The 60,948-nt window shown below is 47.3% G+C and overlaps 2 protein-coding genes across 3 annotated transcripts; both read right to left on the bottom strand.

The window, feature by feature from the left end:
- Positions 1-1,249: 1,249 nt before the first annotated feature.
- Fam217a (family with sequence similarity 217 member A) lies at positions 1,250-8,936 on the bottom strand. Its single transcript, XM_045136586.1, has 4 exons — positions 8,873-8,936; positions 6,294-6,368; positions 6,142-6,206; positions 1,250-2,895 (listed from the first exon to the last, which is right to left on the bottom strand). Exons 1-4 carry the CDS (start codon positions 8,933-8,935, stop codon positions 1,716-1,718), a joined length of 1,383 nt encoding a protein of 460 aa, XP_044992521.1. The 5' UTR covers position 8,936; the 3' UTR covers positions 1,250-1,715.
- Positions 8,937-38,441: 29,505 nt separating this feature from the next.
- On the bottom strand, positions 38,442-54,730 carry Eci2 (enoyl-CoA delta isomerase 2). 2 transcript variants are annotated; one of them, XM_045136587.1, is made up of 10 exons: positions 54,647-54,730; positions 52,951-53,113; positions 50,838-50,936; positions 50,315-50,503; positions 48,360-48,429; positions 46,154-46,256; positions 45,441-45,561; positions 42,218-42,307; positions 40,615-40,758; positions 38,442-39,109 (listed from the first exon to the last, which is right to left on the bottom strand). In XM_045136587.1, exons 1-10 carry the CDS (start codon positions 54,688-54,690, stop codon positions 38,951-38,953), a joined length of 1,182 nt encoding a protein of 393 aa, XP_044992522.1. In that variant the 5' UTR covers positions 54,691-54,730; the 3' UTR covers positions 38,442-38,950. The 2 variants fall into 2 exon arrangements, with proteins under 2 accessions (XP_044992522.1, XP_004666217.2); XM_004666160.3 differs by having other exon boundaries at positions 54,546-54,684.
- Positions 54,731-60,948: the final 6,218 nt, after the last annotated feature.

Genomic DNA, 60,948 nt, shown 5'->3' with positions numbered 1-60,948 from the left:
CTAGTGAAGTCAAGGCCAGACTGAAATGCATGAGACCCTACGTAGGAGGGTGTGAGGACCTGAGTTTGATTCCCAGGACCTGTGTAAACAGCCGGACATGACCATGCATCTCTGTAACCCCAGTCCTGTTGGGAGCACATACTGGAGAATTGAGGGGGTTCGCTAAAAACCACTACTTGGTTTCAGAGAGAGATTTATAAATGGTTTTGATAAGACACTAGGGTACAAAGTCAACAAACAGTAGCAATATACACAAATAATGAACTTCCCAAAATAGAAATTAAACACAATAACAACAAAGAAATACTTTAGAACAAGCTTAACCTGATGTTTGTTCCTTTGCAGTGGCAAGAGGCCCTGGTGTAACCATATCCTCCCCTCTCCCCCGCCCCGTTCTCTGCAAATAATTTTTTAAAATTTTATTTTAAAGAGGAATGAGTTAGATGTATGTGCCTTAATCCCAGCACTCAGGGCTGAGGCAAGAGCTGCAGAGCTGGGCCAGCCTAGGCTACATAGCAAATCAATGCCTCAAAAGAAAACAATTAATGGAAATAATGGTGGTTATAGTTAATATCTATGACCACCTAGTTTTGTTTTTGTTTTACTTATTAAAGAAAATTCAGTATTGAGATTGGGTTACTTCCAGACCTCTAGTAGGATGGAAACTTTGTGATAGGACTTTGGGTACTCAAGCGTAGAGCTTCAAGCAGGCTGTTTGTGTAAGAATGCAATGTTTAATTAAAAAAATTGAGAAGGTAAAGAATGTTTGCATTTGTCAACGTGTGGTGCAGAGTCCACCTGCACTAAAGTGGCCTGGGATGTGTAAATCGCATGTCCATGGACCCCCAACTCCTGAAGATTCTGCCTCAATAAGCTTGCAGTAGAAGCATGGAAAAAATTGCAGGGCTGGAGAGATGGCTCAGTGGTTAAGGTGCTAGCCTGCAGAGCCTAACAACTCCAGTTCAGTTCCCCAGTACCCATGTAGAGCCAGATGCACGGAGGCTGAAGGCCACAGTGCACCCTTTCTGTCTACTCTGTGCTGACAAATAAATAAAAGTTATTTTTAAGAATTCTGGCAACATGAGATTTGGGCTGCTCAATGGAACAGTCTTCATTTTTCTCCAACATTTGTAAAGGGTCTAAGTGAAAAAAAGCTTATTTCTTACCAAAGCCTGTACTTGGACTCAGATTGGAATTTCACTCCATGTGTAGGACAGAAAAGGGCCTGGGAAACGAAGGGTGTCTAAGGATTTGGAAGGTGAGGGTCTCATATATTCAATTTGAAAAACAAACTTGTAAGGGCCAAGAAAATGCCCTAAGGTGGGAAGAATTAATCTGTGGAGAGGGAACCAGTCCCAAGGTGGGAAGGCCCAGGCCAGGGCGGTGAGTGCGCCCTCCCCCTCAGGTGGGGTGTTCTGTCAGTAACGTGGGCACAACAAGCCAGTGACACCATTTATTGATGCTGGGATTTTGCTGAGAAACGACTGCAGAGTCCTTGGTTTACCAACTAAACACTGGAAATAAATGGGCTACGGCCTCGGGTGTCCGCATAGAAGCCCTGATGTGGGCGCCGACATGCTCGCCGGTCTCCAGGCCATGTCCCAGCAAGCCTTTGCTTAGTAGAGGTGGGCTTCTTTCAGTGTCTGTCTCGGTGGTGGCCATATTTTCGCTGAATTCGGGCTTTGCTTGCAGCGCGACGTGTGCAAGGAACGAAGCTACTTCTGGTCGGCGGGTGAGCACTTGCCCTTGATGAAGGAGGGTGACAGGCAGCTCAGCTTGTGAATGTACAATGGCTTGTTCAGCAGGATGCTTTTGCGGGGAACTTTCTTTTTGTTCCTCGGTGCCTTAACTTCCTCCCGCTGATTTTCAGGGAAAGTCAAGGGTATGGGCGAGACTGGCATGGGGGACCTCGGCAGGATACACCTGGTTGAGACCGGTTTCGCCGGTGGCTGAGTTGCTGGGGCAGTCGCAGGCTTGGGGGGCAGCTCCTGACAGGAACTTTTGGAGGCTTTCAAATCATCCTGTTTTGTCGTGGATGGACATTTGAGGGCCGGCCTAGAGCTCAGTTTACTTTTGCCGCCACTGTTCCAGTTCCACTTGGAGGCATTTTGTTCAAGCTTGCCAGAAACACAGTTGTTTTTTCTCCTTTCCCGACTTTTCTCTGTACCGGACGTCTGTGGATTCGAAGTGTCAGGAGGCTTGGGCTGCCTCGTTTTCGACGCAGCAGCTTTGGAGGAAGAGGGCCGTTCCACAAACGCCTGAGGGCACAAGGTACTTTGTGGTCTTTGCTTCTCCTTTTGTATGGTCATGTGCTGTAATCTTTCCAGTTCCAGTAAACGAGTTATCAGCTGCTCGATGGAACTTTCTGGAGGGCCCACTGTTGCCTTCCAGTTCTCACATTTTGAGAGGGCAAATTTGTGCAGGTCCAGAGTGTTGAAAGGAGCAGGAAGAAAGTCTGCATATACAAACATTTCACTTGGCTCTAAAGTAAAAGGTTCCTCAGTGTTTTCTATTGTTTCTGGCTTTAAGTTTAGGTCCATAGTTTTAAAATAGCTGAGCAAAGTATCATTCATTTTCTCATTTTCTGATAAATCACTCTCATCGGTTACATTTTCTTCCACATTGCTATTTCTGTATTTCAAATTCCACCTTGGAGCAGATAAAGAGTCACCATTGTTATTTTTTACAGTTGAACAAGAAACAGTATGAATCTCCTTTCTGTCCTTAAGAAAGTCCCCATCAGCGTAGGGCCAGCAGAGTCCTACTGGCATGGACAGTCCTGGGTAAGGGCCAGCGTGCTTATTGTCCAAGGTGCTTGGGTGGTTCAGTGTGAGGAACTTCATGGGACTATTGGCTACACTGAAGTCAGTGTTCTCTGAAGATTTTAGGGATTCCCTTTAAAAAATCATTTAATTAATGAGTAGCTTGTAGACTAGAATTAAATTTAAATGAGAAGATTTAGCAAAGATCGGTTAATTTTTAGTTTCCAACATTTACGTATATTGCTTTCGAATAAGTGTTAATTTTCAAAAATGCTCTAACTTAAATACAACTATATAAATTTCTTAAACAAACAGCGATTGGCCATTCCTTTCTATCAGCACAATTAGTTTAGGATCCCTAAAGATGACTAGCTGTAGCTATGAGTAGCACTAAGTTAAAAGTGAAGAATTATGTCTGTTTTCCTATATTGTGTATGCAGTTGTAATCTCTAAAAACAAGTTATCCAACTCAAGTTGAAATTACAATGAAATATTATTGATTCAGAATTAGATAAAAGAAAACTTAAAGAATGTACCTATGTTACTTAGCAAAGACTTTGATGTTAAGACCCAGCCTTGAGCCCGCTCACAAAAAAAGACCGCTGTTTAACCTCTATAATTTTATTTTGAAGTAGGGTCTCACTCTCTAGCCCAGTTTGACCTGGAATTCACACTGTAGTCTCAGGGTGTCCTTAAACTCACAGCAATCCTCCTACCTCTGCCTCCTGAGTGCTGGGGCTAAAGGCTGCGCCACCACGCCTGGCAACTGCAATGATTTTTAAAACTTATTTTAACAAGAAAGGAAACCAACAGTGTCTTTTGAACAAAAATTGTCCCAAATATAGTTCCTAATAATTGTCTTCTAATGATGTCCTTTTAGGAGTAACATTTCTAAGCCCTATATTAAAAAAAAAAATACAAACACAGAAAAGTGAAGGGGAAAAATCCAGGCCATAGAATACCAGGTTTCAATTCAGGTTATTATTTTCTTTCTCAAGGTAGGGTCTCACTCTGGCCCAGGCTGACCTAGAATTCACTATGTGGTCTCAGGCTAGCCTTGAACTCATGTTACCTCTGCCTCCCGAATGCTGGGATTAATGGTGTTCACCTGACAGGTTGTTTGTTTTTAAGATAACTAAAGAACAGGTAACAAGTGGTGCCCACCTTGCAGACCCAGATGCTTAGGAAACTGAGGCAGGTGGACAGCTTAAGCCCAGGAGTTTATCCAGCTTGGGCAACATAATGAGACACCCCATCGCACAAGACAGCCTTTCTTGTCTTGTAGCACCAATGTTCCCTTAGGACATTAGTCTTCAAAATTCTCTCTCACACTTCTTGGTTTCCCTGTGAATTTTAACATAAGCCCTACTCTGGGCCTCAGGGAGGAAAAATCTATCTATTAGGAGCCACTCTATTGTTACCCTTGGATTAAACAGGAGAACACAGAATGCACGACTAACACACCAAGTGATGAAGCAGAGCGCACAGGTTGAGCAGTCAAGGGCTAGGGAGGTGGCTCAGTGGTTAAGGGTGCCTGCAAAGCCTGCTAGCCTGGGTTCGATTCCCCAGGACTCATGCAAAGCCAGATGCACAAAGTGGCACATGCATCTGAAGTTTGTTTGCAGTGGCAAGAGTCCCTGACATGCCCATTCTCTCTCTCTGCTTGTGAATAAATACAATATTTTTTAAAAAGGAAGCAGGGCTGGAAGGACTGCTTAGCTGTTTAAGGCGCTTGCCTGCCAAGCCCAAGGACCCAGGTTCAATTCCTCAGAACCCACATAAGCCAGCTGCACAAGGTGGTTCATGCATCTGGAGTTCGTTTGCAGTGGCTGGAGGCCCTGGCATGCCATTCTCTCTCTGTCTCCTCTTTCTATCTTTCAAATAAATAGAAATAATTATAAAAATAAAAATATGGGCTGGAGGGATGGCTTAGCTGTTAAGGTGCTTGTCTGCAAAGGACCCAGGCTTAGTTCTCCAGGACCCATGTAAGCCAGATGCACAAGGTGGTGCATGCTTCTGGAATTCGTTTGCAGGGCTGAAGGCCCTGGCACATTCATTCTCTGCCTCTTTCCCTCTCTCTCTCTCTCTCTGCCTCTTTCGCTCTCAAATATAAATAAAAATAAAACAATTTTTAAAAATTAAAAAATAAAAAGGAAGCAGTCAAGCTGGTAGAACAATATTGTTAAGAATTGAAAAATAGTCGCCGGGCGTGGTGGCACACACCTTTAATCCCAGCACTTGGGAGGCAGAGGTAGGAGGATCTTTGTGAATTCTAGGCCACCCTGTGAATACAGAGTTAATTCCAGGTTAGCCTGGACTAGAGTGAGACCCTACCTCGAAAAACCAAAAAAAAAAGAATTGAAAATTAAGCACTGGAGAGCCACTCTCCAGATCCCAAGAAACCCAGATACACAAAGGTGAGGCAAACACAAGGTTGCACATGCCCACTAGGTGGCGCAAGTGTCTGGAGTTTGATGCAGTGACTGAGGCCATTTCTCCTCTCCTCTCTTCTCTTTTCTCTCCCTCCCTCGCAAAAGAAAAAAAAAAAAAAAAAACAAAAAAAAACCAGGAGTCATGGCACACTCCTTTAATCCCAGCACTTGGGAGGCAGAGGTAGGAGGGTCGCCTTGAGTTCGAGGCCACCCTGAGACTACATAGTGAATTCCAGGTCAGCCTGAGCTAGAGTGAGACCCTCCCTCAAAAAACAAAACAAACAAACAAACAAAAAAAGAAATGAAAGCAGGCACACCCCTTTAGTCCCAGCTCTCAGGAGGCAGAGGTAGGAGGATTGCAGGGAGTTCAAGGCCACCCTGAGACTACACAGCGAATTCCAAGTCAGCCTGGGCTACAGCAAGACCCTACCTTGAAAAAACTGAAAAACCAAAAAACGAGAATTGAAAAATAAGATTTAATTCTCAGGTAAGGAAGATGTGATGAGACACCGTCTAGCAGATGAACACAAGCAAACTACCTTTGCATCCCAGCCTGACCACGTATTACTTGGGTGACGCTGGGTCACTTGGAGCCGGACCTCAGCGTCCTCATCTCTAAAGCAGGAATGCTGACAGCTGTGAAAGCTCAGGGTTACTGCGGGGATCAGGTGGTTTCTGGCATGTGGAATAGTGCTTTCCCACGACATTTCCTTTCCCCTCGACAAGCAGCCTCAATGCATAAGCCTCACTGTGAAGGGCAGTAAGCCTGTAACCTGTAACGCACATGGCTGTCGTATGGCTGGTGCCGCCTGCTACTTCCGCAGTGAATTTCTGTAATCTCCCTTCACTTCCGCAGACCTTCTTTGGGGAGGGAGTTGGGCTTGGTCACTGTATTTCAAGTATTGTTATTTAAATTTAATTCAGTGGAATATTCAATATCTTCTCACCTGTTGTCAGTGGTGTTTTCTTCATCAGGATGAGTCCATAACTGAAATATCCTTTTGTTATGATTCTGCTAATACAAAAACCATGGACAGTGTTTTAGGAACTACATGAATTTAGAAAATAATAATTGAAGAGCGTGGCAAATAAAACTTACCTGTGTCCTGTTGGGAGCATTCTCTGACAAAGGAAGATCTAGTATCACCTCTTCCACCTGGTTTTCCAGATGGTTCTACAAGGCAGCAGAAGACGTTTAAATACAACATAGCTATTTTCCTGTTCTGTCCTAAGAATGTATACTTACTGCTCCAAGCAAGGACCATAAAGTCCAATGTGCTCCCTTACACATAGAGATATTTGTTCGCTTCAGCAGAAATTAGTATCTATTAATTCCAACTGAGCACTGTTAACTAATAAGACTTAAATGCCACTAATATTATTTTTTATTTTTTAACTTTGAGAGAGAATGGGTACTCCAGGGTATCTTGCCACTGCAAACAAACTCCAGACACATAAGCCACTTTGTACATCTATCTGGCTTTACATGGGTAATGGGGAATACAGCCCAGGTCACCAGGCTTTGCAAGCAAGGGCCTTTAACCTCTGAGCAATCTCTACCCCACCACTCATGTTATTTTCACCTCACAGCTAAGTGTTTGGCATTTGGATAAGAAGTGTAAATGTTCAAAACAGGATATTAAGTGTTTCAACTACCTCAAAATATCTAAAAGCTGAAATGACTTCCCTTTTTGCAAATATAGAAAATATTGAAGTAGGGCAATGTAATCGAATACTTTTTGCAATAGTATGGATGGAAACTAGGAACTTGCACATGGTAGACAAGCCCTCTTCTGCTGAGCATTATCTCCAGCTATGTTTTAACTTTTATTTTGAGGCAGGGTCTCATTAAGTTGCTCAAACTGGCTCTGAGCTCACTCTAGCCCAGGCAGGCCTTGAACTTGCCATCTCCTGCCTTAGCCACCCAAGTACATGGAATTATAAGACAGTACCACTGGGCCTATCCAAAATAGTAATTTAAACTTTAAAAAAATGTTTTATTTATTTATTTACTAGAGATAGAGATAGAGAGAAAAAAAAATGGGTACTCCAGGGCCTCTAGCCACTGCAAACGAACTCCAGACACACGAGCCAACTTGTGCGTCTGGCTTACACTGGAGAGTTGAATCTGGGTCCTTAGGCTTCTCAGGTAAATACCTTAACCACTAACAATCTCTCCAGCCCCAAATAGAAATTTAATGATTTGTAATCCTGTACAATAATAAAGGCCTTGGCTTGTTTTAAGGACTCTGTAGAAATAAAATTTCAAGTTTAACTTTGCGGAAGAAAAACAATTTTTTAAACATGCATATAATTTTAAGCGCTATATTTTATGAACTATTTTAAATCAATATCCTACCTTGTTAATTTTGCCTGAAAGAATTTGTATGAAAAAAATGACAATTAATAGTTACATGAAACAAGTTAATTTTGTTTTTTGTTGTTTTTGTTTTTTGTTTTTCAAGGTAGGGTCTTGGCTTAGCTCAGGCTGACCCAGAATTCACTATGGAGTGTCAGGGTGGCCTTGAACTCACAGCAATTCTCCTACTTCTGCTTCCTGCGTGCTGGGATTGAAGGCGAGTGCCACCATGCTCAGCAAGTTAATTTTTTTAAGCCAGGATTTCTTACCACTGGCCATGCTATCTTTCCTGATGAGAACCCTTTATTGTTAGGAATGAGTATTCTGTTCCACTGAGATAGATTCTGAAAAAGTATTTTTTAAGGATAAAATTAGCACTAAGAAAATTTAAAAGGCTCAAGTAGATAATTTTACCTTTTTTTTAGTAAAATATGACAAAAAGACATACAGGTTTATGATGCCCCATCCCCAGCTCCCATACAGACAATCCACTTCTGAGGAGCCAGTGGGCTTCTCTCATCCAGCCAGTGCCACCTTGTTACTTTGCAAAGGGGAAGGCTTTCACAATCATTTGTTTAAAAAATAGCAATACATGGGTTTTCAGGACTAAATTTAAAATGTGAAGGGCTGAGAGATGGCTCAGCAGTGAAAGGCACTTGCTTGCAAAGCCTGCCAGCCCAGGTTCAGTTTTCTGGTCCCCATGTAAAGTCTGCTGCACAGAGAGGCATATGCGTGTGGAGTTCATCTGCAGTGGCAGGAGGCCCTGGTGCAGCCCCCATTCTCTCTCTCTCTCTCTCTCTCTCTCTCTCTCTCTCTCTCTCTCACACACACACACACACACACACACAAGGAATAAAAAAGCCTTGTCTGATTAGAGATTTCTTTTTTTGAGATTTGGAGAGAAGCTGACTTTCCCTTTGTTAAAAGAAAGAAAACGTGGGCTGGAGAGATGGCTTAGCGGTTAAGCGCTTGCCTGTGAAGCCTAAGGACCCCGGTTCGAGGCTCGGTTCCCCAGGACCCACGTTAGCCAGATGCACGAAGGAGTGCATGTGTCTGGAGTTCGTTTGCAGAGGCTGGAGGCCCTGGCGCGCCCATTCTCTCTCCCCCTCTATCTGTCTTTCTGTGTCTGTCGCTCTCAAATAAATAAATAAATTAAAATTAAAAAAAAGAAAGAAAGAAAGAAAGAAAGAAAACGTTTCAGTCAGGGAACACTGCTCAGAAGCAGCCAGTTCACCTGCACAGCGAGACTCGGGAGCTTGGTGTGGGCAGCGGGCGCGGCTGCCCACAGGCTACCTGGACTTCAAGAGCATTGGCCGTACCTCCGGGGAGATGGCTGGCACTTGCGGGGTGCTGTCCCCGTTCTCGTCCATTCTCCGCACCATTTTCGTGTAGCTGCTCCGCTGCTCGCTCTCAGCCCTGCACAGGTCGTGGACAGCACACTTGGCACTTACTTCGAGCAAGCCCGAGGGCGGCTGTCCGTAAGGAAGGTTAAGGCATGCTCCGGGGCTGGGGGCTGGGGGCTGGGGTGTGCCCTGGGGCCCACCCTGCCCTCCCCATCAGCACAGCCGCCGGCAAACGCTCAGAACCGCGGGCACCAGAGACCCTCACGACCAGCGGGAGCCGCACCCCGCGGTGGGCGTGGGCGAACCAGCTGTCTGGGGAGGCTTCGGCAAGGTTGAGAGAAAGTGCGAGTTATCTGGAACTCATACGACAGGGCTCGAGCCTGTTCGCAGCTATTCACAACGAGGCGCTCCGTTGGCAAGCCGGGCTAACCCGACCACCCAGGCCGGCCCGGTTCCGACCCACCGCGGGCCCGCCGGGCTGCCTCGGGCCGGGCCGGGGCTCTCACCGCTCAGCGCCGGGGGCCCACGAGTCTCCGGCGTCGTCCCGGGCCAGCATCCCCGCGGGCGCAGGCGGGGCCCCGGCCTCCCTGGGAAGAGGATGCTGAGCGCGGGGACCAGGCCCAGGCGGGGCCCATCCAGGCCAGCCTCATGGCTGGGGCCCCGTTGCCCGGCAACTCTGTTCCGGGTTCCACCCGGGGCCTCTGCCTGCCGGGGCTCCCTGGCACTACGTGGTTCCTCCTCCTTCGAGGCTCTGTAGACCCTGCCAGGCCTCCTCGGTCCCCTGGAAGATGTCCCAGGCCCCTCGGGCATCGCCAGGGCCTTCCCTCAATCCTGGACCCCCTCTTTCCTTCTCCAGGACCTCTGGCTTCTCTGAGTTTTCTGGGCCTTCCTGGCCCTTCCCGAGACTCCCCTGGCCTTCCGGAGCTGGGGCTGAGGACTGACTCCTTCAGTGGCCAGTATGCAGGTCCTGGTGCACAGACCTCCATCTGTTCAAATAAAGCCAGGAGCTTTGCCCTACATGTCCTAAACTAGGTATCTATCAAGTTCTATTTATTTACAAATGGGAGAAAGAAATAGAGAAGGGGGGGGTGGGAAACAGAGAGAGAATGAGAATGCACCAAGCCCTCTAGCCACTGAAACAAATTCCAGATGCATGTTCCACCTGGTCCGTCTGGCTTTACATGGGTACTGGGGATTCGAACCCCAGTCCGTAGGCCTTTCATGCAAGTGCTTTAACCACTGAAGCATCTCTCCAGCCCCTCAAGTTCTACTTATGCCTATCATGGGAGGACATTAAATAGTTAAATGGAAAAGACAGTATCCCTGCTGAGAGCAAACGTCCCTCAGGTTAGTTTAGGTCAGTCACGTGTCTAAAAATAAACGGGGGGGGGGGGGGGAAGACAGCTCTCTGGATGAAGTGCTTGGCAAGTGAGAAGACTGCAGTTCAGACCCCCAGCACCCATGTAAAAATGTGAAGACCGCAGTTCAGACCCCCAGCACCCATGTAAAAGTGTGAAGACCGCAGTTCAGACCCCCAGCACCCATGTAAAACTGTGAAGACCGCAGTTCAGACCCCCAGCACCCATGTAAAAGTGTGAAGACCGCAGTTCAGACCCCCAGCACCCGTGTAAAAGCCAGAAGCAGTAGCCACTGTGGGAGGTGGAGGGGTCGCAGAGCCTGAAGCCCTGGGGCAGCTAGCCTGGCCAAACAGGGTGAACCACAAGTAGACCCTGCCCCAAGCAAGGTACAAGGCTAGGACCCCCATCCAAAGTTGTCCTGCAGCCTCCACAGGCCAGCTGTGCCTTGCATGCATGTGAACACATGCTCATACATGCACACACAACACACCAAGATAACAATATGAATAAATATTGCTCGTTTCTTTAGATTTTTCAGAACCCAATTTTGTACCCAACAAACGAAGTGCATATCTCTTACCAGTTCCACGAATTAAGTGGATATAAAAAAGATGAATGAGCCAGGTATGGTAGTTAGCACACCTTTAATCCTAGCACTCGGGAGGAAGATGTAGGAGGATCACTGTGAGTTCGAGTCCCCCCACAAGGACTACAGAATGAGTGCCAGGTCAGCCTGGGCTAGAGCGAGACCCCACCTCAGAATCCCCGCCTCACCAAAGAAAGAGCAATGAATACATATGTGATTATATGTGGGTATGTTTGAAGATAAACATGCATCTGTAAATCCCACGTCTGATGTTTGTGACTGAATTCTTGATCATGTATTTCCTGTTTTATCTTCATCTTCCGGCTCATCTGAACCCTGTGTCTGCGTTACATGACTGCCCTTCCTGCTCTTTACGTGCCGTGCCAAGCTATGTATGAAGAGTTCACCTTACCTTTTGGTGTACTTTTCAGTATTGGAACTTACTTTCTGGTGTCAGGAAAGGTGAGGCTGGAATCCTTTTTTGGGGAGCCGGGGCCCTCCCACCTCATCTGCTGGGAGCTGAACACTCTCTTCAGAACGCTTCCCTTAAGAAACTTGGAGATCTTCTCCCTCTGGACGTTGCTGAACACTCGGCCCTCAGGAAGCCAGCTGCCCTTGTCGCTCGCGCTGAGCTTGCCAGGAGGCAGAGGAAGATGCTTTGGAGACACAGCAGCCCTCTTTGAAACAAAAAGGGAATGCTTGGTTATCCCAGAGCTGTGAAGGAAGATCCGCCTGGGTAGAAAAACAAGCCAGTGTCTTGTCCTGCATGCCAGATCAACGTAGTTAACGAGGCAGCCAGTGCAGCCTGGGCGCAGTCCACCCTCGGCAGCAAGGCTGTGGGCAAGGAGCAGGGGCCGGGCGCAGCACAGCTCCCTCATCTGCCCTTGGGTGGAAACAATCATGGATCCAAAGCCTGTTGCTTTGAAAAGGTAAATAATGCACTGGCCACTGAAGAGTAGAACTGGAATTAGGTGGAATACTAAACAGTTTAAAAATGAAAATATTTGCTCCATGTAAGACTTAGTATAATGGCTGAGCCTGGCTGGCTTGGACCAAGGCCACGGGGCTAGTCCGCCTTCCCCGCCCTGCCGCCCGCTGCCTCCCCCGTGGTTTTCTCTGTCTCAGCATGATGAGAGAGAGGAATGAGTCTGACTCCTGCAAGTCTTCTTCATTGTAAAAAGTAAAACTAACCAAGCAAATACTTATGTATTTGTGTCCATATGACTATATGTGTATACATGGATGTATATAGGCCCGATCATGTACATGTGTACGTGTGCATATACATGGGTATATATCCATCCAAAGTTTCTTTAACAACTCAACTGTGGGCTGGAGAGATGGCTCAGTGGTTAAGGCGCTTGCGTGCGACATCTAAGGACCCAGGGTCAATTCCCCAGAACCCACATAAGCCAGATGGATAAGGTAGCATGGCTAGAGGCTGTGGCATGCCCATTCTGTCCCTACTTTCTCTCCAGTAAATAAATTTAAAAATTAAACCGTACAACAGAATCGCATTGCAGTTTGAATATGTGCCATGTTGTCCTTATCGTTCATCTATCGATGGGCGTCTAGGCTCTTTCCATCTCCTGGCTATTGTGAGCAGTGCTGCAAGGAGCCGGGGTGCAGAGTGTCCGCTGCCTGAGCATCTTCTTTCCTTTGCTGTCCACCCAGAAGCGGGATGGCTGGATCTGTAGTTTTCTATTTTAATTTTCTCAATGGATTCTCATGACTGTTTTTCATGATGGCTATGCTAATTCACATTCCCAACAATGACGAAGAATTTCAGAATTCCCTTTTCTCTGCATTCTTGCTAGCATTTCTTATCTTTTTGATGGTAATCAATTTTTTAAAAAATATTTATTTATTTAAGAGAGAGAAGCAGATAGAGAAAGGAAATGGGTGTACCAGTGCCTCTAGCCACTGCAAACAAACTCCGGATTCATGTGCCTCATGCATCTGGCTTACGTGGGTACTGGGGAATCAAGCCTGAGTCTTAGGCTTTGCAGGCAAGTTTAACCACTAAGCAATCTCTCCAGCCCCTATGAGAATCAATTTTACAAAAAGATAACCTTTAGTAATTATGACATACTTCATTTTTTAGTCACATTCAACAAACTTCAGTTTGCTATAAAGTTTTCACCAGTAGCTGTTTATAGCAACAATGAACATACTGCCAGCCAGTAAACAAGGTAGGTACCTACCTGTAGGGCAAACTCCTGTATTAGTGCCCCGTAAAAATACCTTTTCCTTTGTTTTCAGCTAAACTTTGTGTTATAAGCTTAGCATGCCCAGAGGTTTCCTGTCTACCATTTTGCCATGATCTTGAGCTAAGCATGTCCAAAAATTTGTCTGTCATCTTGCCTTCGTAAATTATGGCCTTAAATATACTCCTTAACTCAGCCTGCTCAGAAACACGGCCACCCTTGAAATGCTTTCCCACGTGAAATCACGGAACAAAGCCCCTGCACTTCCCTTGTCAGTCAGAGGGCACTGCTTTGGGGATAACTCCCGGGCCGTCCTCCCTTGCGGTCGGGAAGAAGTCTTCCTCCACTCCTAGGTCTTGGCTGTGTTTGTTTTGGCTCTGTGCTCACCAAACTGCAAACTCATTATGTTTGGTTACAATAGCCGAGGTCACTTAGTACGCATGTCAACTACTGTCATTTCAACAGATCACTTCTTTGGCATGTGGAATGATTAAAAAAAAAAAAACGATCTGTTCTTTTCTGTTTATGAAATTGAAGGTTGAGAGTAATGTGCTCAACTTTGCTTAGGAGAAAGAAGCCAAGATACACATTTCCATTACTAGTATGTTCTGCCCCTCTTTCCCCATCAATTCCCTTCTCAAGCCAAAACGCAGATGTAAGAATCAGGCTGTGTCCAAGTAGTTCCTGTTCATCCTATAAAGTATTTTAAACAGGGTTATATAACTCTTTGTTTTTAAAAGCTTTACTTTTCTAGTTTGCAACTGAAAATAAAGTAGAATTTCTTATCTCCTGTTCTGGACACAGATATGCCACATGGTGTAGTTATTTTAAAGAGAAAATAAGGGCTGGAGCGCTGGCTTACTGGTTAAGTGCTTGCCTGTGAAGCCTAAGGATCCTGGTTCAAGGCTTGGTTCCCCACGAACCACGTTAGCCAGATGCACAAGGGGGCACACACGTCTGGAGTTTGTTTGCAGTGGCTGGAGGTCCTGGCGTGCCCATTCTCTCTCTCTCTCTCTCTCTCTGCCTCTTTCTCTCTGTCACTCTCAGATAAATAGATAAAAATGAATAAAATATTTTTAAAAAAGAAAATAAAACAAAAAAGCTGTCAGGTACCAGCCACTGCTGCCAACAGAGCCTGGCTTACTTTTTTCCCAATTTCTCACCATTCTGCAATGTGGCTTCCCAGCCAGTTCAAAGAGCTGAGTAATTACAGGAACCCAGGCTCCCTGGCTGGCTGGCTGAGCTGGGTACTAAAGGGCAACACTAGCCAACCTGCTTAGGTACACTTCTGACCAAGTCGTAGTCCTTCTTGCCAGCACCTCTCTCTCTGGGCAAGGGCTACGAACTTTCGCGCTTTCTGGTTACCGACCTTTGCTCCACCACCTGCAGAGGCGAAGCTCTACCCAAAAGCTTGAGCAGAGTAGTTTCATTTGTCGACTTTATTCCCTCATCGTTCATGGGAGAAGAGAATTAAAAGCAGGGGTGCACCTTACCTGTGTTGGTCTGGACATTTCCTCAGGTGGGAGCCATGAAGCCCTTCCTTGCTTAGGTCTGCAGAGGGCCCTGCTGGTCAACTGTGCTCTCTTGGGACCTTGCAGGCCTGTGGAGTCTTAACTATGCCCAAGGGTGCAAAGCCACTGCAAGATGGCAGGGGGGGGGGAAATGACACAGACTACGCGCACATCAGTCCCTCGTTTCCCTTCGGGAACTTTCTCTTTCACTCCTTACAGCTCATCCATGTCCAGACAGAAGACTGGAGTTTCTGTGGGGAATCCCTGAGAGTCTTGCAGCATCACTTCCACGGGCAGCTTTACCTTGTTTCCAGGCTGTCAGACAAATTCTCGGGGTTCCAGACCAATGCCTGGAACCATTGTGATGCTAAGAATTCAGGGCCTGGAGACCAGCAAGCAGTTCTCACAATCTCCCCGGGAGACTGATGGCAGGGGACTGGGAGGAAGAACTGTGAGACATACCAGCCACTCTTCAAGATCTGTTTTTCCTTCCTGGCAACACCAATAGCCATCATGGGAGCAGCCAAAGCCACTTCCTCTGCCCTCAAACTGTCACTCAAGCCGAAAAACTATGCCCAGCCTGAAGTCCTGTGCCACACCTTCGAGGTTTTCTCGAACCTTCACAAGCTGCTTCCCAACCACCTGGTGGAAGAACTGCATTCTTACAGGAGCGAAGATGACAAAAAGAAATGTATGTGGGGAGCGGGAAAGTGAGGGTGCTGTTCTATTTGAAGCAGGGTCTCACTCTGGTCCAGGCTGGCCTCAAACTCATGGAGATCCTCCTACCTCAACCTCCAAGAACTTGGCTTCAAGGTGTGGGCCGTGATTCCTGGCTGGGAATGCTTTTTAAAAGCAAGCCCCTGCTTTGGCCTTGGTGTGGGCATCCTCTTCATTTTGAGTGCCATCTGCTCCTGAGACTCATTTCCTGTCGCAGGGCTAGGACCTTGCGTTCTCAGGGCTGACTGGAGTCTACCCCTGTGTGGAGTCAGCCGTCCCTTCTCCATGCTCCTTATACTTAAGTCATCACTTACAGGCCTAGATAGGTTTGCCCCTCATCTTTAGACAAGGCTCACCTGTGGGAAGAGGAAAATAGTCCAAGTAGGAAGTATGCTCGATTTAAAATTTTAAGCTTTAGGGCTGGAGAGATGGCTCAGCAGTTGAGGACACTTGTTTGCAAAGCCCGATGGCACAGGTCCAATACCCCAGTACCCATGTAAAGCCAAATGCACCAAGTGGCACATGTGTCTGCAGTGGCAGGAGCCCCCTGGCATGCCAATACACTCTCTCTCTCTGTGTATGTGTCCCTCTTTCAAATAAATAAATAAATAAAAATATAAAATGATTAAGGTTTAGGCCTGATTTATATTTATTTGAGAGAGAGCGAGCGCACAAGAGGCAGGTACAAAGAGAGAAAATGTGCGTGTCAGGGCGTCTAACCACTGCACACGAACTTCACGTGTGTGGCCCACCTTGAACATTGGCTCTGCATAGATACTGGGGAGCCCAGCTGGGTCCTTAGGCTTTTCAGACAGGTGCCTTCACTACTAAGCCATCTCTACAGCCCTTTAGGCTTGATTTTAAGGTTAGCAAGAGAGCTGCTGACTTGAAGGTCAGATTAGAAATTATATTCCTCCGTTCCACTCACTACTGCTCCTTTCTCCCATTGTCACCACTTTATGGCTCCCTCTGTGGATGATAAGTTGATAAGTAACCCTTGGTTTTTCTAGATGGGGTCTCACTCTAGCCCTAGCTGACCTGGAATTCACTGTAATCTCAGGGTGGCCTTGAACTCTTGGTAATCCTCCTACCTTTGCCTCCCAAGTGTTGGGATTAAAGGCGTGCACCACCATGCCCGGCTGAATTTTTTCTCAGTATTATTATTTTGAGATCAAGTCTTACAGTATTGCCCAGACCGGCCTGAGCTTCTGGGTTCAGCCCCTCATGTAGCTAGGACACAGGCATATGCCTCCCCACACAGCTGATAGCCTATGGATTTTACAGAAGAGGCTTTCTGCTCCTGCCATTTGGTTAAGGTAGTTGACAATCTGGCTGATTTACTGGAGCCTGCTTCCTGGACTGTTTGTTCATGACTAAATGTTGAACGCCAGTAGATGGCAGTCACCTGTGCCCATGAGCTCAGGAAACAAAATAGAAGTTCACACAGTGAAAGAGACACAAACCAGAAAGAAAGGAAGATAGTTGTTGACATAATCACTTTTAAACTTCTAAAATTTGCTTTTAGAGCAAATGTGGTGAATTGCATTCTCACTCATCCCTCTCCCTCGAATCCAGAAAACTACAAATAAATCCATACATCCAGATTATATTACATGTTGTATGAATAACACATAAACCATCAAGAAAAACATATAAAGCTCAATAAAAATGGACAGCTGTATGAACAGGTCGTCCACAGCTGGACTATGAAACACTGGAAACAAGGGAAGATGCACAGGCATCAAGGAGATATTTCAGGCCATCTGACTGGTCAATTTGAAATGATCAATGATAATGAAGATGTAGGGAACTTAATACCTAACGCGTGCCAACAGTGTAACCCGGGATTTTGGAAGGGTAATGTGGAAGTCTTTATCAAAATGTCCAGTGTCTGTTAATGGCTTAAACTAATGAAAGTAGAGACCGGAAGCAGAAAATAACTTTCTTCTTTCTATCAACTTTTTCTCTTTATTTTATTTTATTTTATTTTTTTGAGGTAGAGTTTCACTGTAGCCAAGGCTGACCTGGAATGCACCATATAGTCTCAGGTTGGCTTCGAACTTACAGCAATCCTCCTACCTCTGCATGCACCACCATACCCAGCTTTCGACCAACTCTTTCTTTTGATATACTCTGCTTACTTTCTGTGGCTGTTTTGGGTGAAATTACAGGCAAATCACACAGCTTTCTAGGTCATGTCTTTCTGAAAATTCCACTCTAACAAGGCATTCTAAAGTCTCTAAAAGCATTCTAAAGGCAGGGTGCAGAGTCCCTCCTTTTCTGTGTCCACTTCTCCACGGACTTCTCTTAGGTTCCGTTAGTTCGACAAGGTTGAAGACGGGAGGAAGGGGAGGATCAGAAATAAAAGGGTTTTCCCTTGACTGAGAAGATGTCAGTGCTGGTGGTGGATATCAAAACCAGACCTTCTCTCTCCTGGGCATGTGAGGGTCCCATTTTTTTCGCCAACTCTCCCCTTTCCTGCCTGCCCTAGTTCTGGCTGTTGTAATGAAGCATCATAGGCAGTGGCTTAAAAACAGCAGACATTTGTTTCTTGCCATCCAGGTGCTAGGTGGGTGGGGGTCAAAGGTCAAGGCAGATTCAGTGTCTGGTGGGAAATTTCTGACTCAGCAATTTTATCACATGTGCCCCCCACTTGATGGAAAAGGCAAGGGCTCTCATAGCTATTTAGTTATTATTTATTAATTTATTTGAGGTGGGGAGAGGGAGTGCGTGTATGACTTTCAGATGCATGTGTCACTTTCTGCATTTGGCTTTATGTGGGTACTGGGGAACTGAACATGGATCATCAGGCTTTGTAAGCAAGTGCCTTTAATGGCTAAGACATCTTCGCCATCTCCACAACCATTTTATATTGAAAATTTTTATTTATTTATTTGCAAGCAGAGAGAGAAAAGAAGCAGAGGGAATGGGCACACCAGGGTCTTGAGCCACTACAAGTGAACTCCAGATGCACGTGTCCCTTATGCATCAAGCTTTGTGTAGGTACTGAGGAAATCAAACCAGGGCTGTCAGGCTTTGTAGGCAAGAGCCCTAACCACCACTGACCCATCTCTCCAGCCCCGCAAGTATTTCATAAGAGCACTGATCCAACTCATAAAGGTTTTCTGCTCATAGCCTCATCTCCCAAAGGCTCCATCCCTTGGGGGTTAAGATTTCAAGATGTGCATTTTGAAGGGCACTATTATCCAAACCATAGCACCACCCTTTCCAGCCTTTGTACGCACACCTTCCGCCCCGCTTGTCTCTGTGCAGCACCCTCGTCCTGTCTCACTTGAGATTGCCTAGGCCTTTTACAAGATGCCTCTTGAGATCCTAGTCAAGGTGGCTCCAAGTCAGCTACTTTCCAGGGGTTTTACCTTCTAGAAAAAATTGAAGCCGAGCGTGGTGGCGCACATAATCCCAGCACTTGGGAGGCAGAGGTAGGAGGATCGCTGTGAGTTCGAGGCCACCCTGAGACTCCATAGTGAATTCCAGGTCAGCCTGGGCTAGAGTGAAACCCTACCTTAAAAAAAAAAAAAACCAAAAATAAAATTGAGCCTGAGGTCCCAGCCATTCACCAATGCATGTTTCTAGGTGTTAGGAGTTGAAGTGTCTCTCTCAAAACATCTGTCCCTTAGCCCTATTACCCCAAGTTGTAACCGTATTTAGAAACAGTGTCTTTACAGGGTATAGATGAAATTAATTATGTTCAAATGAGGCCCAACTTGGGGCAGGATAAGTTCTTTTTATAAAGATTTATTTGCAAGTATGTGTATGGGCACACCAGGGTCTGGCAGCTCAAAACGAATACCAGATGCACGTGTGATGTTTTGAGTTCGGCTTTATATTGGTGCCTGGGGAACTGAACTCAGGCTGGCGGGCCTTGTAAGGTAGTGCTTTTAATCGCTGAGCCTTACCCAAGGATGGATGCTTAAACCAGTTTGTCTGGTGTCTTGTAAGGGGACTGAGAGAGGAAGAAGTTGGTCATGTGACAGCAGAGGTAGAGATGAAAGTGATGCCAGGGAGTCCCAGGGATGTGCCCTCCTTGGCAGGAGTTAGGATGAGGGCATGAAGGTCCTCCCACACGACTTTCGGAGGGAATCTGGCCTTGGCAACTGTTGATACTTTTCAATTATGAGATGATTAATTTGTTGTTTTAAGCAAAGTTTGTAGTACTGTTGAAAGGTTTTAAGGACTAACTCTCCAGGTAGTTAGTTCTCTTAATTAACATACCTGGTCAAGTCAGTATGCAGGGAGGGAAGATGCTATGATGGGTAGAACAACAATAACTTTGTACCTAAGGAAATCCTCAATGTGTTAAACAATGCTCAGATTAAACAAACAGATAAAAGTCTATCTATCTCTGTATATATATACACACACACACATACATTTGTGTGTGTGTACTTTGCTTAGACCTAGGACTCTGGCATCTACTGGATTTTTCTCTGACCTTAGTGCCTTTGGAAAACAATGTACATACTAGTTACTTTGTCACTGTGACAAAATACCTGAAAGAAACTAATTAAAGAAGGAAGTGTGTACTTTGGCTCATAGTTCTAGAGCTCACAGGATCCCATGTGCTTGGGTAAAGAACACCATGACAGTGGGAGTGTGTGACAGAGATCTGTTTACCTCATAACCCAGGAAACAGGAAGCACAAAAGGAAAAGGCCATGAAAGCCACCAGGACCTATCTCATGACCTTCTTCCTCCAGTGTGGCCCCACTTCCTAAGTCTCCAGAGCCTCTCAAAATAGTACCACAAGCTGAGGACCACGAGTTTAAACCATGAGTCTGTAGGGACATCACATCTTCACACATGAGTCTGTGGGGACATCACATCTTCACACATGAGACTGTGGGGACATCACATCTTCACACATGAGACTGTGGGGAAATCACATCTTCCCATATGAGCCTGTGGGGAAATCACATCTTCCCATATGAGACTGTGGGGAAATCACATCTTCCCATATGAGACTGTGGCGAAACACATCTTCACACATGAGCCTGTGGGGAAATCACATCTTCCCATATGAGACTGTGGCGAAACACATCTTCACATATGAGCCTGTGGGGACATCACATCTTCACACATGAGACTGTGGGGACATCACATTTTCACACATGAGACTGTGGGGACATCACATCTTCACACATGAGACTGTGGCGAAACACATCTTCACATATGAGCCTGTGGGGACATCACATCTTCACCCATGAGACTGTGGGGGGAAATCACATCTTCACATATAAGCCTGTGGAGAAATCACATCTTCACACTTGAGCCTGTGGAGAGCATCACATCTTCACACATGAGCCTGTGGGGAAATCACATCTTCACACCTGAGCCTGTGGGGACATCACATCTTCACACCTGAAGCTGTGGGAACATCACATCTTCACACATGACCCTATGGGGACATCACATTTTTAAAGCAGGGACCTATTGGAAGATCTCTTCAAAACATTGCATCACAACTACAGAAAGATCATATTCCATATCCTGCTGCGCATGCATGTCCTTCACTTAGCAATTCCTGTTCCATACACTGTGGTCCACACACATTCACACTATGCAGAGACGCACATGGCTATGCTGAGGTATTGTGCTTAACAGTGAGAAGCTGAGGACAGTCTAGCGTCACTCAGTAGCTGAATGAGTTTATCCTTAATGTGCCATTAAAAAGAAGGTTTTGCTGGGCATGGTGGCCCACGTCTTTAATCCCAGCACCCAGAAGGCAGAGGCAGAAGGAGCACCATGAGTTTGAGACCACCCGAGACTATATAGTGAATCCCAGATCAGCATGGGCTAGAGTGAAATCCTACTTTGAAAAACAAAAAAAACAAAACAACAACAAGAACAAAAAAAGGTTGTATTCATGTCTTATCACCATGGCAAGTACCTGAGATAAATCTACCTTAAGGCTCGAAATTTCAGAGTTTTCCATCCAGGGGCTGGTTGGCGTCCTTGTGTTTGGCCTGTGGTGAGGGAGCACCATGGCGGAGCACCTAGAAGAACGAAGGTGCTCAAGGCGTCCCCAAGCAGCTGCAGGCTCTTTACTGTTACCACCCGAAAAAGAGTTAGGAAATTACCCTACAACACCCACTCACTGCGTCACTGTGACGGGCTTTTATTGACTGCCAATTTAAAAAAATTAAATTTTTTATTTTATTTTATTTGAGAGAGAGGAAGAGGGAGAGAGAGAAAGAGAGAGAGAATGGGCAAGCCAGGGTCTTAAGCTGCTGCAAAGGGACTCCAGATGCATGTACCACCTTGTGCATCTGGCTTATGTGGGTCCTGGGGAACTGAACCTGGGTCCTTTGGCTTCATAGGCAAGTGTCTTAACCACTAAGCCATCTCTCCAGCCCTTCATTTCCAGTAAGGGATTATGTAGATTAGGTAGCCTCTGGGCATGTCTGTGAGGGGTTATCTTAAGTAGGTCTTTTACAGTAACTGTGGGTGGCACTGAAATGGGATTTACTTTTGGGGGGTTAACCACAAAACCCAAAATCTGAGCTGGTGTCTGCTTTACTTGAGTAATCAAAATAAAACAAGACTGAGAAGGACTACTTTTGTGAATTATCATATTTATTCAGAAGTCAGGAGGGGTAAGGGAGAGTCAGCTGACCAAAAAGAAGGGGAGCTGGCAGGGGAGGAGACTCTGAGAACCGAAGGGTGAGAAGTGGAAACATCCACATGTTCTAAGGACCATGTATGTCCTTTCCACCCTGGCAGCAGCTAAGCTCTCAGGGCTGGAAGCCAAAATCTTACCTTTAGTATCTGAGGCAAAAACCTCAGATACTCAAAGATAAACAGTCCAGGACCCAGAAAAGAGGAAAAAGCCCACCCAAAGCCCTGGAGCAGCCAGGCTTTTTATTTTTATTTCTTTTGGTTTTTCGAGGCAGGGTTTCACTTTAGTCCAGACTGATCTGGAATACACTATGGAGTCTCAGGGTAGCCTCAAACTCATGGTGATCCTTTTACCTCTGCCTCCCGAGTGCTGGAAGAAGTCAGCACCCTTGGGTGTAGCGTCCGGAAGGGGCTGGGCTTGAACACGCATGCGTCTGAGTGCCAGCTCCGCAGGAGCGCTGAAGGACAGCAGTGTGGAGACGAGGGGCCATTTCCCTCTCAGCACCGGCCATGGGCTGGGCTCCTGGAGGATACAAAAGGGTGAGAGCAGCAGCCTCCGACCGCCCATGTGGATCCTGCTGATGTGATGACATGACTCTGACTCCTGCTCCTGTCGTCCTGTCCGCACCACTATGGACTCTGCCCTGTGGAACTACAAACTTAATAAAGCCTTCTCCTTCCACGCACTGCTTCTGCTCGGGAGCTTGTTCCCAGTGACGGGAAGTTGATGACACAGTCACTAGTAACGCCAGGTCGTTCGGCTGCCGGGCTTTCTCTCCCTCCTTCCATCTCTTCCTTTCTCCTTTCCCCCTTTTCTTTGCTCTGTTCTCTTTTCTTTTTCTTGCAGTGAGACTGTCTCAATGAAAGAAGAGAATGTTGCCCTCCAATCTGGTACATTACATGTCTCTTGCTTCATTGAGGGAGAGCAGTTTGGTTAGGGGCCAATTGAGGTCAGTGTGAACCCGCTCTTGTGGCATAAATGCAGAAGGTAGTGAATGTGCCCAAAGACTAAACCTAATTCTCCAATGTTGGACTACATGTAGCTCAATAAGAGTGAGACTGGGAAGGTGGATACCTGCCCTGCCAGGTGTCACTTGCCAACAGCTGTTTTCCTCTTTCTGCATTGCAGTGTATCCATCCCACAGCCTTGCAGGTGTGCGAGCAGCCATGCTCAGATATCACCCCTGGCTTCCTGCCTTTCTCTTCCCTCCTTGAGCTTGAAGATCCCTCCCTGGCTTCCTGCCTTCCTCTCCCCTCCTTGAGCTTGCAGATCCCTCCCTGGCTTCCTGCCTTCCTCTCCACTCCTTGAGCTTGCAGATCCCTCCCGCTTGTCCTTCAGAGAGTAGTTGCCTATGGGCAGCCACTTCACAGTAAGCCTGGACACTGACTTGTCCACCACGGCAGAACCCCAGCGCACACGTGCGTACACGTGCGCGCGCGCGCACACACACACACACACACACACACCATCACTTGAACCCAGTCTATGGCTCACAGACATGTAGTGAGGGACCACAAAAGCCTCAGATGCATTGCGGCCCTCCCCCTTGCCTGGACGGCAAGCCTTTGCTCCGGCCGGGCGATGCCTTGACTTCATGCACCCCGCTTGTACCGAGGCCGAGGACTGCCGGGGTGGTCACCCCGGTTGTCATGCCCTGGGGACATTTGAGGAACAGCAGAAGAGCGCCAAAGGGGCGCCCTATTCGAAGCAGGGGACTGGAGCGGCCCAGGTGTGCCCCTGCTGTCCCTTGTCACCAGATGCTGCCTTCTCCACACTTTCTAGTTTTTCTCAAGAACAAATGAGGTACTGAGACCTGGGTTGGTCCAAGGTCACCTGGAGAACTAGCCTTCAGCACCTGCCTCTCATGCAGCTGCTGGCCAGCCCCAGCGGGTGCCATTCCAGTTCGGATCAAACGGGGCATAAGCCTACGGCAGGCAGGCATAAGCCCCTGTGGCACTGACCTTGCCTCCTCCACCAGGCTGTGCCACTGGTCACCCTTCAAGGCTGTCAAGGTGTGGACCCCGAGTCTCAGTGACTGCAGCTAGAAAAGCAGGATGACATTTCTTGATAGCGTGCTTGTGCTACCATGTGAAAATCAGTCTCTTTTCAGCCAGAAGTAAACTTTGTGAAACCAGAAAGATTAATGAACCACACTCTCACATTCTTACTGCAGAAGTATGCTCTTGATTTAAGTTGAATCCTTTTGCTGTGGTCCGTGTCAGGCCAAATCACCAGTTGGATGGAACCTCATTAGGCACTAAGCAATAACGGTAGCATTTGCCTCAGTTCTCCTGACAAGCCTGAAAATGCGAAAACATTACTGACAATAATAACAATTGTATAGTAACTTGCCACTAGAGAACCACACGTCAGGAGCTATAATGTTCATGGTGGTCCTAATATGTACTTTGCGCATTTATCAATTTATATCGAAAGCAACTTAGGACAAAATTAGGACCTGTGTGTTGAGGCTGGGGAGACGGCTCAGCGAGTGGACGAAGCACTTGCTCTGCAAATGTGAGCTCTTGAGTTCTGGTCCTCAGAACCCACAAAAAGCCGGGTGCTGTATGGGGCGTCTGGAACTGCAGCCCACTGTGGAGAGCTGAGGCAGCCCCTGGGACCTCTCAGGTCAGCTAGTTGGCAAATGCCATGGTGGCAAATGAGAGGCTCTGCCTCCAACAGCTGAGCACGGACACTTGAGGTTGTCCTGATCTCCGTGGGCATGCCATGGCACATGTATGCCCCCCCAAATTAAGTAAAAGATTTACATGTTGCTCAGTGATATTTCTGGCATGGTGGGGGATGACCGGTGAAAGGAATGGTTAGATGGCATTTACAGGGTGGGGTTCGTGAGGAGAACCCCTGCCCAGCACGTGTGACGGCCTGGTCCACGCTCAGCCCTGGGCACGTGCACACACCCCGGCGTGCAGAAGGGTTTGTCTCACGTCAGTGTCTTGTCCATCTGCTGTGCCAGGGTAGGAATGAAAGCTGATTTGTGTGCACCCTATCTTGTCCCCAGGTGAGGACCCTGAACTCTCCGGCTTAGAAAGGATATTAGCAAGACATAATTTGCCAAGAGAGATCAATGTGACCCCAAAGCCAAGCATAATGCCCTCTTGGAAGAGAAAAATTGTCAACAATGCCAGTGGCAGCTGGAAGAAATGTCACTTGTGGAAGAGAAACACGAGGGAGCCTCCCATGTGCACCATCGTGGTCAGGTAGGCCTGCAGGACTTCTTTCTTTTTCTTTTTTTGGTTTTCTCGAGGTAGAGTCTCACTCTGGCCTAGGCTGACCTGGAATTCACTATGTAGTCTCAGGGTGGCCTTGAACTCATGGTGATCCTCCTACCTCTGCCTCCTGGTGCTGGGATTAAAGGTGTGCGCCACCACATCTGGCTCCTATGGGACTTTTGTCCCATGCTCATATTCAGAGATTACATAGTGATCAACACTCTATTGCCTAAGCAATGGTTTCACGTGGTCTTTGTGAGATGTGACCTTGTAAACAAGCTCTTCTCTATACATAAGCACAAGCCTATGTTTTCACACGCCCCATGCTGCGAGAAAACCCACGGAGATGGGACCCTGGTTGCCTCCAGCTAGTCTAGCGAGCCGAGGTCTGGCAGCCCTGGAGTGACGGGGACCGTCCATGGAATGGGGGGCTTTCTGCGGCAGGAGAAGGGAGCCAACGCGGCTCTCAGCATGACCGAAGGCTGAGACGCCGACTGACCGCGCAGCCCGGCAGAGCCCCGCCTGGTCCCCAGTCTGCCTGCCGTAGGCTGAGAAACGGGAGCCACAGCGAGCGCTCGACAAGAAGGGTGAGGTGGTCACATCAGCGCTCTCCGGCTTCCAAGCGGTGCACATGGAAGCCGGAGGCTGGCTGGGACCTTTTGTCCTGCGTGCTAGTGATAGGCAGTGGGCCTCAGGCCAGGTGGTGCAGGGTGTGGGGGAGGGACTCAGCTGGATTCTGGTACTTAAAGTCGGAGGCTTTGCCACTCGGCAAACTATCTATCTTGTTTTTGTCTTATCTATATTTTATTTATTTATTTGTTTGAGAAAGAGAGAGAGGCAGATAGAGAGAGAATGAGCACACCTGGGCCTCTAGCCGCTGCAATGAACTCAGCTCACATGGGTACTGGGCAGTTGCACCCCAGGCTTTGCAGGCAAGCGCCTTAACCACTAAGCTATCTCTCCAGCCCAAAGTATCTTTTTTCATTTTTCTTTTTTTTTTTTTTTTTGAGGTAGGTTCTCACTCTAGCTCAGGCTGACCTGGAATTCACTCTGCATTCTCAGGGTGGCCTCAAACTCACGGTGCTCCTCCTACCTCTGCCTCCCGAGTGCTGGGATTAAAGGCGTGTGCCACCACGCCCGGCTCCAAATTATCTTTTCTGTACATTTCCCTTGTTATGCCAGTTAGGTTATGTATTTGAATTTGCTTCTCTAGTATCACCCGCCGTCTTGAATGATGCTGTCCTATACTTGGTCTGAGGTTATGTGTAGACGCCGTTGCTGTCAGGCTGTAAGGAACGTGTGCTTTGTTATACAAAACAGAGCCCGCTTTGATCTAAGAGAACACATACCGGCTAGAGTTCCAGACCATGCATTTGCCTGCACTGGAAGCTTCCACTGGGCTTGCCACCCCAGTGCACCGATGTCCTTGTCTACATCCCCCACCCCTGGGCCTTCAGTGGCAGAATTTTCCAAGTGGATTTAAGAACCCACAGCTGGGCATGGTGGGGCACGCCTTTAATCCCAGCACTCTGGAGACAGAGATAGGAGGATTGCCATGAGTTCGAGGTCAGTCTGAAACTACAGACTGAATTCCAGGCCAGCCTGAGCTAGAGTGAGACGCAACCTTAAAAAAAGAAAAGAAAAAAAAGAAGAAGAAACTCACAGCCGCAGAAGGCCAAGCTCCACTGTGGAGGAAGATGGCCGTCGGAGCCACAGCATTTCCTGGACCAGTGACAGCATTGGTAGTGTGTGTTCATGTGTGGGGTGGAAGGTCAGAAAATGTTGGGGGTGATTCCAGATGCTCAAGGTCATTGAGTATGCAGGAGGCTGTTTTTTTTTTTTTTTTTTTTTTTTTTTTTGAGGTAGGGTCTCACTCTAGCCCAGTTGACCTGGCTCTCACTCTGTTGTCCCAGGCGGACCTCAAACTCACAGTGATCCTCCGACATCTGTCTCCAGAGAGCTGGGACTAAAGGCGTGTGCCATCACACCTGGTTTGCCTCTGTGTTTTAAATCAAGTCTCAACACCACAGAAGGTGGCTCTAGGCCATGACATCATCACATGAAATGATACATCTTACTTTTCACCCAAGTTTGGCCCATGAAAATATATCTTGAGTGTTAGAACTTAAGAATTGAGCTGGGAGCGTGCTCAGCAGTGAAAGGCAGCTTGCTCGCAAAGCCTGTTGGCCCGAGTTCAATTCTTAAGCCAACCAGGTGTTGCAGTCTGGTTCACATTGCTGGAAGAAATCACCCAACCAAGAGCCGCTTGAAAAAGAGGAAAGGGAAAAAGAGGTTTATGTTGGCTTACAGGCTCCAGGGGACACTCCATGATGGCAGGGAAAATGATGGCATGAGCAGAGGTGGACATCACCCCCTGGCCAACATAAGGGGGACAATAGCAACAGGAGAGTGTGCCAAACACTGGCATGGGGAAATTGGCTATAACACCCATAAACCCACCCCCAACAATACACCACCTCCAGGAGGCATTAATTCCTAAATCTCTATCAGCTGGGAACCTAGCATTCAGAACCCCTAAGTTTATGGGGGATACCTGAATCAAACCACCACACCAGGTTAGCCAGAAGCAAAAAGCAGCCCAAGTATCTGGCATTTGTTTGCAGTGGTAAGAGGCTCTGGGCATGCTCACTCTCCATTTCCTACACAAATTAAAAAAAAAAAAAAAAGTGGGCTGGAGGGATAGCTTAGTAGTTAAGATGCTTGTCTGAGAAGCCTAAGGACCCAGGTTCAATTCCCCAGTACCCACTAAACCAGCTGCACATAGTGGTACATGCTTCTGAAGTTCGTTTACAGTGGCTGGAGGCCCTGGCACACCCGTTCACTCGTCTCTTTTCTCTCTCTCTCTCTGCAAATAATGAATATAAAAAGCAAGAAAAAGAAAGTACAACAAAAAAGGACAACATAAAGGAACACAAGAACTGATGTGTAGCTTTTCCCATTTCCTTCTATAAGCATTCTTTGCTTTCCTTAAAGGTGGGACGATTTATTCGTTTTGTCGCTGCTGCAGACAGGGGTTTCTGACCAGCAAGTGCTGGGAAAGAAATGAGTGTGAGCCGTACTGGTGGGTGGGGCGTGTACATCAAAGAGACCTGGAGGAGTGCTGCGTGAGGACTGCAGAGCGGAAGGAAGGGGCTCCGCTGAGGGGGAGGAGCTGGATCTCCTGGCAAGGGACAAAGAGCCTCTGGTGCTGTGCTGTCGTAAATCAGTCAGCCGGCCCGAAGCCAGAGTCCTGGAACACCATTCTGGAAAACAGAATGGTGGCTGGAGCTGCAGATGGTGGTGAATTATTCCTGCTGGAGAACTTGGCAGGATCCCAGACCTCAGTTTTATATTATTGCAAATCCCTGCTGGAAACTGTATGTAAATTATAATTACTTGTAAACTGTATTTATTGGCTCAATATGTCATATTCATGGGCCATAGAGCTTATTTATTTGTTTAGAAATTGTGACAGAGCAGACTTGAACAGAAGAGGGCTGGGCGTTGCATACAAAGCCTTTAGTTTAGATTCCAAAATGTTTTCATTAACTCAACATGGTAGCAACCGAGGACAGGGCCAGTAGTCCATTTTGATTTATCCTGCTTCCCTTTCTGCCACAGACACTGGCGGTTAGCCCGACACGGGGCCAGCTGCGCACAGCGAGTCAGGACCACCGTCCGTCGTTATCATTCTTACTGTAGCACTGCCGGGCCGTCAGCCGCTGCCACTGGACGCCAGACGCATGCGCCACCTTGTGCATCTGGCTTATGTGGGTTCTGGGGAATTGAACCTGGGTCCGTTAGCTTTGCAGGCAAGTGCCTTAACTGCTAAGCCATCTCTCCAGCCTTCTGTTGTACTTTTATAAATATTTTTATTTATTTATTTGAGTGAGGAGAGAGAGAGAGAATTGGCATACCAGGGACTCTTGCCACCACAGATGAAGTCCAGGTCTGCACCAGTTTGTGCATCTGGCTTTATGTTGGTACTGGGGAATCAACCTGGACCTTCAGGTTTTACAAGCAAGCACCTTTAATCACTGCGTCACCTCTCCAGTCCCCTTCGGTTTTCATTTACAGTCATTTGTTCCTTAACCATAAGGACGTGCTCTGAGACATGATTGGGCAAGCATCACAGTTACTCACACAAACCTGTATGCCGAGCGTTCTCTGGATGTGCTCTCTGGACCTAACCAGAGAAGTGGAAATAGACCAACTAAAGTCAGCATACCAAAGAGAAGCCTGCACACACATGTTCATCAAAGTAGGATTTGCAGTGGCCAGGGCCCATCAAGGATGAAAGGATGATGATGTGGTGGACATACCCAGTGGACTTTTATTCAGTCATATAAAAGAATGATATTATGTTGCTTGCAGAGGAGTGGATGGAACTGGAGACCACCATGTTAGGCAAAATAGCAGCATCAGAAAGACAAGTTTTCTCTCATATCTGGAGTTGGTGGGAGCATGAAAAGTAAAACAGGAATGGTCCGGGATGTGGGACGGGACAGGGGAGGAATGGAAAGGGGTAAGAAGGGTAATAGAGGAGGTGAACATGGTCATAATACTATATTTCTATGAAAATAGCATAATGAACCTGTTCAATTGTATAATTACTGTACAACAAATAACCCCTGGGCAAGAGGAGAGGTAAACCCATGACTGTGACGCAGCTACTAGTGTTACACGGCAGGCAAAGTTGCAAACACCTGAAGTTGCATTCTTTTGTCTTTAACCAGTTTCACTACACATGGAGTTATTTACTGGATCAAAGAAATACTTCTCATAGTTTTTAAAAAAAATATTTTATTTATTTGAGTGAGAGAGACAGAGAAAGAGGCAGATAGAGAGAAAGAGAATGGGCACGCCAGGGCCTTCAGCCACTGCAAATGAACCCCAGGCACATGTGCCCCCTTGTGCATCTGGCTCACGTGGATCCTGGGGAATGAAACTGGGTCCTTAGACTATGCAGGAAAACGCCTTAACTGCTAAGCCATCTCCCCAGCACCTTCTCATAGTTTTTTTTTTTTTTTTTTTTTTAAGTAGGGTCTCACTCTAGCTCAGGCTGACCTGGAATTCACTATGTAGTCTCAGGATGGCCTTGAACTCATGGTGATTCGTCCTACCTCTGCCTCCCAGGTGCTGGGATTAAAGGCGTGTGCCACCACGCCCGGCTCCTTCTCGTAGTTTTTAATAAGTCGGCGTAGACTCTAAAGGATAAGTGTAGCACTGTGAATACCTAAGCCACTACGGTAACATTATCACTGTCAAGTACCATACTGCCCATTCAAACCACTGGCTGCGTTGTGGGGAATGGGCTTGCTGGCACCGGCCGGACCACAAGCTTGGAATGCACTGCCCTACCACCTCAGCATGACCATGCTCTTGCTAGTTTTCAGTACCACTGTCATTTTACAGACCGTTGTTGTAGACAATGGCCACCATTGACCTGAAATGCCCAGGGAGATGCATCTCCATTCAAGTGCTCGACAGAGGCACAGACAGCCCTGAGGGTCTGCTTCGGCGGTGGAGCGGAGCCCACCATCGATCCTGCGCGTGGGCAGTCTCCACTGTGCGTGAGGAGGGCTTCTCACAGCCAATGAAGCTGCACCTGACGATCGACTAGAAACTGCATTCCCGGAGGGAAGACAGCTCTGTGGTCATGCCTCCCTTCTCCCTCCCTGGTACTCCTGTCCTGGCACCACCTGCACCTGCTGGGCACAGTGCTTAGGCTAGGAGCTTGGTGAGGAATGAGGCACTACCAGCCTGCTCTGGGTGGAAGCTCGGGAGGGAGGCGTCCATCACCAGGTAGCCTTGCAGAGGCTCTGGAGCCTGCCTCCTAGCCACTACAATCTTGCTGGGTCATCCGAGACTTCCAGAGTCATGGTCTCGGGAGTGGGGCGCAGGCCCGGTCACTTTTAGAGTGTCCCCTTGGCGGTGGGAATGGGCAGCCAGAGACGGGAGCAGTGGGACACTTTCCAGCTCGAGGCTAAGGAAGAGACTGAAGCCGGTTTCCTGAGAGGCGAGGCTCTGGCCCCTTTCACGTTCCAGAAGCAATCATGAGGTACTGGGCAGATGCCAGCTGGCTTGAGTACAGAGAAAAAAGTCTTAAAGAAATGGTTCTCTGCCCTCGGGGTTGTAAAGGAGAATAAAAGGGACCCCAGAAATGGAGCTCAGATGCATGGGGGTGGGAAAGAAAACATATGAGGGAAAAAAATAAGTCTCCAAAGACAAGATGTAAACAACAAAAAAAGCCATCTATGATGGCTTGATTCAGGTGTTCCTCATAAACTTAGGTGTTGTGAATGCAGGTTCCCAGCTGATGGAGATTTGGGAATTAGCACCCCCAGGAGGCAGTGTGTTGTTGGGGGCGGGCTTATGGGTGTTATAGCCAGTGTCCCCTTGTCGGTGTTTGGCACACTCTCCTGTTGCTATGGTCCACCCTCTGCTCATGCCATCGTTTTCCCTGCCATCAAGGAGCTCCCCGTCAAGTCTGCAAGCCAAAATAAACCGGTTTCCCCACAAGCTGCTCTTGGTTGGGTGGTTTCTACCAGCAATGCGAACCTGACTGCAACACGGTCCTTCAGCAACGAGGCAGAAATCACAAACCAAATATTGGAAGATAGGACAATGGCCCTTGAGTGACCAGGTGACAGACAGATGACCAAGGCAAGGTTGGGAGAAGTGGAAATACTCCAGGAGAAGAAATTCCTGCTGGGGCATCTGTAGTGGCCTTAAGACTGACCCATATCACTTGGGTCCATGGGAACGTGCTATTCTCTTGGAGCCAGAGGGGGGTGTTGGGAAAGTCCGTGGGTTTCCGGTCGAGGGCATCTCTTGCTGAGCGTACCTCATTTCCTGTTCCTGCCAGCCACTCACGGATCTTCTCACGTGAAGTGACTGGTCTAAATCTTCTCTTTTTAAAATTTCCTTTGTCTTATAAACTCTCCATGCAAATTCTCCGTCTGGTGTAAGCATGGCAGATGTTTCCTCCCAGACTGTGACTTGCCTTGTGTTATTTCATGATGTCTTTTGGAAAACAAAAAGTTTTAGTATTTGTTGAAGACCAGTTCACAGTTCTTAAAAGGAGTTTGTATATTTTGTGTTCTAAAAATCCTTTGTGTAGCCCAAGGTTGCAAAATTTTCTCCTATATTTTCTTATAGGACTTATATAACTTTAAGTTGATTGATGATTTTGATTTTGTTTAATATTTATTGATTTTTTATTTTTCTGTCTTGCTATTCTCAAAAATGTTTTATTATTATTTTCTATTGAATTCTTTTGAATTTCATTAAAAATGACTTAACCACATGTATGGTTACATTTCTGAACCCTACATTGCTCCACTTATGTGTGTCTGCTAAAAATGGAACCCTTATTGTATTTATAGTACGTTCTGGAACGAGATAGGCTAGGTCATCCACCTTTGATCGCTTGTTTTAAAGATGGATTTATAGGACTGCGGAGGTTGCTCAGTGGTTAAAGGTATTTGCTTGGAAGCCTGTTGGCCCAAGTTTGATTCCCCAGTACCTATATAAAGTTGGATGCGAAATGGCACACGCTCCTGTCATCCCAAGGCACCTGTGGCAATGGTATGCAGAGCTAGGACAATTTGGACTTGTGGGCCAGCCAGACTAGCTCATACCGAGTGGCAAAAATTATAAGGGAGATTCTGTCTCAAGCAGAAGTGGAAGGAAAGGACAAGCACCCTGAGGTTGTCCTCAGACCTCCACATGTGCACCATGGCACACCTGCACACACACACACCATCTACATTCACACATAATAAAAATGACTTCATGACACTATGTTCTTTGCTTTTCTATAAAAAATTAAAACCTAAAAAGATGTGGAACCAATTTCTATGACACAATCAACTAGATTTTAGTTGACTCTACAGACCAATTGTAATATGATTTTCCTAGTTCACAAAGCTCACCTCTCCATCTCTTTAGGTCTTTCGTTTCTCCACAGCAACATTTTATAGTTTTCAGTATAGAAGTTTTGGATACCTTTTATGCTTGATACTTACAGCACTATTCTATATAAAAATTAAAAGAATGCAAGTTATTTTTATTAATGTTAGACACTGCAATGTGTCAATTAACTTGCTAGTCCTAGTAGGTATTTTTAGATTTTCTGTCTGTCCCTTGCTGATGACACTGAACATGAGGCATGGACAATTTTGGTGTACATTACTATTGACGATAGCTACAGTTTCACTCCTTCATCTCTAGAGCTTTTTCCTTCTATGACAAAAATTTTGTGTCCATTGATTAGCACCTTCCCCATCTCCCGATTGCAGCCCCTACAAATTACCATTTTACTCTGATTTTATGAATTTGACTATTTATATGTTTCACTTAAGTGGAAACACAGCCTCTCTGTGACTGGCTCATTTCATTTGGTATAACGCCCACGGGGTGCAGAATTTCCATCTTCTTAAATGTTGAATAGCATGCCTCCACATGCATTGGCCACATTTTTATTTACTGTCAGTCAGTGGACACTCTCACTCCTACTCTATGTAAGCAGCTAAGCCGGGATAGTTTATAACTTCTTTTCCAATTTTTATTCATTTCCCCCTCTTCTTTCTTTCTACAATGGTTAAGATTCCCAGTACAATGTTGAATTAAGGAGTCACAAGCATAAAACCAGGAATGGTGTGTTACAACCCAAGGCTAGGAAGGCTGAGACGGATGACTTCCCAAATCAGTGAGAGATCGGGTCTCTGACAGTGGCCTTTGGCCTCTACATGCACACATGTGCCCTTTGACACATGCACAACATGCATGCTGCAATATAAATTACTAATGAATCCCATGTGCTATTTAAGTTGGCTGAGTGCTTACTCTAGGAACCGGGTAGCCACCATCCTGCCCCAGACCCAAAGCTATTTGTCTCAAGAGTCGTCCCAGACCCTCTGTCCTGGGCAGGCTGGCCCTGGCCATATGATAGAGAGAAAGGAGAGCAAAACAGCTCGAGTGAGACCTGAGTTCAGAACAGCTGGTCATTGTCAGGACTGTCTGGTGCCCGCCACTGAATCTCAAGACTTGAGCAGAGTCATTACCATTTATCCCATGCTGTAAACATGTCTGTGGTGGGAACTGCTAATTGGAAGATTCTACCCAGGACCCTTGATAAATCGTCAACTCCAACTAGCTGTTTTCTGGGGTTTCCCCAGTCACCTGCTGCTGGGTGCTGTGATGCCCAAGCTGGTGCCCTGTTCCACTTGCCATTTGTTCTCCAGCGGGGCCACTGCACACACGTCCGCCGGACGCTGCTCAGCGCTAGCGTGATGCTCTGCTCTTGATCTGCTACTTACCATTCCTGCTTTCTCTGTTGTTTGCTGTAGCCCCATCGACTTCTTGTTCAAAACTGAAAGTAGGGCACGGCTATCCCAGAGCAGTATTCTGGATGGGTCACATGTATACCCCTGACAGTTTTCTTTTAATCACAGTAAAATGCATGTAGCTTAGCTTGTGTTTAAGGCACATATTACATGCACAGCACAGTGGCACAGGCATGCTCACATGCTAACCCATCATCTTCATGATCCACCTCCAGAATTTACCATCCAGACCTTTGGGAGCCTCAAGCCCCCACCTCTCACTGCTATAGCTGTGTGAGGATCACAGACTCATGAACTACTTGTGTCTGGATTTAAGTGACTTCTGGGGATCTGAACTCTCATCATCAGGCTTATGCAGCAAATGCTTATCATCACTGAACCATCTGCCCAGCCCCAAGTTACTGTTTTTTTCAGCTCAAGAATTTTTTGGCTCTTTTAAAATTTTTTATTTTTTACAGTTTCCATGTGTCAATGTTGACTTCCTACTTTCCTTCAGGTCTTTAAATTTACATAAGTTTGAAAGTTTGTAGTAAGCCTGATGTCTGTATCTTCTTGAAACTTATTTTGGAGTTTTACTTCATCTTTCCCTGTTCCTTTGCATGGCTTATGATCTCTGATAAGTGGCATTTATAAAAGTGTTCATTTGCCCAGTCTTTAAAGACTGTTGTATAAGACCTTTACTAATTTGTGGCCCATGAACTTTGACATTAGCACAAATCCAATCAGGTATTTTTCTGGGCATGTGACTCCCTCTTCACCCAATAACCAGCTGGTTGTTTTTATTTTTGTCTTGGAATATATGAAAATTTTAACTTTCTTTATAGGTTACCTAGACCACTTTTGATTCAGAAAGTTCACAAGGGCCACGAGCCAATGCCTGGTGGTGGCCCATGTGAAGAGCTCTGCTCCGTGGGGAGTCTGCACGAGCTGCTGGGGTCATCCACGGCCGATTCCAGTCCGCACTGGGGTCCCCATATTTCCTTGTGGACTCTTCAGCGAGGCCAGCCTGCCGGAGGTCTGGGGCTGGGGTTGTCTGCGGTGCTCTGAGGGACTGGGTTGCCCGGTCGGTCCTGGCTGCTGGCCTCCAGTTCTGACTGACCACCAGCATGCAGACCTGCGTCTGTCCATCCACGCTCGAGGCGGGTCTTGGTTTTGATGGTGACCTTGGGTGGCTCACACAGATCCTCTGCTAGGAAGCCGAGTTCAGTTCTGAAGGCTCCTGTTCATGTGGCCAGTTGTCAGGAACAAAGAGCCCCTGACAAGTCATTTACTTCATCAGCCTGGGCAATGCCAGGGTTTATTCTTTTAATTTCTTTAGACAGAGAGAGGGAGGGAGGGAAAGGAAGAGAGAGAGAGAGAGAGACGGGGGGCGGTGGGGGACATGCCAGGGCCTCTAGCCACTGCAAACTCCAGACGCATGCACCGCCATGTCCATCTGGTTTACGTGGAACCTGGAGAATTGAACCTGGGTCCTTAAGCAAAGGCAAGTGCCTTAACCACTAAGCCATCTCTCCAGCCCAATGCCAGGGTTTTGTTTGCTGATCTTCAAGCTCCTTTGTCAGCCTCCTGCTGGTGCCATCTCGGACCTGGTTCTGCTCCCCCAAGCCCCAGCTGCCCAGAGGACCAAGCAAGGTGTCAGGCTGCAGCCGGTGGGGCAAACATTTCTAAGAACCACTTTAGTCTGAACGACAACTTTGACACCTGGGTAATCTTAGGATGGGTGGACGTCTTTAGACCTGCACATGTTCCTATTTTCATGGCTTTTTGTATGTGAAACGATCTTGGAGTGTCTTAAACAGGGCCCAAATCATGCTGCATGGCCTTTGGGTCTTGTCACAAGCATCTGGAGGTTGTTTTGTTTTAGCAAGTGATCCATCTGGCCTACCACAACCAGCTTTGTCTTGATTTCCTGTGGGCACTGTTGCAGCTGCCTTGTGACTGAACGTTGTAGTTTATACATGGAATTAAGTCCTTTCTCTGCTCTGGGTTTCTCTCCTCACCTTCTCTCTTTAACTCCCAAAGAGTCCTTTTTCTGGCTAAAAAGAACATGAAGACAAACTCACACGTATAGCTAGATGATAGTTTGAACGTAGGGTCCCACAGACTCAGTGTTTTTTACTGAGCTAGAGCTCGAGGTGGAACCCTGCTGTGGGCAAGGCGCGTCACTGGGGGTAGACCTGTAGTCCCGCCCTAAGCAGTGCCAGCCCTGGCTGCTCGTGTCTGCCGGCTGATGGTGGGTCTCTCTGAGGTGATCTATGGAAGGAAGCCAGCTTCCTCCATCACCGACGGAGTTCCCCTGGATCCTGTCAGCTTGAAATAAAGCCTTTCCTCCCAAGAGCTGCTTCTGGTCAGGTGTTTGTCCACCACTGTGAAGGTAACTGTAGCATACACACACACACACACACACACACACACACACACACACACACACACACAACTTTTTGTTTCTCTTGACCATGGCGCTCACAGTTCCCTAGAGAGAGATTTTGCCTTTAAGGAAAATGTTTTATGTTCAGGAGAGACATGCCAGGAACTGCATACATCTCCCGACTGGGAGTCATGCCTACACACTCGCCTCTGCATTCTGATGTCTTTTCTCAGTCTAGCTGCCTTTGTCTGACATAAGGATCCCAAGTAGCTTTTCTCCATATCTTGTTTAGCTTCTGGTTGTAACTAAGGGGAGGGACGGATAGATGGACAAGGGCTGGCTTTGGCTATGGTTGTTCTGGACTCTGGGTAAAAAAAAAAAAAAAAAAAAAAAAAATTAATATTTTTTTGTCCATTTTTTATTTATTTATTTGCGAGCGACAGACACAGAGAGAAAGACAGATAGAGGGAGAAAGAGAGAATGGGTGTGCCAGGGCTTCCAGCCACTGAAAATGAACTCCAGACATGTGTATACCCTTGTGCATCTGGCTAACGTGGGACTTGGGGAACTGAGCCTTGAACTGGGGTCCTTAGGCTTCACAGGCAAGCGCTTAACCACTAAGCCATCTCTTCAGCCCCCCCCCAAATTTTTTTATTGATGAGAGAAAGAGCACATCGACATGCCAGGGTCTCTTGCCACTGCACATGAATTCCATGTGCATGTGCCACTTTTTGAATCTGGCTTTTTTTTTTTTGGTTTATTTTTATTTATTTGAGAGTGACAGACAGGGAGAGAAAGAGACAGATAGAGAGTGAATGGACACGCCAGGGCCTCCAGCCACTGCAAATTAACTCCAGATGTGTGCGCCCCCTTGTGCGTCTGGCTAATGTGGGTCCTGGGGAATTAAGCCTCAAACCAGGATCCTTAGGCTTCACAGGCAAGTACTTAACTGCTAAGCCATCTCTCCAGCCCTGAATCTGGCTTGAGATGGGTATTGGGGAATTGAACCCAGGCTGGCAGGCTCTGAAAGCAAGCACCTTTAATAGCTGAGCCATTTACCTAGACTGTGTTGGTTTTTAAAATGACACTTTGGCATTTTCCAGGTCATTAACTCAGCAAAAGCCACTTTATTGTCTATGTGACAGGATGTAAAAGCAGAATAACCTACCTCAACGTGAACTTCTGGCATTATTCTAAGATAGACTATGATGGTGGCACTAAGCATGAAGCTGTTCAATAAATCTTACTGGTGATTTATGTTCACAATTTCAATAAAAGTGAACACTATAGATAAGATCGCTGGAGTAACAAATTAAGAAGTGAAAAGTGACAAGTTCTGATAAATTAGCTACCTGGAAAACTCACTCCTGAAATATCAAAAACAATACTATTTTAAAATGCAAAATACTCCATAACAGTTCTATAGCACAGCCCTTGTCGAGTGACATGTATGACACTAATTGAAACCAAGCTAGAGAAGCGTAGTCAGGGCCGCTGGCAGGGGTGCCTCACACAGCACCCCACCACGGGGCGAGGATCCTGTGAACAGAGGACGAGCCTGCTCTTGAAATGAAATGACCCATTTCGTGCCTCGTGCGTCTTTATTCACTTGTGTATGTGTGGAGAAGAGCAGACAAGTGAAGCTTCTTGTGTCCCCCCCACACACCCCTCTCGCTAGGTGGCTGAAGAAAAACATGCAACCCACCGAGGACCTCAAGTCGGTGACGCACACGCTGTCGGAGTTCGGCCCCATCCGCTCGATCACCTCGTGCGGCCGGCAGAGCGCCGTCGTGGTCTTCAAGGACGTCACCTCGGCCTGTAAGGCTGTGAGCGCTTTTCGGCGCTGGTCCCCGGGCACGATGTTCCACTGCACCTGGCAGCAGCGGTTCATGTCTAAAGACGTAAGTAAGGCTCTCCTTTCCATGGCCACAGAGACAGCGAATTCTTAAAGCTCGTTTTAGCAAACTGTTTATTCACGGGGCACACTCTCGCCACTACTGACACGTCAGCATGGAAAAGGCGCAGGGAAGTCTGTGTGTGCAAGCTCGAGAACGTGCAGCCGCAGCAGAGCCCTTCCTTGGCGTAGCGTCTTCACAGTTTTGCTTTCCTGGACATGAAGCTCGTGACCGCACCGATGCACTCTTCTGACAGCCACCGCGCCTGCAGGGTGGTGCACTCCTCGGCGTTAACAGCATGCAGCTTTTCCCTCTCGCTGCTGCTTTTGATTAAACTCTTGGAAATTCTCATAGCCTGACAGGACACCAACGAGGAGAAGAGGAATTTTAACAGGAGTGGGATGACTTTATGGTTATGATTCTTAACATGTCACTAATTCATCCTGTTATATACTAAGACCTGTGTGCACACAAGTCACCAATGTGTGTGTGGGGGGGGGGGAGGGGATGGCAGGTCTCTAAAGTCCTAGTGGATGAAGAAGCTTCTAGTTCCAGGCCTACAAACGGAACATCAGAATGTAAGAGCTGGGTTGGAGAGATGGCTTAGCAGTTAAGGCACCTACCTGCAAAGCCAAGGAACCAGGTTCGATTCCCATGACCCATGTAAGCCAGATGCATAAGGTGACACATGCACTGAGTTCATTTGCAGCAGCTGGAGGCCCTGGCATGCCCATTCTCTCTCTCTGCCTCTTTCTCTCTCTCTCTCTCTCAAATAAGCATAAGAGCAAATCTGTCACTAACTGCCACACATGAAAATAAATGAGCCGCACAGCAGGGTCTCCTAGAGGCAGGATGACCAACCTGGCCCTCACCTGCATTCCAAAACACAACTGCTCAGCTGACAGTGGCTGAGTGTTCTTCTCCAGCCAGCCCCACATAAAACGGGCCTTCTGCCCCCGTGTCACAGAAAAGAACTTTCCAGTTGAGAAGCCTCACGAAAGGCAGCATTCCCCACAGTTATTTACATTTTGATACATGTGTATCTGGCGTGTGTATATGTGTGCAAGTGTGTGTGTGAGTGCTCATGCACGTGCATAAAGAAGCTGATGTTGCTCTCCACAATTACTGTTGTTACTATTATTTTTGTTTTCTTTCCAAGGCGGGGTCTTACTCTAGTCCAGGAACTCACTCTGTAGTGAGTCCAGGCTGACCTCAAACTCACAGTGACGCTCCTACCTCAGCTATCGAGGACTGAGGTCGAAGGCCAAAGGCGTGCACCACCATGCTTGGCTTTCACTTTACTTTTAAGACAGGGTCTCTCACTAAGCCTAAAAGCTCCCAAGTTTGTCTGGATCAGCAGCTAGTAGAATCTGGGGATCAGCTTGTCTCTGCCTCCCCACTGCTGGGGTCACAGGCATGTGCAGTCATGCTGGGCATTTTATGAGGTTCTGGGCATCTAAACTCAAGTGCTTTACCATGGAGCAGCCCCTAGCCCCACTAAAGTTTTATTATTTTTGTGTGTGAATAAAGTGCAGAGATTTATTGAGAAACAGGTGAAAAAGGCCCAGTGTGTTTAGGCAAACATGCTTAGGATTTGGCCAGCAGCCAAAGAAGAGAAAAAGAAGAGGAAAGAAAAGATTATGCTTTTTGTGCAAGAACTCAGAAAAGCAGGTGGGTTTAGCAGTGAGGATTTGCAAGCAAATGCCCCATTGTAGTTATTTCTAATCCCAAATTTAGATGCACTCACAGACAACAACAGATTTGTCCTTTTTCAAGGTGTCCTTTCCCATGGCACATGAATTTTTTTCCCCCTCAAGAAATTATTTTCATGGTTCCTCCCAGTGAACAGTGAATACTAACGTTTGGCGGGAGCTTTGCGTAAGCTTTCAGCCTGGCCCAGACTTCTTTCTGCAAAGTGCTGTCAGGAAAGACTTCAGTAACAAGGCCCTGTGCATAGGCCTCGCCTGCTGTTAACTTCTTCCCAAAAATAAGCATCTCATTTGCCTGCAAGGAAAAGGGAGGTTTAGACGCTAATTCAACACGGCCTGGGGTAACCACAGGACTGACAGCCTGCAGGAGACCCAGGGCGGTCACAGACTTGTGTGGCGGCCTGTGCTTCGGTGAGGGTGAGACTGAAGACCCCAGCAGGGCAGTTCGCAAACTGCTGGGCCACTGTAAGCATCACCTGTGGCTGGGCTGGCAGGGCCCCTGGCGGGGTGAGGGGTGGGAAGGACACAGGAGAGGCAGGAATGGGGAGCCTGGCGTGGAACTGATCGGAACCCACAGCAGCTATGGTTTTCTGTTTGCAGTGCAAGTGATTACAAAAGAACAAAGATGAAAACAACAGGAGAAAACAGAAAAACCATGGCCCCCATACACACACTTGCACACATATACACACGCCAGATACACATGTATCAAAATGTAACCTTTTGAGACTTTCAATGTCCCACTCCCTGGTGGCCTGTCCCAGCAGTGGGTGCTCTGAGATCATTCTTGAGCTGAACAGGCCCTCAAACTAATTTCATTTACCTGAAGAGGATCTGAGTTGTATTTCTATGAAAACTGGGGCCAGTAACTGATTGTTCTCTGAACATCTGCAACCTCTTTTCCAGAAAAGGAAACACTATCCCAAGTGTTCTTAGTGTGAAGAATTGGTTCTTTTCAAAGTTCAACTTTGAAAGCAATATAGGGCAGGATGAGGTTAACAAAATGCACATACATGTATCTGTGCATGCATATGTGTGTGTATGTGTGTGTGTGCATGCCTGTGTTCGTGTATGTTCATATGTGTGCACGTATATATGAACGCATACTTGTGTACACCCACAACAAGACTTCACAGGTCACTGCCAGGCCCCACTCACTCGCACTGGGCACTCCGATGGTGAGAGTGCTTGCTAAGCCTTTCCCCACCCCGCCCGTTCAGTCAACTGCGATGCTTGGCATCTACCAGAGTGCCAGCAAGCAGGTCTGGGCAAACACAGAGACAGGTCTGGGCACCCACTTGGCCACCTTGGTCTCTGCTCATGGGCAAAATGGCTGCTGGCAAGGCAGTTGAGACTGGGGGCGGCTCTGGACCTGGTAAAGCCCCAGTGCCAACCGCTGGCACTTCCCAGGACTCCACAGACGTCACCACATCCTTCTCAGAGGATGCAGCACGTCCATGATGCGGCTCGGTGAGCAGAGCCGGGGAGCTGCATGGCCCAGTCTCCTGAGAACGGCCACACGGCTGAGGAGGACAGGAGGCACGTGGGCAGTGAGTGCCCCTGTAGATGACTGGTGCCCCAGAGTCTCTACTTCTCCCTTCTCCAGACCGTCCCGCCACGGCCTGTTTCTCCCCATGCCAGAGAAATAATCAGTTTCTGTAGCTTTAGTCCACATTAGCAAGGGAAAGAAGAGAGAGTCTGGGATGGCTTTGGAAGCAAGATGATCCCTTAAATATTAAGGTTCCCAAAGTTACCTTGGCTGGACCCATTATCTTCGGGAAAGTGTAAGAGGAGCATGCTTCGGGGGTTTGGCCGAGGTGACTAAATGGAGTGTGAAATGTTGCCTGTTTGGGATAGAAGAAGAAAAAAATAATTTTTAAAAACGACTCTCTGATTATAACTTCTCTTTCTTTTTGTCTGTGTTTCACACAGGGTCTTGCTATGTAGCCCAGGCTGTTCTCAAAGTCACAGTAATCCTCCTGCCTCTGAATGTTATAACTGCAGGCAGAAGCCAATACATAAATCTATTTGATGAGCAAACAATAAATACTTATGAAAGAGAATTTATTTATAAATACATAGAGAATATTTCTGACAGTCAGATACAGTATTCTCTTAATGCACATGTGTTTATATACAACCTATATAGAATATAAGCTAGAATATAAAATGCTGTTATTAATGTCACTTTTCTTTTTTTTTACTCAGAAGAAAGCTTACTCAAGAAAATATTCGACAGGCTAAATAATTCCACCAGACAACTGAAAACAAAAACCAGCCATATCTAAGGAGCCCAAGCAGGTAATACAGACAGGCCCAGCAGGGACAGCTAGTGAAGCGCTGACTTTCAGCAACAGAGCAGCTGATGCAGGGCAGGGTTCAGGCTCAGGCACCGGTGGCTGGGAGAAGGTGCTCGCCCTCTGCAGAACTGCTGTGAGCACCCACCTCCTAGAGCACTGTGTGCACCTGTGAGTACACACATGCTGACGTATGTCCGTGCCTAATGCGTGTCAACAGAATGCGAATGGGTTTATGTATGTGCTGGGTAATATGTATTAGGAGAGTACCGAGCACCCGAGCACACAGTGAGCATGCAAACATCTCCTCTTATGACCACGTGTGTGTGTGTGGGCACGAGCCATGCCACGGTATCTTGCCACTGTAAATGAATTCCCATCTGCCTTACGTGGGTGGCTGGGACACTGAATGTGGAACAACAGGCTTTGCAAGCAAGTCCCCTTAACTGCTAAGCCATCTCCCCAAACCCCCATTTTTATAACTTTTTTGATTTTTTTTTTTTTTTTTTTGAGGTAGGGTCTCACTCTAGCCCAGGCTGAACTTGGATTCACTATGTATTCCCAGGCTGGTCTCAAACTTACAGTGATCTTCCTACCTCAGCTTTCCAAGTGCTGGGATTTAAGGCATGCACCGCCATACCCAGCTATAACTTTTTAAACTCACACAGAAAATATACTATTTACTGACAGGCCAATAAGCATTATTAACCACAAATTATACTAATGACCACTATCCATTACAGACTGCATACTCTAATGAATATTTTTTTATAATTTTTTTTAAATTTATATTTATTTATTTGAGAGCAACAGACACAGAGAGAAAGAACAGATAGAGGGAGAGAGAGAGAATGGGCGTGCCAGGGCTTCCAGCCACTGCAAACGAACTCCAGATGCGTGCGCCCCCTTGTGCATCTGGCTAACGTGGGACCTGGGGAACTGAGCCTCGAACTGGGGTCCATAGGCTTCAAAGGCGAGTGTTTAACCGCTAAACCATCTCTCCAGCCCTCTAATGAATATTTTAAGAGGGTTGAATATGACCCAAATATTTCATGTGATTTATTTATGCAGTCAATAATGGTTTTCAGGGCTAGAGAGATGGCTTAGCAGTTAGGGCACTTGCCTGCAAAGCTGAAGGGCCCAGGTTCAATTCCCCAGGACCCATGTAAGCCAGAAGCACAAGGTGGCTCATGCATCTGGAGTTCATTTGCAGTGGCTAGATGCCCCGGCATGCCCACTCTTTCTCTTTTTTCGTCTCTTTTTCCAATCAAATAAGCATAATAAAATAAAATGTTTAAAAAAAGGTCTTCAGTAGTGGGCTGGAAGACCTCACCAGCTAGCTCATAAGCAAAAGCACCCGTGGGCCTGACGGCACTCAGGTGTTGCAGTTCTTGGCCAGTGTTCTAGGTCCAAACACTTGGACACACGCTCATCCTGTGCTCATAACAAGACTCAGAGTAGCCAAGCGTCCCGGCACCAGGGACCGGTGAGGTCTGGTACGGTATGTAGACTAAATGCAAGAGCGAAGGAGCAGCTTTGCAAGAGTGACATCTCCGGCTGTACTTCCGTTCAGGCCAACCACATGCGCTGTACGGTACAGACAGTGACACTGTCGCTTCAGTGGACAAGTGAACTCATGTCACAGCCCACCCAGGGCGGTTGTACTCTACTTGGTTAGCAAAATTCCTGGATATAGTGACTATTATTTTCTCAAGTCCTCACACTACCTTCGATCCTCCTGTCCTACTTACTGGCTACCATGTGCCCCTAAACTACACCTCTCGTCTCCCCACCCACCGAAGGAGTCCTTTTCCTTTTCTTGTTCCCCTTCCTTTTTTCTTTCCTTCTTTCCTCTCCTCTTCTCCCCTCTACCCTCCTTTTTCTCTCCCTTCCCCCGTCCTCCCCCACTCCCCGGCCCCTCTGGGCTCGGGCTCCCGCAGAGCCTGGCCGGCTCTACACAAGCACTCTAACACACAGCACCCCCAGCCTCTGTGCAGTGATTCTCTAACTTGATGTCTTCCTTGTGTTTCCTACATTGTAGAAATTTTTGTTTTCACTGGGTGTGGTGGTGCACGCCTTTAATCCCAGCCCTGGGTGGGCAGGTGGGAAGGGGAGGGAGGCTGAGGTCAGAGGATCTCCATGAGCTAGTTTGAGGCCAGCCTGGGCTACAGAGTAAGACCTTTAATTTTCTACTACTACAGAGAGATACAGTGTTAAGGAAAAAAAAAAAGAACTTAACGGCAAACAGAAAGCTGAAGGAAGAACTGCCTGAGCGTCAGTTTTCTTAGAGAAGTCCTTTCCACCCTTTTCACCCTAAACTTCTGAATACTATGCCCCAGGAACTTAGAGGATCAAAGAACCACAGGAGTGCCATTCTCTCCCCACAAGCTTTCAAGCACCTCATGAGTCTTAAAACCGAAAACAAAAGGATTGCTGTGCACTGGTTAAAACAGAACCACCATGGCTGGGACAGAGCTCACAGCAAACTCGTGTTGAGGACAATTCAACTCAGTAATGGAGACACAGATACAACGTGTCTGTGCAGCTAGACTGCTCTTTAAGAACAGCCCCATCCACTGCACGTGGCCACCAGCCCACAGAGTGTGCTTAGTGCTGACCACACAAGGGAAGCGCCACCAGGCTTCATGGACTGGCCAGGCTTGTAAGCGTGGCGACTTACCTTGTCCGATGCGTACACAACGTCAAATAGCCCTAAAGTAGTGACAGAGATTCCCACAGCAGGGCCATTTACCACTGCAACCAGCGGCTTGGGAAAGTCTATAAAGGTGTCTACAAAATCCCTACAAAAATGAAAACAAGAAAGCATTACGTGTTTCGAAGTGGCATTCCCACGCGGAGCCGGAGTCGCCTAGCGGGTGAGCCTCTTACGAGGCCATGTCCCAGAGGGAGCTTTCCAGAAGGGTGCTGGACGCAGGCTCAGCCATGACTCCATCTGAGCTCACTGCTCACCATCTTCTGGGCAGTGAGCTCGGGGACTGTGGCTCAGCTGTGGCCTGAGACCGGAGCAGGCGACTGAGGGACTCAGGGTCATGGACGGAGACGGGAGAGTGAGCCTCAAGCGGCTCTCGTGTCTTTCAAGATGGCTTCCAGGCTCCTCTTGCTGGCATTCCCGGACCCCAAATCCACTCACAGGATGAGAACCCGCTGGCTCAGCATGAGAGAACGGTGTTCACCCATCTCTCTCACCTTACAGCCCCTAGTCACTCTTGTGCAAAGGGCAGGGTGAACAACCAGAATCAAGGTGACACAAAATGTCTTTGTATGGACGAGGTTTGGGGATGCTTGTCCAACGTCACCATGGCACCAGCACGGGGAAGTGGGCATTCTGTCTCTGCCCCACTGAATGCCGCCTCACGGACAATCGTCACTCACCTCAGAATGTCAGCACCCCTTTTAGCGAATTCTTCTATGTTACCAGAGGGAGTGCTGGTGAGATTAGTCAAATCGTTCCCACTGCTGTAGTAGTCACCGTTTCCTGTAAGAAAGACCAACAGAGCCACCACTCCTCACGCGTCCCTCACTCTTGCGCTGCTGCGGCGGCCGCACCTCGGCATCTGTGTTAGGCGCTGGAAACGCACTGCTGAGCCCTCAGTGAGTAGCCAGACGTGGAGTTTAAAGAGCACAAAGAGATGCCCATGGGGTGGCTGTAGCTAGAGGTACGGATGATACTAAATGGGAATGGCCTCACCAGGGCTCGGTGGAGAGTGGTTCTGGAAGGGGCAGCTGGGCAGAGATCTGGAGGACAGGCTAGCAGAAAGAATGTGAACATAGTTCAAGTAGAGGTTCCGTGTCTGGGGTCTCTTGGATATAGATGATGGCTGAAAGGAGACCCACCAGGCCTGTGCGTGTGTAAAAAGATGAGCAGATGAGTCCCGTGGGGCTTTCTAGATTCCAGTAAGAATCTGCCTCTATCTTAAAAGTCGAAGTGTGTGTGTGTTCATTAAAGTATAATTTGCCTACAACAGAACTCGTTCTTAATGAGGCTCCCCCCGCCCCCTCTGCAGACAGTGTCCTGTAACCCAGGCTGGCCACTGGCCATGAACTCACTGAGCTGGGGATGACCTAGAACTTGTTACGATGAGTGCACGTAGTTGTGTGTAGGCCAGGGACAACCTCAGCTGTCACTCCTCAGGTGCCATCCACCATTTTGTTGGAGGCAGAGTCTCTCATTGGCCTGGATCTTGTTAGGCTCTGGCCAGCAGGCCCTGATGCTTCTCCCCAGTGCTGCAACTATAAGCAGACTTGTCTTCTATGTGGCCACAGAATCTGGGAGTCAGGCTCATGTCCCCATGCTTTCCAGGTGAACCCTTCTCCAAACAAACTCTTTCCTCAGGCCCTGGCTCTGAACTTCTGACCCTCAGCCTCTGCCTCCTGAGGGCTGTGTGTCTGCTGCGCACACACTGTATCAGCTGAGTTTCCCAGCTAGCCCGCTTCATGAGTTTTGATCTGTGCAGATACCAGATATCTGGGGATCGAATAAGGTATGGTGGCTCTGCTTTGCCCTTCGGGGCACAATCCAGAGCTTGCCAGCCAGAATTCTGCCTTTTCCTTTGCACTTGGGCTTCCATAGTCTCAGGTTTGCATCCATGGGTTTAACCAACCAAAAGTATTTGAGTGAAAATGCATGTATACTGAATGTTCACAGACTTTGTGTTACTATTTCCTAAAAACATAACAAATTCTGACACAGCATTTGCACCGTATCAGGTGTTGTAAAAGATGCAGGCATGATTTAGGTTATGGGAGGAGAGGCAGCTTCGCCGCCAGTACAACATTTTCACAAGGAGCATGAGCAGAGCGGGGTTTTGGATTGGTGGAGGTCATGGATCTAAGGTTGCTGAAGGGTGATCAGACATGTAACCTAGGATAAAGTTTAATCTAGTATCAGGTAAGATACTAACAGCAATAAACATTTTAAGTAACATGAATTGTTTGTTTTGAAATTTCCACTTCACATTTTCGTGAGGGTAACTGAAACCTAGGCAAGTGAAACCAGAAGGGGGAAAGACTGGATAAGGGGGGCTCTCATGCAACACCTCAGGATGTCCAAGATGTTGAGTTTGCTGAACCACGGTTTAAGCCACACATTTTTGTGTGACTCAGTGCTGAGCAGAATTCTTCTGTGGACAGCAAAACCTTGCTCTTTACCTGCTTTTGGATGTTGAGTCTCTTCCTCTTTTGGCTACTGTGAACCAGGCCACCTTGACTATTCAAGGTGGGGGGGTGTCTGGGCTTTACAGGGGTGATTATCAAAAACTAGTTATCACTAGATGTGGCGGCCACCACCTTTAATCCCAGCACTGGAGAGGCAGAAGTAGGAGGATCACTGTGAGTTTGAGGCCAGTGTAGGTCTACAGAGTGAGCACCAGGCGAGCCTGGGCTAGAGTGAGGCCCCAGAAATAAAAAGAAACCCAAACCCAGAAGAGTGGCTATCCTGCACCTGTGATGCTGCTGTACATTTACAAATGGGGCCAGCACAGCACTGGAGAAAAGCTTCACGTTTTCCAATTCAATTCCCTACCCAGGCAGAGATTCCCTGAGGTAGACATTTAGTTAAGAAGTCCGAGCAAACACTTACCGGTGAAAACAGTCATGGCCGAGTTATCCTTGCTTGCGGTTTTAAGTGCCTGTGTGATTTCTTGGTACATCTATGTGAGTGAGAAGGAGAACAGCGGTGAGAATGACAGCCGTTACCCAGTGGCCCCACTGCCGCCAGTCTGCAAACGCTCCCAGCACGAGCCGAGCTCTTGGGGAGACGCATTTCCACAGCCAAGAGGGGAGCTCAGTACACTGGGCGCTCGTCACTCCTCTGCCAGCTCCACGCCGGGCGCTGCTGCGGACGGCGAACAGGAGACAGGGTCCTTGAGAGCTGCGCTCACACGAGAGCTGCGGGGTGGCAGAGGGGCTCAGAGCAGCCCAAGGCGTGGAGCTGCCGAGGCAAGCGTCTCCAAAACAGCATCTCAACCGTGACCTCAAGAAAGAGCAAGTCTCAGCCGGGCCTGGTGGCGCACACCCTCAATCCCAGCACTGGACAGGCAGAGGTAGGAGGATTGCTGTGTGTCTGAGGTCACTCTGAGACTACACACTGAATTCCAGGTCAGCCTGGGCTAACATAAGACCTAACCTCAAAAAAAAAAAAAAAAAAAGCAAGCATATCTCTTGGCAACATGGAAAATAACCGCCAAAAGGCTGGGATTTCTGGGACGTTCAAGGGAGTCAAGGACAGTGGCCTTCACTTTTAAAATCAGGAACTCTTGAAAATCAGATGTGTTTTGAATTCATTTAAAGCAGGTAGTTTGTGCTTTCAGACTTCATGTGGGGAAGATCCGTGAGAGGGTGAGTATGGTGGAAATGACGCTGGAAGGATACAGGCAGGGCAGTACATAGTGTGTGTGGTCACTTCCCTGAAGGACGGAGCAGGACACAGTCCCAGGAGTGTTCCAGTAATGGCGATGTCACATGACATACGATCACATGACAAGATAAGAGGGCAATATTTACAAAGACACGGAAAGAGGAAAGGCAGGGACATTACATGCTGTATGAATAACCATGTGACCATTTTCCCTGAAGGAAGAAGCAGAATATAATCCCATGAGTGTTAGAGAAATGGTGACAGCGCCTGACAAGGTGAGTGGCGGTAACCAGGGTGAGGAGAGGGGAAGTTGGATCCTCCCATACTAGCGAGGTGAAGCTCAGCAAGCTACTTCTTAACCTGCTGAACGACTGGGTTACATAACGGCAGCAGGCTCTGGGCAGAAAGCTGGCTCACTAATTGGGCATCTGTAATGTGCAGTCATCACTGCCCCAGTGATACAGAGGCGACTCTGGGAAAACAGAAGAGCATTTCCTGCTTTATCAAGGCACATGGGACATTTTATGCAAGTCTGCAGGTCTCAGGTTAGCATGTTCTCCCACACTGTGGATTTTAACCCAGCGGTTACAGTCCTCTCAAATGTGACTCCCTGTCCATCTCCAAGCATCTGGGTCAGTTCTCTGTGATTTCAAAAGGAAGGGCAAAAGTGGTTGGGTTAGAACCGTTCTAGTTCCAAGGAGGGATCAGAAGTGCCCTGGTGCAGCTCATTCAGAGTAGGACTGGCTGAAGCGCTGCTGAAGTAAGTCCTTCCTTCTCCCTCGACCTGGACAAAACAGAGCTCCATGACAGGGGAGAAGACTCAGAAGTCTAAGTGACATGAGGACACTTTAGGGGTAGTTTAGACCACCCTTGCAGGGCCTCTCTGCATTGTCCTGGTATATTTTACTTACATGGATGTAACTGATCTGTGCTTCCCTTTGCAGGAAAGTTGCAGTGCCTTTAGGATATGTAGAACCTACCTGAAACTCACACGTTCTAACCAGTGTGTCCAACTATGCTAAATGAAGAGGCCAATATTCCTAACCTTACACAAATCCAATCAGAGCTACCAGAAAATAGAAATAATGCTGAAACTACAGTTTTGTTTTTTTTTTAAGTGAATCCAATAGAAGAGGAAAAGAAAAACAGGAACCACTCAAATCAGTAGGTGACGCTACCTGGGTGGTGATGGCGTTTTTTTTCGTGGGCCGGTTGAACACGATCTTTGTGATGCCGTCTTCTGAGGTCACTACGACGTCCTCAGATGCAAGGAGTTTCTCTTGAGTGCCTGGCTCTCCCCGGCTACTGGCCTCAGAGGAAGGGATCAAGCTGGACACCAGATCCACATAGTTCTGCCTGGCAGTTTCCTAAGAGCAGATGGCAAAGAACTTTAGCCCATGGTGGTGGGTAAGCATGCTGACTGACATATTATGACATACTAATACATAGCACTTTTCAATAAAGAGCAGAGGCTTTGATGCAATGCAAGCGTGTCAAGATTTCAAAGGAGCTGGGCAAGGTGGTGCAGGCCGACAATGCTAGCATTTGGTAGGCTGAGACAGGAGCATCATGGATTCAGGGCCAGTCTTGGCTATCAGTAGAAAAAACAAAAGGATTTCTAAGGTTCCATTGTTAATGACTTGTGGAGAAACCAGGCTTCATTAGATGTCCAGCCAACAAAAGTAAACAAGTTAGGTTTACCTTGGGCAGGCTGCCAAGGGCATTCCAGGCATCCCACTTGACCTTGTTGATGAAATCAAACACCCCTGGTTTGGGCACATTACAAGATCCTTCTGTGGCCTGCAAAGAAGACAAGGGTCGTTAATGGCCAAATGTCCATCTAAACTGAAGCTCTATATACTTAAGATCCACAAAACGCAGAGCTAGCAAGAGTGCCTCCCCCAGGTTCTTTCCCAGGGCTTGCAAAACTATCTCAGGTCTCTCATTACTTTCCGATTTGCTGCTGAAAATATGAACAGAAAAAAGAGAAGGGAAAACGGATGACCTGGCCTTGAAACCCTGAAACAAGTAACAACCCGTGCACGTGGAATAATGCTGGAGGACAACTTCGCGAGTGTCGCTCTAAAACCGGTCCACTAATTTTGTATTGATAACCCATTCTTCACAATGAAAATATTCAAATTTTCTTTTTAAAACATTTTATTATTTATGAGAGAGAGGAAGGGGGGGTCAGAAAGAGAGAGAATGGGCACACCAGAGCTTCCAGACACTGCAAACGAACTCCAGATACATGTGACACCTTGTGCATCTGGCTTAGGTGCTCCTGGGGAATCAAACCTGAGTCCTTCAGCTTTATAGGCAAACACCTTAACTCATCTCTCCAGCCCTCAAATATTTTTCAAAAGGAATTAGCAAACATTTGGAAGACCACAGGATATTCTGAAATCTCATCTATGGAAACAAAAATAGTAATTCAGTGGTCGACTCCTGGTAACTGGGCAACAGGACTGTAGCTGGTGGAGGCAGGGTGTAGCCCCTGGGAAGCCTAATTCCTAAGGACAAGCCAGTTGGGAAAAAGCAGAGAGACATTGAATTTTAATGTCCGAGGATGGGTAGGATGGCTATCTGGAGATGAGTAAAATGTCCTATGGAGTTCCTCTTCAGAAGTGGCTGTTTAAAACAACATTTTCTAGATCTGATAATACAGGTAGTTCAGAGAGGACAGAAGAGACTCTGAAAAACATGAACAGTGGGCTTCTGCAGTCCTCCCCTCAAGAGTCAGGAGACGGCAATGTGCATGGAGACTGGCCAACTGCAGAAGTTCTCCACAGCTTTAGGGTCTAGTTGGCCAGGCTCTATCTACCACACAAAGGCAATATGGCTCTCCTGAAGCCCCGCTCTGCAGCCTGGCCCCACTGCCAGGCTATCCAGGCAGGGTGGCACTTCTACAAGGCACGTCAGTCTATCGGCTTGGGTTAAGCTTCCAGAGGCTAAAGGCAAGTCCTCTTGGACAAGATAAAATACATGGCTGCACACACCCATGAGAAAGAAAGACTCGCTCATGCTAATCCAGTAGGAAATCAGCTAACAGACTGGCAGACACGTCATTACAATTTAAAAGCTTTATTTTTGATCTTATAAAAAAGTTTCACGGCTGGAGAGATGGCTCTGCAGTTAAAGGCACTTGCTTGCTGAGCCTAATGGCCTGCGTCAGGTTCTCCTGTATCCACATAAGCCAGATGTACAGTGTTGCATGCATCTGGAGTTCATTTGCAGTGGCAGAAGGCCCTGGTGCACCCATATAGTCTCTCTCCTCTCTCCCCACAAGAAATATTAAAAAGCTATTTTTCAAACTCATAAAGGTATGGGTTCCTAACATCCAATCATTAAATCAAACTCATTTCATCTATTTTCTCTCCTTTGTTTTGTGTTAATGAATTTCAGACGTTACAAACACCGTGCTAATTCAGCCCTGCATACTTTCTACAAACAGAAACACTTTGTCACATAACGATGACATCATTAACAATAACTCCTACTTCCTCAGTTCATCCAAGTCTCCCCAGTTGTCTCAAAATAGCTTTTCGGGTGATTTCTTCTCATCAGGAAGCCATTAAGTAAGGTTAAAGCTGTCAAGTCTCTATTCTGTGCTTCTGTGGGGTTATATTTTGTCTTAATAGCATTTGGAGCCCTAAAACAGCAAACCCACCAGCCTTGCATGTAAATATGCCAGAGGAAGATAGCCACACACCCTGAAAGTATTCAAGCTGCATTTTAGCAGCCAAACACTTTACCTGTTTAAGGCAATATGTGCTCAAAATGTTTTTAATCACCTAAGACCTTGGGCAGTTACCTGCTTATACAGTGCGTAGAGTTTGACTTTCACTTCGTTCCCGGGGTCCTCCTTCAAGAGTTTCACCTGCTTCACCGCGTTGTCAAAGTCCTTCTGACTGGCTCTCATTGTTGCTCTGCCCAGATGCACCCGAGCTGCCAGGAACCTGACGACCTGCAGAAGACTACAAGGGGCCGGCTGCTGGCTGCCACTGCTGCCGTCCAGGCGCCGTGCGGCCTACGCTAGAACGGCATGCTTGTGTCTGACTACTCCAGCTGCCCCAACGAGCTAGCTGCGATTTGTAGAAACTGGAAAAGGAGGCTGGGGTGCAGTGAGGTCACTTGTAAGCAATTCATACTGTGAACAGCCACATAAACGCCATCATTGGTGAGCAGTTAAGTACAGGGCAGAGGTGAGCAGGAAAAGTGGCAGTGAACTGCAATCAGGGCAGAGTTCAGCCTCGGCATTCACTGATGCCCAACACATGTGAACTACAGGGTGAACTTTTGCTTCTCTGCTGGCAAAACACGTCTCAACACAGACAGTCATGGAAGGGAGGGAGGACGAGTGAAGAAACAAACACCTCTCTGAGACCCGCCAGCCGTTGTTGGTCCTCCAGAGTCTTCTCTTTCAATGGGTTTACCTGCCCTGGAAGGGGGCTACCCCACCCCTAGGAGCCAGGCAGGGCCGAGCCGAACCACCCAGCAAAGTCTGCTGGTGAGTTCTGTGGCACATCAGTCAGCGGGGACAGGGTGCCACACTTTAACCAGCAGTGCTGAGGTACAGGCCCCAAACTAGATGTTTCCAATCATTGCCGTGAATAACAAAGTTAAGGGTCCTGATTAAAATAAGAGATAATATCCAAGTACAACTAATGTATCACCACCCTTGCATTACGCAGCTTGCAAATGACACAATAAACTTTAGGTATTAGCCTTGTTATGAGCATGTTAGTCAATGAAATGTTTACAATAAGGAAACACACACACACACACACACACACACACACACACACACGAGACAGGGTCTCATATATTCCAGGCTACTTCAAAGTCACTCTGCAGCACAGGGTGACCATGAACTGCTGCTTCTCATCCCTCTGCCTCCTGAGGGCTGGGATTACCGGCCAGCACCACCACACCTGGGGATCCACCCAGGGCTTCGTGGTTAGGCAAGCCCTCTACCAACTGAGCTACATTTCCAACCCATTGCTTTTCTTTCCTTTCCTTTCCCCCAAAGACAAACATCTCCCTTTGACATGAACTTGGCATGGGAGAAAATCTAAGTTTAAAAAAAATTGCAACTTTTAAATATTCCCAGAAGGCCCACGTAGGCAACTTTCGCCAGGACGTGGCATACATGTGCCCTCTTAATTGTTTTTTTTTTTTTTTTTTTAACAAATCGCAAAGCCACGACCGTTTCAGAAAATCCCTCATCAAAGCACCGTTTTAAGACAGGCGGCAAGTTACAGGCCAGGCAGACACTCGTGTTGCAGTCGTGACCGCGTCTCGCCACGTCCTCGCGCGGCAGAGAAGGGCTCGGAGCCCAGTGCGCCGGGGGAGGGGGGACCGCGGAGAGGGGGTGGCGCGGCGGGCGCTCGGCGCCGCGGTCCTTACCCTTCCGGGCCGCGGAGGTCACCGGCGCCCCAGCACCGTCCCGCCGCAGCCGCCCGCAGGCTGGTCACTGACCCACGCTCGAGAGCCGGCTCCACCCTTACCTCGGACCCCGCGGCCGCGCCACGGCCCAAGCCGCAAATGCCATGGCCAAGCTGGACCGAGGGAGCCCGGGCGCGGGGCGGGGCCTCGTGTGGGCGGGGCCTGGGGGAGGGCGGGGCCTGATAGGGGCGGGGCGGGGTCTGAGCAAGGCGCGTGGGCGGGGCGGGGAGAGGGCCGTAGATGGGGAGGGATGCTAGGGGCGGAGCGTGGTCTCTTGGGACGTGGGCGGGACTAGGGGCGTTGTCCAGTTGCGCTGACCCTGGCGGAAGTCCCGGGGCTGACCGCCGGGTGCACGGGCATTGGCGAAGGAGGATACCACGTGACTGGCTCAGCGCTTGCAGGGAAGGGCTCGTCTCAGGGTCCCGCCGAACCCCACGGGGAGGAGGGGAGGAGTCAGTTCATCCTGTGGTCGTGCGGGGGCCGCTGACGCCCACACCCAGCTTTAGAGACTGGAGGTGGCATTCACCGTAAGATGTGGTTCAGAGTAACCACGTTATTCACTCTGCGGATCAGGAGAGCTCTTAGACTGTCACTAACTATGGGTGGATACTTTTAGGGTCCCACAAAGCACTTCTAAAAGGTTTTCCTTTGTGCAATAAGTAAGAAAAAAAGTCTCTACTCCAGGAATTGGAGAGATGGGTTAGTGGTTAAGTCATTTGCCAGTAAAGCCTAAGGACCCAGGTCCTATTCCCCAGTACCCACCTAAGCCAAATGCACAGGTTGCTGCATGTATCTGGTGCTCATTTCTGGCGTCCATTACCTCCCTCCACCCCCACTCTTTCTTCTCTCTCCTTCTGCCTCTTTCTCTCTCAAATAAATAAAATTAAAAATTAAAAAGAAAAAACATCTCTACTCCAGGGCAGGGGAGATGGATCAGTGGTTAAAGGTGTTTGCTTACAAGGCCTTCTGCCCAGCGTTCAATTCCTCATTACCAATGTAAAAAGGCAGGTGCACAGAGAAGTACATGTGGCTGCAGTTTGTTTGTAGCAGCAAGAACTGACCAAAAGAGAGAAGAGACACTAATTAAAATTAGAGATGAAAAAGACACCATCATAACAGATACCAGAGAAATTTAAAAAGTCACAGGGACTTACTATAAGAACATATACTCCACTAAGTTTGAAAATTCAAAATAAATGAATGATTTCCTTGATTTACATGACCTACCAAAATAAATCAAGATGAGATTAACCACTTAAATAGAGCTATAACAAGTATGGAGATCCAAGCAGTTATCAAAAATCTCCCAACTAAAAAAAGTCCAGGTCCAGATGGATCCACTGGTGAATTTAAAAAAATATTTCATTTTTATTTATTTGACAAGGAAAGAGGGAGAGAGAGAGAGACTGAGTGTACCAGGGCCTCCACCCACTGCAAACCAACTCCAGACCCGTGCGGCCCCTTGTGCTTCTGGCTAAGGTGGGTCCTGGGGAATTGAACCTGGGTCCTTTGGCTTTGCAGGCAAATGCCTTAACCGCTAAGCCATCCCTCCAGCCCCACTGGTGTATTTTTACCAGAACTTCATGGAAGAACTAACACCAGTGCTTCTCAAACTTTCCCATAAAATGGAAAAGGAAGGAATCCTACCAAATTCCTTCTACGAAGCAAGCATCACCCTGATACCAAAACCAGACAAAGATAGAACAAAAAAAAGAAAAATTACAGACCAACCTCCCTCATGAACATAGATGCAAAAATTCTCAAAAAAAATATTGGCAAACAGAATATAAGGATAGATCAGAAAGATCATTCATCACGACCAAGTAGGCTTTATCCCAAAGATGCAGGGATGGTTCAACATAGGCAAATTGATAAATGTAATACATTACATAAATGGTCTGAAGGACAAAAATTACATGATCATCTCATTAGCTGCAGAAAAAGCACTTGATAAAATCCAACCAACATCCCTTTATGATAAAAGTCCCACAGAGACTTGGAATAGAAGGAACATATCTCAACATAATAAAGGCTATTTATGACAACCTACAGCCAATATAATACTAAATGGAGAAAAACTTGAAACTTTTCCACTAAAATCATGAAGAGGACAAAGGTGTTCACTGTCCCCACTTTTATTTAATATAGTACTGGAAGTCTTAGCCATAGCAATAAGGCAAGAGACACACATAAAAGGGATACAAATTGGAAAGGAAGAGATCAAGTTATCATTATTTGCAGATGATATGATTCTATACATAAAGGACCCTAAAGACTCTACCAGAAAACTGTTAGAGCCGATAAACACCTGCAGCCATGTAGCAGGATACAAAATAAATACATGGAAATAAGTAGGCTTCCTATATGCTAACAACAAACGCACAGAGGATGAAATCAGAGAATCACTCCCATTCACAACTGCATCAAAAAAAAAAAAAGTACTTTTGAATAAAGCTAGCCAAGAAAGTGAAGGATCTGTATAATGAAACTTTAGAACACTCAAGACAGAAATTGCAGGAGACACTAGGAAATGGAAAGACATCCCTTGTTCTAGGATTGGAAGAATCAATATCATGAGGTCTGCCTCTGCAGTCCATTCTCTACCTGCTTGCTGACCGAACTCCCACGTTGTAAATCTGACTGTTGTGGTTTGAATTGTTCCCAACAGCTCACATTTGACATCTGGGAAACTCAAATTTCCAAATTCCTGTGCTGATGGCATTTGGAGGTGGCGGTTTTGGGGATGTATGGTTAGATGAGATTTTCAGGATGGGACCCTCATGATGGCATTGGTGGCTTTGTAAGAAAATGAGATCGGAGCCAGAATGCACTGTCTCTCCATAGTAGCCCCCCATGCCATTTGCCATTTTAGCATGCAGCAGGGGGGCCCTGGGTAGGTGTAGGAATCTTGATAAGATTTCCCCACTTCCAGAGCCATGAACTGGCTTCTGTTTTGCTCAATGCAGTTAGCTGTAGGATTTGGATGCAGAAGCGTATAATGGACTGGCACGACTCCTAATGCTTCCTTGGTCTTCATCCATGACTGCATGCTCAGTAGTAGGCCCCTTTGCCTTCTAAGTAAATCCAAACTTCTGAGACCGCCACCGGAGGCCCTCAGGAGTCTCCCTGTCCCGTCATCTCTCATGCTTGTTCTTACTTACCATTTCATTCATTCGTCATTCCTTGAGAGAGGGTCTCACTATCTAACTGCAGTTGGCCTTGAACTTGTGGTTATCCTTCTGGCCCAGCCTCCTGCGTGCCACCATGCCTGGCCCCTTGTTTAGTTCTATATGTGTGTATGTATTTATTTACTGTGTGTGTGTGTAGAGTATGTATGGTATGAAGTACTATGTATAGTATCCATGTGTGTGTGTGTGCGCGTGCGCAGATGCACAATTGACATATATGTGCTTGTGGAGGCCAGAGAAAAACTTCAGGTGTTTTTCTCTATTGTTCATCCATGTACTTCCATGAGACAGGGTCTCTCTCCTTCATCCCGGAGCTGTAGTTTGTTAAGCCAGTGAGCCAAGCAGTTCTCTGCTCCCCACCCCTCTGCAGGCTGGGATATAGATGTGGGTGGCCAGGCTTCCCTTTTTTACATGGCTTCTGTGTAGTCTCAGGTCCTACAAGGCTCTAATACTCTAATTCTCAAGTGCTGAACCATATTACTGGCCCTGATTTTCTTTTCTTTTTTTTTGAGATAACATCTCACTATGTAGCCCAGGCTAGCCTCAAATTTATGGTGACCTTCCTGTTTCAGCCTTCTGAGGGCTCGGATTCCAAGTGTGTGTGTTGCCTGCACGCTCAGCTTCTCTGAGTCTCCATGGTCCCGTATGTTCTCAGTCCAGACATACTGTACCCAGGGAATCTCTGCTGCATCCCTTCGTGCGTTCTGTCCTCCTGAGCTCAAGTGGTCTCCCGAGCTTGTCTCCTACGCTGTGTGGTTCCTTGTTCGTTTCTTATTACTCACCCAGGATGCGCCTGGGAAAACTTCTACCCTGTATTGCCATTTCCCATTTCCAGACACATTGCTTGACAGGAAGTAGTTAATGGGTATTTACTGACTGTGAACTGTTGAAAGTTTCTGTCTAGCCTGTGTGTTTCCCCATTCAATAACTTCAGGCTCAGTTGCTACCTTTTCATTAAGCTGTCAAAAGGTGTTAACAGGAGTGCCTGTGTGCTTTCAAATATTTATTTTTCAGTGAGTCGTCGCTCGAGGCCAAGGAATTTGACTTTTTCCAGGTTCTTATATTGAAATAAACTAGGAAAATGGTACCAAGGAAAGCTGATATTCAACCCCATAGATCTCAGGAGGAAGGGCTGTATTATAGACTCTTGTCTCGTTCACTGGGGAATATTAGCGGAATTCTTTGTTCTGCATCGCCCGTTTCCTGCTTCCATTTTCTCCGACTGCTTGAGATAAATACATCCCATATTGTTTTAACAGACCAGACAGAAGTTATTACTTTTATCTGCCTCTCAATCTTTGCCCTCAATTTTTCCTCAATCTCCATTTCCCCCTTTTAAAGGCAGGGCTCAGGTTGAGCCCAGGTTAGCCTCAAAGTCATCACCTCCCACCCTCAGCCTCCCTAGTGCTAGGTCATAGGTGTGCCCCAGCCACAGCTTCCTTTCCTCTCTCTCCCACTCATTTTTTGGGGGGAAACTGGTTCTTGCTATGTAGCCCAGGCTGGCCTCTAACTCGAGATGGCCCTGCCTTTCTGGGATTCCAGGCATGTGCCACATGCCCGGCTTTCCGTAATTTTTTAATGACCCACCTCTTTCACATGGCATTCTAAATTCTTTGTTGTTGTTGTTTTATTTTGTTTTCTGAGGTAGGGTCTTGCTCTAGCCCAGGCTGACCTGGAATTTACTCTGTAGTCTCAGGGTGGTCTTGAACTCACAGTGATACTCTTACCTCGATGTCCTGGGTGCTAGGATCAAAGGTGTGCACTACTATACCTGGCACCTTTTTTTTTTAATGTGAGAGTGAGAGAGAATTGGCACACCAGGGCCTTCAGCCACGGCAATATGCAATAGCTGCATAAGCTATAACTAATTGCACGCCAGTCATGTGCACCCCTTGTGCGCATGTGCAACCTTGCACTTGGGTCACTATGCATCTGGCTTATGTGGGACCTGGAGAGTCAAACATGAGTCCTTAGGCTTTGCAGGCAAGCACCTTAACTGCTGAGCCGTCTCTTCAGCCCAGTGTTCTAAATTCTAAACAGGGGCCACCAGACACCCTATCCTCTTCTTGGCTCATGAATTACCTGACAAAAAAGCAACATGCCTGTAACATTGGCCCCAGAAGTCAAGGTCCAAGTTAATTTAATTTTATATCTTATTTATTTGAGAGAGAGAGACAGAGACAGAGAGTGAGTGTAGCAGTCAGTTTTATGTTGCTGGGATGAACTTCCAAATCACTTATGGAGGAAGATTTATTGAAGATAGAGGGTAAGTTCCGTACTGGCAGAAGAAGCTGGCCTGCTTTCACATGTCCAAGCCGAGAGAGAGAGAGAGAAAGAGAGAGAGAGAGGGAGGCCACAAGCCAAAACCTGCAAACCACACCAGCAGCACACACCAGCGCACGTCAGGAGCTCCAGGCAGAGCTCAAGCACTCTACACGTCTCCAGACTGGAATTCCAATCCACACCATACCTTAGGGCTGGTCCCTAGGGCCCACGCACAGTGACACCTCCTCCAGCCAGGTGGCTACAGGTTTAAATTATAAACTTTAAGCTGGGCGTGGAGACACACGCCTTTAATCCCAGCACTCAGGAGACAGAGGTAGGAGGATTGCTGTGCGTTCAAGGCCATCCTGAGACTCCATAGTGAATTCCAGGTCAGCCTGGGCTAGAGTGAGACCCTACCTTGAAAAACCAAAGAAAAAAAATTATAAACTTTAATAAAATCTTGAATATATTGGGGACCATCCATTCAAACTACGACAGTGAATATGGGTGTTCCAGGGTTTCCTGACACTGTAGGGAACTCCAGCTGCATGGGCCACTTTGTGCATCTGGCTTTATGTGGGTGCTAGAGATTCAAACCGCAGTTGTCAGGCTTTCAGGCTTGGCAAGCAAGCAGTTGCCACTGAGATATCTCTCTAGTTCCCAAGTTCTTATTTTTTTGTTTTGTTTTGTTTTCTGAGGTAGGGTCTCACTCTAGCTCAGGCTGACCTGGAATTCACTAGGTAGTCTCAGGGTGGCCTCGAACTCATGGCACTCCTCCTACCTCTGCCTTCTGAGTGCCGGGATTAAAGGCATGCGCCACCACGCCTGGCCCCAAGTTCATTTTAATGGGGAGGAAGACATTCAGATGCAAGTTCTGGAGCAGAGGATGCCCCCAGTACAAGGAGTTCCTG

This window comes from Jaculus jaculus, chromosome 17 (genome assembly GCF_020740685.1).
Source record: "Jaculus jaculus isolate mJacJac1 chromosome 17, mJacJac1.mat.Y.cur, whole genome shotgun sequence".
NCBI lineage: Eukaryota > Metazoa > Chordata > Mammalia > Rodentia > Dipodidae > Jaculus > Jaculus jaculus.
This window is presented reverse-complemented; position numbering and strand designations above follow the sequence as displayed.

What these genes read in the sequence shown, in the direction of transcription:
- Fam217a (XM_045136586.1), bottom strand. Translation starts at nt 8,935, where the DNA reads ATGGTGCGGAGAATGGACGAGAACGGGGACAGCACCCCGCAAGTGCCA. An exon ending in TGCCAGCCATCTCCCCGGAG is followed by an intron (nt 6,369 to 8,872) that starts GTACGGCCAATG and finishes GCTGCCTTGTAG; the next exon opens with AACCATCTGGAAAACCAGGT. An exon ending in ATGCTCCCAACAGGACACAG is followed by an intron (nt 6,207 to 6,293) that starts GTAAGTTTTATT and finishes TTGTATTAGCAG; the next exon opens with AATCATAACAAAAGGATATT.
- Eci2 (XM_045136587.1), bottom strand. Translation starts at nt 54,690, where the DNA reads ATGGCATTTGCGGCTTGGGCCGTGGCGCGGCCGCGGGGTCCGAG. An exon ending in CCCTTGGCAGCCTGCCCAAG is followed by an intron (nt 50,504 to 50,837) that starts GTAAACCTAACT and finishes ATCTGCTCTTAG; the next exon opens with GAAACTGCCAGGCAGAACTA. An exon ending in AAAACGCCATCACCACCCAG is followed by an intron (nt 48,430 to 50,314) that starts GTAGCGTCACCT and finishes TCACTCACATAG; the next exon opens with ATGTACCAAGAAATCACACA.